This window comes from Rhododendron vialii, chromosome 3a (assembly GCF_030253575.1).
Source record: "Rhododendron vialii isolate Sample 1 chromosome 3a, ASM3025357v1".
NCBI lineage: Eukaryota > Viridiplantae > Streptophyta > Magnoliopsida > Ericales > Ericaceae > Rhododendron > Rhododendron vialii.
Window position 1 is genome coordinate 6,647,501 of NC_080559.1, and position 68,155 is coordinate 6,715,655.

At 38.6% G+C, this 68,155-nt stretch overlaps 6 protein-coding genes and 1 long non-coding RNA gene across 16 annotated transcripts in view; all 7 read left to right on the top strand.

Annotated features, from left to right (window-relative positions):
* LOC131318477 (FH protein interacting protein FIP2) overlaps positions 1 to 624 on the top strand; it is a 9,624-nt gene extending 9,000 nt beyond the window's left edge. For 2 of the 3 annotated variants that reach the window (XM_058348286.1, XM_058348288.1), the window contains one exon: positions 1 to 393. This exon is cut by the window's left edge and continues 34 nt beyond it. Coding sequence is in view for 1 of the 3 variants with exons in the window: in XM_058348287.1 (XP_058204270.1) it covers positions 322 to 375 (54 nt within the window). In the remaining 2 variants the exon portion in view is untranslated. The other variant, XM_058348287.1, reaches the window with a different exon arrangement.
* A 14,151-nt stretch (positions 625 to 14,775) lies between these two features.
* LOC131318478 (dehydrin Rab18-like) lies at positions 14,776 to 29,513 on the top strand. Of its 3 annotated transcripts, none has more exons than XM_058348289.1 (4): positions 14,776 to 15,083; positions 15,222 to 15,344; positions 15,597 to 16,069; positions 16,507 to 16,754. In XM_058348289.1, exons 1-3 carry the CDS (start codon positions 14,910 to 14,912, stop codon positions 16,017 to 16,019), a joined length of 720 nt encoding a protein of 239 aa, XP_058204272.1. In that variant the 5' UTR covers positions 14,776 to 14,909; the 3' UTR covers positions 16,020 to 16,069; positions 16,507 to 16,754. The 3 variants fall into 3 exon arrangements, with proteins under 3 accessions (XP_058204272.1, XP_058204273.1, XP_058204274.1); XM_058348290.1 differs by lacking the exon at positions 16,507 to 16,754 and adding an exon at positions 28,590 to 29,513 and having other exon boundaries at positions 14,815 to 15,083; positions 15,597 to 15,704; XM_058348291.1 differs by lacking the exon at positions 15,222 to 15,344 and having other exon boundaries at positions 15,075 to 15,209.
* LOC131318480 (protein SRC1-like) lies at positions 26,501 to 33,202 on the top strand. Of its 2 annotated transcripts, none has more exons than XM_058348296.1 (2): positions 26,501 to 28,383; positions 32,288 to 33,060. In XM_058348296.1, the coding sequence occupies exons 1-2, from the start codon at positions 28,191 to 28,193 to the stop codon at positions 32,560 to 32,562; spliced, it is 468 nt and encodes a 155-aa protein (XP_058204279.1). In that variant the 5' UTR covers positions 26,501 to 28,190; the 3' UTR covers positions 32,563 to 33,060. The 2 variants fall into 2 exon arrangements, with proteins under 2 accessions (XP_058204279.1, XP_058204280.1); XM_058348297.1 differs by lacking the exon at positions 26,501 to 28,383 and having other exon boundaries at positions 31,950 to 32,597; positions 33,004 to 33,202.
* Positions 33,203 to 35,444: 2,242 nt separating this feature from the next.
* LOC131318482 (uncharacterized) lies at positions 35,445 to 36,897 on the top strand. The gene is made up of 2 exons (XR_009197705.1): positions 35,445 to 36,340; positions 36,686 to 36,897. It is a non-coding gene; the product is annotated as an uncharacterized LOC131318482 (long non-coding RNA).
* Positions 36,898 to 40,739: 3,842 nt separating this feature from the next.
* On the top strand, positions 40,740 to 42,833 carry LOC131318483 (protein VAPYRIN-like). The gene has a single exon (XM_058348298.1). The coding sequence runs from the start codon at positions 40,936 to 40,938 to the stop codon at positions 42,562 to 42,564; it is 1,629 nt and encodes a 542-aa protein (XP_058204281.1). The 5' UTR covers positions 40,740 to 40,935; the 3' UTR covers positions 42,565 to 42,833.
* An 8,559-nt stretch (positions 42,834 to 51,392) lies between these two features.
* LOC131318484 (5-methyltetrahydropteroyltriglutamate--homocysteine methyltransferase) lies at positions 51,393 to 57,438 on the top strand. Of its 5 annotated transcripts, none has more exons than XM_058348299.1 (12): positions 51,393 to 51,497; positions 52,805 to 53,158; positions 53,260 to 53,347; positions 53,683 to 53,810; positions 53,916 to 54,307; positions 54,390 to 54,553; positions 55,086 to 55,166; positions 55,269 to 55,435; positions 55,525 to 55,630; positions 55,748 to 55,998; positions 56,464 to 56,665; positions 56,824 to 57,438. In XM_058348299.1, exons 2-12 carry the CDS (start codon positions 52,809 to 52,811, stop codon positions 57,190 to 57,192), a joined length of 2,298 nt encoding a protein of 765 aa, XP_058204282.1. In that variant the 5' UTR covers positions 51,393 to 51,497; positions 52,805 to 52,808; the 3' UTR covers positions 57,193 to 57,438. The 5 variants fall into 5 exon arrangements, with proteins under 5 accessions (XP_058204282.1, XP_058204285.1, XP_058204283.1 ...); XM_058348302.1 differs by having other exon boundaries at positions 51,426 to 51,621; XM_058348300.1 differs by having other exon boundaries at positions 51,428 to 51,497; positions 52,787 to 53,158.
* Positions 57,439 to 61,037: 3,599 nt separating this feature from the next.
* The window catches only part of LOC131318486 (double-stranded RNA-binding protein 1-like), an 8,258-nt gene continuing 1,140 nt past the window's right edge, over positions 61,038 to 68,155 (top strand). Inside the window, exons 1-5 of the mRNA XM_058348304.1 lie at positions 61,038 to 61,459; positions 63,261 to 63,377; positions 65,396 to 65,631; positions 65,734 to 65,974; positions 66,862 to 67,110. Of these exons, the coding sequence (XP_058204287.1) occupies positions 61,195 to 61,459; positions 63,261 to 63,377; positions 65,396 to 65,631; positions 65,734 to 65,974; positions 66,862 to 67,110 (1,108 nt within the window). The 5' untranslated portion in view covers positions 61,038 to 61,194. The remainder of the gene's footprint in view (positions 61,460 to 63,260; positions 63,378 to 65,395; positions 65,632 to 65,733; positions 65,975 to 66,861; positions 67,111 to 68,155) is intronic.

Sequence of the window (68,155 nt, forward strand, 5' to 3'; positions counted from 1 at the left end):
TGGGGCGCGATTTGAACTCTGAATAGCTCCTTTTCGCCTGCTCGATTTGGCTTAGTTGTGCTATTTTTGGGTTATTTTCTCCAAAGGTCAAGGATGCGTCTTGGTTTCATGCATCTTCCAGAGAAAACCATCACATAAATTTGATACCTCCATCCAAGATTGCAACTTTAAAGCTCCTTTTAAAATCCCTTTGGCTCCATCTGGCTTTAGAAAGTTATTGAAATCTTGAAGCTCTAATGTTTGAATGGCACACCTCCGCATGTGCATTGTATAGTCTTAGAGGGTTTCGTTTTATCTTGTGTTTTTTTATTTTGCTCACAGCAATTGGAAGGTGCGAGGCTTGATGGTGCCAATTTGCTCGGAGCGATCAGATAATTCTCAAGAGTGACAAAATAATGACCCAGTGAGGGTTTAAATTATCTCTGCGTTCACCGTATAGCTTGTTTCAATTTCCAGGCCTTTTTTCCCGTCTCAGTATCTACCTTTGTTGATATTTGACGTGTGAAATGGTGTCACAACCACGACTTGGAAATTATACTAACTAGGTGTGGATTGTGGATTGTGGTTTGTGGTGTGGACCGGAAGCTTTCCTGCGTGTTTATATACAGTTTGATATTATGTCGATTCGTTGGGCTCTGTTGATAAGTTCAGTTAAATTCTTGTAAATCTTTTGCATATGTTCCAGTGATTACCAGCTAAGAAGTCTAAGAGCACAACTCTCGATATAAGTTGTGTCGGGAGTTGTTTGACGTATATAGATCTACATGCATCCAACCGGTTGAGGCAAAGCAAAACAATTGTCGTGGTTACCACCACGAGAATTCTTGTAAAGCTTTCCTCTTCGTTGACGCAAAGCAAGAACATCTCGTGGTCGTGGTCTAGCCCTTGGACCACACATTCACGGAATTAGAAGTCAGAACAAGGCGCGCAGGTGTCAATCGTATTCCGGTCTTTGGCACATTTGCAATCTACTGCTCGCACCTACAAGTGTTTCGCCCACCTTCGCCACGGAAAGCGGGGACATTAATTGGCACGCCTGGTAGGACGTGGTTTAAAAAACCGACTGATCGTCAAACCGATGAAGCAGAAGGCAAACAGAGTCCCTCATCAATTTCTCAATTGGATGCTCTATCACTCAGTTTCGAAAATTAAGGGTAGTGCTGGTACCGAAATTTGAGTTGCCAAAGCCCAAGCTCAAGTTTGATTGCTCACGTACTATTAAGTCATAAAAATAAAAATAAAACATACTACACAACATAAAAATAAAGTTACATTGTGCTTTTAGCTTGAATTATATCAAAAAAAATTAAAATCATAATCATTTAATCTCTCTTGTGACACGGTAGTCCTAAGGTAAGTTTTATCAACTTCAAATTCGAAAAGCTCTCTCTCCGCCGAAGCAACTGTGACCGGTATAGTCAACAAAATTCATTAAAAAACACATCATTTGGAAACCACCATATTTCCAATAAGACCTTATAACATCAAGGTTGTCAATCGATTTTTTGTTACTTTTCTCGGCAATATTGGTTTCAAATGTCTAAATTCTTAGAATAACTCATCCCCATAAATATGACCATGCTGTTTCTATTCCAAGAAATTTTCTATTCCCTCCGTCCCTTTTTAAGTGTCCTGCTTCGTAACTCCAACTTATTAAAAAGACATCATCATTACACCTTTCACATCAACTTTTTTCTCCACTTTTCCTACTTACCCATCATCATTACACTTTTACTCACTAACTTTTCAAAATAAAATCTACTTTTAGGGACAAAATAAACAATGCACCAATTTTTACCCCCCTAACTTTACAAAATGGACACTTATTAAGGAACAGCCCAAAATGGAATACTGGACACACAAAAAAAGGACGGAGGGAGTAATTGTTTTTGGATGAAAGTTATACTTAATCCTAATTTTTTTTCTTTGTTGGATTCATATTTTTTTATCTATGATTTTTTTTCTTTTGGTTGCCCCGTGCCAGGGGTTGCCCAAGCCCGTTGGCTCTGATTGTGGCATAGTGCAGTCTCGTATTAGCTGCCAAACAACTAGAATGAGAAAAGAGTGTCGCTGATACAAAAACTATTTTTGTTTGTGCCAAAACTGTAGTGCATAAACTTTTTATATTATGTGATACACTATTTTTATGCACTACAATTTTGGCACAAATAAAAAAAAATAAAGGATTAGGCTCCCAGACATCTCCCAAGTGCTACTCCCTTTAAAGTAGGAAAGGATTTCCCGAACCGGGAATGTTGCTATGCGCAGTGTACTGTGCTGTGCACATCCGGATTGCTGATCTCGGCAACCAACCGTTCGGCAATTCCGATTGTTGATTGTTGAGGTCAATGGTTCGAATGTGCGCAACACGGTGCCGCACATCACCATCACCGGGCTTGGATTTTCCATTGTGGGAAAAAGAAAAATTCTAAAATTAGCCCAATGAGCTAACAATAACAAGTATGTAAATATGTATTAAAAAGTGTAAAAAAATACTCCCTTCATTCTCATTCTTTTGTCCCTCGTCCTATCCTAACAGGATAAAAAAAATTACTCCCTCCGTCCTTTTTTTTGTGTCCAGTATTTCATTTTGGACTGTCCCTTAATAAGTGTTCATTTTGTAAAGTTAGGTAGGTAAAAGTTGGTGTATTGTCTTTTTGTCCCTAAAAGTATATTTTATTTTGAAAAGTTAGTGAGTAAATGTGTAATGATGATGGGTAAGTAGGGAAAGTAGAGAAAAAAGTTGATGTGAAAGGTGTAATGATGATGTCTTTTTAATAAGTTGGAGTTACGAAGCAGGACACTTAAAAATGGACGGAGGGAGTAATTATAACTCTTAATTGGTTATACTATTTACTATGCAATATAGATCTTATTTGATACTGATCTAAATAAGCTCTTTTAAACGATAGTATTTTCCAAAATCACCTAAAAAATCGTAAGTTGCAATATATAATTAATTGAAAAGTGGCACGGACTCCCAAAAGAGACTGAAGAACGTAATGGAGGGAGTACACAATCATTATTGTCTTTTCGGTCTTTCTATTGTCAACTCTGTGGGTTGACAATAAGCACACAAGAAAATAAAAAAAACACATATTTCTATATATTTTTTTACATTTTTTAATACATATTCTCACTTTTTATTGTCAGCCCACTGAATTGATTTTAGATTTTTCCTTGTCTTTTTTGTGTGATTATTATTCTGTCGGCAAAGGTTGAAAAAATAAGGACAGAAGTTATTCGTGCATGTAAGAGTAGTCCGTGAATAGGACAGTACTTGTACGGCGTTATCTTTTACGACCAATACTTTGTTTACAAGTGTTGCTGTGACGTGGACTTTTCTGTCGGCAGCGTTCTCGGTGGGGAACCAAATAGATATTTTCCATAATATCTAAAGATAAAAAGTCGTAAAAGTCGGATATTTTCAAAAATACTACTGTATTTGGGTAAAAGTAAAATAGAGGAATTGATTTCTACGCTTTTTTTTTTGATAACTACATTTTTTTTAAAAATTTTAGTGTTGAAAGTGTATATTTTTTTTTTGCTAAAAGAAAAAAAAAGAGTGTGAATATCAAAAATGGGAGTATAGAAATCAATTCCCAGAAGAAAATTTTATTTACCGAATTCTTTCGTCTTGATGAATCAATAATCCAGGAAAATTTGACGCAAAACTAATGAAAATAGAGACGAAATAAGAAAAAGCCCCCAAAAAACTAAGAAGAACGAGGCCAATTCAAAATCTACACAAAAATTCGGTTTGCGGGTTTGCTCTATTACGAGGGTTCGGATTTTGAATTTTTTTTGTAAAGTGGGCATGAGAAAGCAATAAGTGTTTGACCATTAGGTCACATTTCGAATCCAATGGAAGCTAATCATCCCAAACTTTCAGACCATTAGGGGTTATGCCCAGTCATTACCTTCAAAACTTTGAAATTAGTCGACGTGCGCGTAAACTGACATGGATATCCGCTATGTCACGCCCTCGATTTTCAACATAATTAAGTAATACATTTCAATAAAAGAGAAACCTCGCATATCATGTACGTTACCCAAATGAGTTTCCCACCTGTTTAATTTACAAACAAGTCCTTAAGTTTAGATAATTACAACTTTAGTCAAAAGAAAATTTAGTAATAATAAGTTACAAAACCACCTTTAACAAAATGAGATCTTCACAAAGATGACGAAATAACCAGTGATGTCAGCTTCCAAAAGACTTTTACTGTCAAGCACACAATGCATGCAATCTATTGCCCGGCATTAGAACCTGAAAAGAAAGATTTGGTTGAGCTACACTAGCCCAGTAGAGAATTCTAAGCTCAAGCTATATGTAGTTTGAATGAATCATGCACCGAGAATGAATGAGTACTGACAGATACGCCTATACCGCACATGACTACCAACAAGCTGCGAATTATCGCCTAAGAGTCCTAGACTTCAGATCAATGTCACTATCCGTTTACTTCTTTAACTAGTTATGTTATTAAACTCACGTCATTCCACATTTGTCTATAATCAAATCAAAATATCTTATTATTCTTTGTATGGTAGTACAATCTTTCTCGTGTCCACATTGATCTACATTAAATCCCTTTATTGCAAAACCTTTCCTTTCTTTTAATCCGGTATTTCCCATCAATCATCACTAGGGTCACCTCGGGTCTAGTTCCCTCGAGCGCAGGGTCACCCCGAGTCTTTTCCCTTAATAATAATAATTAGTTGGGGTCACCTCGGGTCTAGTTCCCTCGAGCGTAGGGTCACCCCGAGTCTTTTCCTCCAATAATATGAATCAGTTGGGTCACCTCGGGTCTAGTTCCCTCGAGCGTAGGGTCACCCCGAGTCTTTTCCCTCAATAACGACCACTTGGGTCACCTTTCACGCCTTTCATAATCGACATCATTTCATAATCAATTTCATCATCCCTTTGACGGTTATACCACTGAATTTTAATTAATCATTACGTGACTCCACAAATATACGTGTTCATGCCTTTTCATTAATTTAGCCACTCACGTTTGACATAGCATACTAAGCCCGTACATATAATCCTACCATACTTTATCCGTTAGTTTCTACACTTGAGCCTCATAGAGAGAGTGTCAAAGGATTAAAAGGCTTGACGAGTCGAGAGGACACTAGTTATTTCATCATTTCAAACAATTCTTTCTCACATCAATTTTCACTTCAAGCATTCCAAACAATCTACCAATCTACCACGTTGATTACATCTCAAACCGTTCCTAACTGTCATCCATATCAAGACTCGGACTAATTTATTATTACACGCCTATTCCTTTAAGAACACCATAATCTCACGCGTCCTCACCGTACCTCTAAGTACATTTCCCGTACCTTCACACGCCACATATTAATCCACGACTAGACTCTACGATGCCCGATTATCTAGTTTATATACTCGGAGTCCGTAAAAGCATGTACTAAAGGAATCTAAGAATTTTACGAGTCGAGAGAGAGAACGGATTGCAATACCACTCATCGAATCCCTAGACATGTTCACTCTAGTCCATTGGATGCCACTCTAAGTGAGAAACGAGCAATACTCACCAAAACGCTTGGAAGAATACACGACAAACTCATTAGAGTCGATGAGAGGCTTCGACATGTAAGTTGAAAGATATAGGAAAGCAGCTGAAAGATACTGCAGCAGCTCAAATAAGCAGGTGAAACTCCTAATCTCCTACCGGTAGGCAAGCAAGTCCTACCGGTAGAACTTGAAAACAAAAGGGCCAACATCTGAACAAAACCGCTTGACCTACCGGTAGGTAAAAAGTTCCTACCGGTAGAAGCACTTGACCTACCGGTAGGTGAGAAGTTCCTACCGGTAGAAATTGGGAACAGAAAGGTCAACAGTTGGACGAAACAATTTTTGTACTTGACCTACCGGTAGGTAAGGAATTCCTACCGGTAGAAATTGAATTCGTTGAGCAGCTTTTGAGCTGCTGCTGTACGTTTGAGCTGGTTACGAAGGAATTCCTCAATCGTTCTACCGGTAGGTGAAGAGTTCCTACCGGTAGGGAATCGATTTTCTGGTAAAGTAACAACGTTCTACCGGTAGAAAGGACGGGCCTACCGGTAGGAATCCAGGAAAGACAGACAATTCTTACAGAAACAACGAATTTCCAATCCAAACTTAAACACGACATTACAAGCACGATTCATGCACCAAATCACTCATAAAACATATAAAGAGAGGTAGAATTCCCTACCTCAAGTCGAGAAGCGAAACCCACGCAATTTGAGCAAGCCCTAGCTCTCCAAACTTCGAAATAAACTGAATACTCCTCCTCCGAGCTAGACCCACGAGATTCAAGGTTGAAGTCGCGTATAGAAGCCAAAATGGAGGTGGGTTTGTATGGGTTTTGCACCAATTTGGTGGGCTTTGATGGAGAGGTCGGGAGAGAGAGATGAGAGCCGGAGAGAGACGAGAGAATTAGAGAGAGAGACAGCCGAGAGGAAAAGAATGAGAAGGGGAAAGTGTTCCCTAGAAATAATAGAGGTGGGGGGGAATAATCCCATGCCCTCACACCACACACTCACACATGCACCTCTCATCCATTTACCTTTATATCCTTCCACAAATACGTCATTCCATATATCCACACCGTTTATCTCGACAAGCCGTACAATTATATAAAAAAAAAATATAGGCCTAAAATACGGGTCTCTACACCCTACCCTCCTTAAAAAAAAATTTCGTCCTCGAAATTAGATAAGGCAAGCCTAATCATGCCAAGCATCACATCAACATACTCCAACTGTAACACTATCCATTATACAACAATTCAATAACCATCAAAGTCTATGTCTAGATTCATATCAAGCAGACCACAACAAACACGCGTATATCCTTTGAACTTCGTACCCCCATTTCCACGTAACCATGCACTAACAACATCGGCTTACCCTTCAACAATGGATTACACGAGTCTACGGTACGCATCGGTTTCTCATCATAGGACACTTGAGCTCCTAATTCAATTTCGGACCTCTCTAACACATGCAATGGATTTATTTCATACCTCCTCAATCTCCGTATACAGAATGCGTCACATATTTTGAAAAAGTTAGGCGGCAACGTCAAACGATTCACAGTTTCTAAACTTTTCTTTATTATACAAATCCTATACACAATTATCTATCTCACCATAGAGATCTTACCTCCTAAGTATAATCAGATAATCCATTTGACTTCCCGAGACTTCCATCTAGAATGGGCGGTGATCAAGCGCCTCTTCCAAGTGGATTTCACCGGTTGTCGCCTGGGTATCCCAAAACATGTACATAGTGTCCGACACTTAAACTATCCTTCTTACGGTGAACGCTTCCTTTCTGCCAGAACGAGACAAACCCCAACGCAACTATGCTTTACGAAATTCATGATTCTCCTTCTTCAAATAACATTAGGTGACGTCGACGGTCAACACAATCCTTTGGTCAACCCTCCGCAGTTAGCAATCTTTGACGATCTTTACCTTTCTCTTTTCGGTCATTCTCCCTCGAGCTTCCAACTATCGTTGGCGAATCGAATTAATTGTTTTAGCGGGTCCATAACACAAGCCAATCCTTCTAAAAGTCGCACCAAATTTTCACTCTAGGTTGGGTCATTCTATATTTCGAGAAGGATTCGATTTGTCATCTCAAACGAAACGAATAAGCTACAAAACTCAAGCAGTGTTAATCAAGAATTGGAAGAATGGTAACGAGGCATCCGAAATTTAGAGAACACGCGGAATCTTTAGGGCGGTTTGGCAACAATTCAAACTACCTTTTTATGATAACCCAAGAAATTTGAAGTGACAGATCATAACTCTCTTATTGCTCTACAAGTCAGGGGAGTCAACGGATAACGTTTCTCAAACAAAAGATTTCGATATTAAGAATAAGTACTAGGTAATGAGACTGATCTCTCGCAAACCAATTGATCCAAAATAGGAAATTTCCCATACTAGAAATGAGTAGAACTTTCAACAATTTGAGACTAAGCATTACAAGATGAATCATGTGCCTCCAGAATTGAGGAACCACGACAGAGTAAAATACCACTGAAAGAAATTTCCACAATTGAATTTGTATTGAACGGTGTCAATGAATAGACATCAATAGATATGTCACCACAAGATTGACTCCAACAATGGAAATTCGAACCAACCAAACAGGCAAGGGCAAACAAACAGATACAAAACGGATATGAGTTCAAATCATATGACTTCTTAGTCATGGGACCAAAATGGATGATGGCCCAAGCAGGCAATAATGGGAACAAGGTCTAAATTTTGATAGTGCTAACGAATTTGTATTTCATACGGTACATAGTCAAAGGTTGGGTTCAATAGATTGATGTTTGCAAATTAAATACTCATATGGGATAACGGTTACAAGCAAACGACGAAAATGATAATCGCATCAAGGAAATCTAAACTGACCAATGAAAATTTATCTCAAGCAGGATGATGTCAAATAAGACCTTGAATAGGGAACGAGAAACACTTTTCAAATTTGATAGCAACAGTGTCATAAGATACTTCGCTACAAGAATTTAAATATGTCCAAGAAAAGCTAGGAAGGGATCGTATGACAATTGACTTAAATACTGAGAATTATAACGGGTCATCCACCCACTGGACTTCACGGAAGAATAAATTACGATACAATTCTAACAATATTTAGCTTGGCCAACGAAAGATGGTAATAAAAGAAACAACTCTTCTAAAATCACATTTGAGATGTCACCAATCATCATGGATACAAACAATCCCTGTCCAAATCAAACCAAATCTCGATATAAACAATTTAAAGAGGTCAAGGACAACACTTCAATATGGAATGATTAACCTCTAATCTGGGCAAATATGATCTATCGATATTTCTCAACACGCGTGGACTAAGATTTCTTATTTTCTATTCCAAACATGGACAAGAATAGGATTCTCAATGAGTGAAATGCTTCCAAATCAAAAGTATTGTAAAGAATGAGTAAAACAACTAGAAAAAGACAATACCTCAACAAGCGACGTTTCTAAGAGCTAGAGAATATGAGGAAGTGGTAGTTTAGCTACGGAACTGCATCTGTTGTTGTTTCGACGTATATGTATCCTGCTGCATTGAGCTCGACTCACCAGGTACTCCCAATTCCCGAAGACAATTCCTTGCCATGTGGCCACGTTCACCGCAAGTATAACAAGATCCCCCACGCCATGGGCATTGAGAACGAATATGACCAAGCTGACGACATCGATAACACACAGTCTGACACTTGAGAAGAGCTCTTGGAGTCCCGATATAAAAAGGTGGCTTAAAGCCCTGCTGGTCCTGAATAAAGTGATCTGATACTCTAGGTTTCTTCCTTCCTGAACTCTCAACACTCTCTGAAGATGATCTTGTGGTAACGACTCGATGCCTAGTTTCTCCCACATTCACACCACCTTGCGCACCTTCCAGTGTCTCGACACCTTTCCCACACTCAACAATCTCAGGAAACATCACTTCATCCTTGGCACATTGACTCACTTCATTCTCTCCGTTTGCACTACAGCCCTGGTGCTCACTATCCCTGGTTTCACCACACCTATCTCCACGTCTTGAAGACATCCTACTATGGAAGCATAAGAAATGAAATCATCAACATTAGCCACCTAATTATGTGCTATAGGTCTCCAACCTTTCCAACCAAAGTCAACAATTTTGCGCCACTCTATCGTGATATATATATGCAATGTCACATCGACATACTGACTCTTCATGCAAGCACACATGTGATTTTGTAAAAAGATGCAGCAATTTTTTTTTTTGAACCCATGAGACCAAAAGTCTCCCCACGGTCTCAAGGTATTCTAAACTTACGCTCTGATACCAAGTTGTCACGCCCTCGATTTTCAACATAATTAAGTAATACATTTCAATAAAAGAGAAACCTCGCATATCATGTACGTTACCCAAATGAGTTTCCCACCTGTTTAATTTACAAACAAGTCCTTAAGTTTAGATAATTACAACTTTAGTCAAAAGAAAATTTAGTAATAATAAGTTACAAAACCACCTTTAACAAAATGAGATCTTCACAAAGATGACGAAATAACCAGTGATGTCAGCTTCCAAAAGACTTTTACTGTCAAGCACACAATGCATGCAATCTATTGCCCGGCATTAGAACCTGAAAAGAAAGATTTGGTTGAGCTACACTAGCCCAGTAGAGAATTCTAAGCTCAAGCTATATGTAGTTTGAATGAATCATGCACCGAGAATGAATGAGTACTGACAGATACGCCTATACCGCACATGACTACCAACAAGCTGCGAATTATCGCCTAAGAGTCCTAGACTTCAGATCAATGTCACTATCCGTTTACTTCTTTAACTAGTTATGTTATTAAACTCACGTCATTCCACATTTGTCTATAATCAAATCAAAATATCTTATTATTCTTTGTATGGTAGTACAATCTTTCTCGTGTCCACATTGATCTACATTAAATCCCTTTATTGCAAAACCTTTCCTTTCTTTTAATCCGGTATTTCCCATCAATCATCACTAGGGTCACCTCGGGTCTAGTTCCCTCGAGCGCAGGGTCACCCCGAGTCTTTTCCCTTAATAATAATAATTAGTTGGGGTCACCTCGGGTCTAGTTCCCTCGAGCGTAGGGTCACCCCGAGTCTTTTCCTCCAATAATATGAATCAGTTGGGTCACCTCGGGTCTAGTTCCCTCGAGCGTAGGGTCACCCCGAGTCTTTTCCCTCAATAACGACCACTTGGGTCACCTTTCACGCCTTTCATAATCGACATCATTTCATAATCAATTTCATCATCCCTTTGACGGTTATACCACTGAATTTTAATTAATCATTACGTGACTCCACAAATATACGTGTTCATGCCTTTTCATTAATTTAGCCACTCACGTTTGACATAGCATACTAAGCCCGTACATATAATCCTACCATACTTTATCCGTTAGTTTCTACACTTGAGCCTCATAGAGAGAGTGTCAAAGGATTAAAAGGCTTGACGAGTCGAGAGGACACTAGTTATTTCATCATTTCAAACAATTCTTTCTCACATCAATTTTCACTTCAAGCATTCCAAACAATCTACCAATCTACCACGTTGATTACATCTCAAACCGTTCCTAACTGTCATCCATATCAAGACTCGGACTAATTTATTATTACACGCCTATTCCTTTAAGAACACCATAATCTCACGCGTCCTCACCGTACCTCTAAGTACATTTCCCGTACCTTCACACGCCACATATTAATCCACGACTAGACTCTACGATGCCCGATTATCTAGTTTATATACTCGGAGTCCGTAAAAGCATGTACTAAAGGAATCTAAGAATTTTACGAGTCGAGAGAGAGAACGGATTGCAATACCACTCATCGAATCCCTAGACATGTTCACTCTAGTCCATTGGATGCCACTCTAAGTGAGAAACGAGCAATACTCACCAAAACGCTTGGAAGAATACACGACAAACTCATTAGAGTCGATGAGAGGCTTCGACATGTAAGTTGAAAGATATAGGAAAGCAGCTGAAAGATACTGCAGCAGCTCAAATAAGCAGGTGAAACTCCTAATCTCCTACCGGTAGGCAAGCAAGTCCTACCGGTAGAACTTGAAAACAAAAGGGCCAACATCTGAACAAAACCGCTTGACCTACCGGTAGGTAAAAAGTTCCTACCGGTAGAAGCACTTGACCTACCGGTAGGTGAGAAGTTCCTACCGGTAGAAATTGGGAACAGAAAGGTCAACAGTTGGACGAAACAATTTTTGTACTTGACCTACCGGTAGGTAAGGAATTCCTACCGGTAGAAATTGAATTCGTTGAGCAGCTTTTGAGCTGCTGCTGTACGTTTGAGCTGGTTACGAAGGAATTCCTCAATCGTTCTACCGGTAGGTGAAGAGTTCCTACCGGTAGGGAATCGATTTTCTGGTAAAGTAACAACGTTCTACCGGTAGAAAGGACGGGCCTACCGGTAGGAATCCAGGAAAGACAGACAATTCTTACAGAAACAACGAATTTCCAATCCAAACTTAAACACGACATTACAAGCACGATTCATGCACCAAATCACTCATAAAACATATAAAGAGAGGTAGAATTCCCTACCTCAAGTCGAGAAGCGAAACCCACGCAATTTGAGCAAGCCCTAGCTCTCCAAACTTCGAAATAAACTGAATACTCCTCCTCCGAGCTAGACCCACGAGATTCAAGGTTGAAGTCGCGTATAGAAGCCAAAATGGAGGTGGGTTTGTATGGGTTTTGCACCAATTTGGTGGGCTTTGATGGAGAGGTCGGGAGAGAGAGATGAGAGCCGGAGAGAGACGAGAGAATTAGAGAGAGAGACAGCCGAGAGGAAAAGAATGAGAAGGGGAAAGTGTTCCCTAGAAATAATAGAGGTGGGGGGGAATAATCCCATGCCCTCACACCACACACTCACACATGCACCTCTCATCCATTTACCTTTATATCCTTCCACAAATACGTCATTCCATATATCCACACCGTTTATCTCGACAAGCCGTACAATTATATAAAAAAAAAATATAGGCCTAAAATACGGGTCTCTACACGCTAATCCAAAAAGAAATATCACTTTACTCTCATGTAGAGCATCCGTAGTAGAATAACCAAAAATTAATAATCAAAAGTTGCCACATCATCTTTTGATTATGAATTTAAGGGGTTCTAAGGTTAACAATGAAAAGGTCCACAATAGTACAGCCAAAATTGAATAACCAAAACTTGCAACATCAGTTTTTTAACTTATAAAAATCTAAAATTGTGACATAGAAAATATTTTTTTTTAAAATAGTTTCAAACTAATAATAATCGGTTATTAGAAAAAAGAAAATAATTTTTTGAAAACTTTGATTTAAAAAAATGTTTTCGGGAATAAGTTTTTAAAAAAAAACACTTTTTTGAATAAAAAAAATAGTTTTGGGAAAAAAAGTTTTTGCAAAAAAAAAAAAAAGTTTTTCCAAAAATTAAAAACCGTTTTTAAAAGTATTTTTCTTAGAAACATATTGAAATGAAAGAGAAAGAAGGTTTTTATGTCCTGATGGTGTACTTGGTTGAGGAAATATAGGGACAATTAAATTTGGTTATTAGCAAAAAGTTGCTAGTTTTTATTATCTAAAAGTCAAAATTTGATGAGTTACTTGGAGGTTTCTAAGTTTGGTTATTTTAATGTGAGCTCTTTTTTGAGAAAATGTTGCTAATCTTAGAAAACTTTTGGTTTTGATTATACCACTATGAATGCTCTAAGCATTTGAAATAAGAGCCGTAGAAGTTAGTTCATCGTACGAATGCAATTTTGTTTACCCTCCTCAAAAAAGGGTGAACATTATCCTCTCTCTTATTAGTCAAAATAGTACAGGTTTTACCTTTGCAATTAATACATTTTTTGGTAAACATAACATCACTTTATGATGAAATCCTAAAATTAAGGTAATGTTCATACTCTTAAGTAAAATGCGAACAAAATTAGTAAATTCTTGCTATAGAGTGATAGCAACAAAAGGCAGAGAAAAGAAGTCTATATATATCTTGAAACCACATCTTTCTTGAAAATATCTACATTATCCAGTCAAATACTACGAACAATATTTGTTTGGATCCTCGCTGGATGATTGCCATTTGCCCATATCGTACCGAATTATGACAAGAATCAACAGATCATTACCAAATAATATCACGAATCAACCACTTGGTTCCATCATTTGACAATAACGACACACCAGAAAACAAGAATTTTTTAGGCGTCGGTAGGGCATAGTACACGTTGTATCCCATGCATAATTCGAACCGTCTAAACGTATTTTGGACGGTCTGAATTTTAGAGAGTAAAAACGCGGGAGGGGGGGAAGAGATAGAGAATAATTCTAGGCCGTTGGATCATTGATTGACGGCCCATATTGCCGATGAGTACCACCACGTGGTACCCGCTATAGGCAACCAATAACTATAAAACAAAAGTTAAAACCCTGAAAAGAATCACCGTATGAAACAAAAATTAAAATATACTCCTTTCGTCTCAATTTAATAGTCTCTCCTTATAATCTAACCGGATAAAAAATTAATCATATTTTTAAATTGGTAATGAATTTTACATTTAATAAGGATCTTGTTTGATTGATCTCGATTAATTCTATAATACAATATTTTTAAAATCACACACAACATTTTAAATTACGAAATATAATCAATTGAAAAATATCAAAAACTCCCAAAATAAATAATTAAACTGGAACGGAGGGAGTGCTTCAACGAAAATTAATTTAGTATAGTCTAAACTTACTTATCAGTTGACAAAAGTAAGGAGAAAGGAAACATAAGGGGTTGATCGTATGATTTTGGCTAGAGACTTGAGGATTTCCTCTTTTCCTTGCCATGTTGCCAATAATTCTTGGGGTTAATTCATTCTATGCACAAACATGTGAAACAGTTATAGAAAAAGATTGTACGGATTATTTTGAAGTGAGCGCAAAGCTAACACGAGGCACAATTATGACAAAAATATTTATAATACTACGTAAAAGGAAAGGAAGAGGTGGATAAAAATATTTATAATATATTAATAATACTAAAAGGCAAGGAGGAGGTGGAGGGGGATTGCGTTTGGCATTGTGATGTTGACGTTTCGAATCTTTCAACACGCCGCGTACACGTACCCAGGGTATTTTACAAACTTTCAGGTTTCCCCCGCTCCCTCCGCGGATAACGTCGTCTTTAATACTCTTTCTCTGCTAGCTACTCATAATCCTCCATTTTTAGCGCCTATAAAATCAAACCCTCGGACATTCTCCTCTTCACATCCAATACCCAGTTCACGATACACTTTTACAGACAGAGAGAGAAAAAAAAGAAGAGAGAGAAGAAAGAATGGCAGGAATCATGAACAAGATAGGCGAAACCCTCAACATGGGAGGTAAAAAGGAAGGCGACCAGAACAAGCCGGAGCAGCAGTACGGGGGGCAGCACAAGACGGAGCAGTACCAGGGCGGCGAGGGGCAGCGCAAAGAAGGAGGGGGGATAATGGACAAGGTGAAGGACAAAGTCCACGGCGGTGGCGAACAGCAGCAGTACGGGCAGCAACAGCAGTGTGGGGGCCAGCACCAGACGGGGCACTACCAGGGCGGCGGCGAGGGGCAGCGCAAGGAAGGAGTGGGGATAATAGACAAGGTTAAGAACCAGGTCTACGGCGGTGGTGAACAGCAGCAGTACGGGCAGCAGCAGCATGGGGGGCAGCACCAAACGGAGCTGTACCAGGGCGGCGGCGAGGGGCAGCGCAGGGAAGGAAGGGGGATAATGGACACGGTGAAGGAAAAGGTCCACGGCGGTGGCGAACAACAGCAATACGGGCAACAGCACCAGACAGGGCAGTACCAGGGCGTCGGCGAGGGGCAGCGCAAGGAAGGAGGGGGGATAATGGACACGGTGAAGGACAAGGTCTACGGCGGTGGCGAACAACAGCAGTACGGGCAGCAGCACCAGACGGGGCACTACCAGGGCGGTGGTGAGGGGCAGCACAAAGAAGGAGGGGGGATAATGGACAAGGTGAGGGACAAGGTCCACGGCGGTGGCGAACAACAGCAGTACGGGCAGCAGCACCAGACGGGGAACTACCAGGGCGGTGGTGAGGGGCAGCACAAAGAAGGAGGGGGGATAATGGACAAGGTGAAGGACAAGGTCCACGGTGGTGGCGAACAACAGCAGTATGGGCAGCAGCAGCAGTACGGGCAACAGCACCAGACGGGGCAGTACCAGGGCGTTGGCGAGGGGCAGCGCAAGGAAGGAGGGGGGATCATGGACAAGGTGAAGGACAAGATCCACGGCGGTGGCGAACAACAGCAGTGCGGGCAACAGCACCAGACGGGGCAGTACCAGGGCATCGGCGAGGGGCAGCGCAAAGAAGGAGGGGGGATCATGGACAAGGTGAAGGACAAGATCCACGGTGGTGGTACTCAGGATCACAAGAACAGGGGGGATTAGATCGCCCAGTCCTTATCTTCTTTTCCACCTCAATGTACGCTTTTGTTTAGGTAATTAACCATACTATAGACCTGTATATGTATGTATGTTTATGTACACACAATTGATCGATGGCGAACACAGGCAAGGGGATCCTAAAGGATGGGTCGGCCAACCCGGTCGTACAATTCAGCAATGGACGGCTCGACTCCAATAGGAAGTTTGATTAAATACAAGTAATTGGCATTAAAATGGACAGCCGGAACGGATGTCCTACAGCCCCTATAGTGCGGGCTACACTACAGAATTTCTAAATTCTGAAAAAACTAGTGCAACGAAAGAGAATATTTATAGTTGTGCAGGGAATATTTTAGAATGCATGAAAATAAATTAATCATGTGACACAAGCATTTGATCACAAAGTACAAATGTTGTTAAAAATCTATTCTCTCTCTCTCTCTCTCTCTCTCTCTCTCTCCTAATTTTTTTTGTTCCTCCTACTTTGCAGGTGTGGACGGAGTCTGGAGGGAGCAAGAAATAAAATCCTTATAAGTGTGGGAAAAGAAATAAAGAGTGTTTTTTCTTCTTCAGTATATCTATGATGTATTAGTAGTAGAGCTTTATGAGATGTTATTTGGGTGGGAGTTCAATATAATGTCTCTTCGTATGCTTGAGTTAAAAATAAATAAAAATAAATGTTGCTGAAATATTGCTTCTTCCATGTGCTTAAATAAAGGTTGCAATAGTTCCATGCAAGATCGATCTCCGAAATTGGACTCCATGAATATTTTCCGAATTTATCATGGGATTTGGTTGTTATTAATTAGTTTGGATCGATGTTTGAACATGAACGTCTCCATTTTGAATCCTGGAACAATATTACCTCCATTCCGAAAAGAGTCCGAGGACTTCAAAAAATGCATTTTTGTGTTTCTGCTTCTTTGGGAACTGATTTGTTCTTCTTCTTAATTAGTTTAGTTTTAGGGGTTAGGCTGATGTGGAAAGGAAAATTGCAGCAGCTAGCTTTGTTCGATATATTGGGGCTCTTTTGTCTCTGTTTCGGGCTCTCATTTCCAGCTGCATTGAAGAGTTATGTTCATCTATTTTGGTGGGGTCTTTCCTCTCTCTTTGAATCGGAGTTTGTTGGATACACCAAAGGTCATGTTTGATAAGTGAGTTAGGGGTTGGGATAAGATTTTTAATCCTGTGATCCCTTTAACTCTTTGTTTGATTGCACAATAATGGTTGAGATTAGTAATACCATGGGATTACCAATCCTCCCAATTCATGGGATTATCAATACCACCTCCCACTAAGTATTACTAGTATTATCCCAAGCTCTGTGATACAAAATGACCTCTTTGCCCATGTTATTTTCTATTAATACCAGTAGTATCCCTTTATTGCTTACCCACTTGTACACAAAAGGATTTATCGTACTTAAAAACACCCAAACCCAGTTATGTATGTATGTGATAAATAAAAAAAGGATGTTCCAAGCCTTCCATGACCTGAGGACCAGAGTCCATTGGCTTTTGCCTTTTGTAATGCAACATACAGTATTTGGCAAATACTTTTATCCAAATAAAAAAATTACTTTTACCTAAATATTTTTCAAAATATCTAAGAAAAAATCCAAAAGCCGATTTTTTAGACTTTATCTTTGATATTTCCAAAAATATTTTCACAAAAGTCATACTCCCTCCGTCCCTTTTTAAACGTCCTATTTCGTAACTTCAACTTATTAAAAAAAATATCATCATTATACATTTCACATCAATTTTTTCCTCCACTTTTCCTACTTACCCCTCATCATTACACTTTTTACTCACTAACTTTTCAAAATGGAATCTACTTTTAGGGACAAAATAGACAATGTACCAACTTTACCCACTAACTTTATCAAATGGACACTTATTAAGGGACAGCCCAAAATGAAATACTGGACTATAATAAAGGGACGGAGGGAGTAATTTTTTACTTTTTTCGTTTTGACGAGACGAATCAATAATCCCCACAAGTTAGACGCAAAATTAACAAACGCGAAAAAACTATGCATGAATAATTATGAGGGAGATGAGAAGATGGAACTCATGCATTCATTTGTAGCCTTAAAGCATCTCGCGGCCTCTATAAATTATGCAGGTGCCTTTTTTATTGTAAAATTAAAAAAAAATCAACTAAATGAAACGATCAATGATACAGGGATGGTTGTCCAAATAAGAATCTGGAAATTGATTAGATGAAAAAAAATGCAAATTGTCCGAAAATGATTGAAAAATGCAATCTGTTAATGGGACTTCCTTGCAATTTAGTAGACGAGGTTTTTCACCCATGGGTATGATTGGAAAATGCAATTTGTTATCCTATCCCTTGGTATTCTAATCAAACAAGGAATTGGGATTGGTAATCACAATCCCATGATTAATTCTTACACAACCAAACACCCTCCTGGGATTACACTTGGGATTACTAATCTCATCTTCTTACCAATCTCATCTCCTTACTAATCCTATTTAATCCAACACACTTATCAAACGTGGCTTTCATAAGATCCTTGAATCACTTGCAAGCCCATTTGTAAACTTTGTTGATAGTGGAATCGGATTTTGGTCTCTTGGATGTACCTCTAATTTGAGAGAAATCACAAAAAAAAATCGCCTGTTTCTCATTTTGCTTGAAAAATTTTAAAAAAAAAAGTGAATAAAATTCAGTGAAAATTTACAAACCTGAAAAATTAGCCATCTTTGCTTTGCATTTTGACTTTTGGATTCTTTTTTTACTAGTTTTTACAAAAATATAATGAATATTTTTTGTAAAATCCTTTACTTTTAAATATTGAGATGCACTAGATATAAACCAAACCGAGCCTTATGTCCCAATCACTTGGGGTCCGCTACATGAATCATTTTTCTCCGTTGAGCTCTATTAAGGGTTACACATTCACACAAACTCATTATACTCATATTTTTTGCACCATAACATCTAATGTCAATTTAGATCTACCCCTCCCCGTAAAATTTCTACTCAAAACTATCTTATCTACTCTCTTAACTACTGCATCTTCTGGTCTACGGTAGACATACCCAAACCACCGTAGCCTATTTTCCCTCAACTTCTCCTCTATAGGTGCTATACCTATCATCTCATGAACCGTTTCATTTCTAACATGTCTCGTCTAGTCTTACTACATATCCACCTCAACATTCTCATTTTCGTTACACTCGTCTTGCTCACCTGTTGTTTTTTAATAGGCTAACATTTTGTCTCTTAAAGTGTCGCTGATCTGATGACAGTTCAAATAAAAATATACTCAACAGTAAATGATAATAAATTTACAAAATTTCAAAATGATGTTGTAACGCCCCGAATTTTGGGTACGTTAAGAAGACAATTTATTGATAAAATCTGTAACGTCCTGAATTTTGGGTACGTTAAAAGGACATTTTATTCATAAAATCAAATGGAGTTTGGCTCGTTATTACAACAAAACTCTCTCAAGAGTTCAATATTTACATAAACGGAGGGGGATTCTAGGGTTCCTAACTACAGCTCATCAGCTTCTCCATTCTTGCCAGCTCCTCAGCTCCAAAGCCTCCACAGTGATTTGCTTACCCTGATCATCTACAAAATCTGACACATTATACCAGCGTCGCCACCGATATAATATGTCAGGGTCACCAAAAGGCAACACCGTGAGCTACAAAGCTCAGCAGGATAAACTCATACCCGCTAACCCATGACTTAAACAACAGGAAATAATAACACATCGATTTCCACATGATACATATATACGCAGTTAATCATTGACACATCCACATTCATTAATCATCTATCGTTGGTGTCCAAGATTTCAGAGTTTTCTCCTACGCAACTCCTCGTAGACCGTGTCAACATTTTTACTTACAAAACAATCTTTAAAAAATCATTTGTTTAACTCACACAATATTGCATTGGCTCCGTACCGCGGATAACCAAGCTACACACCCAATCTTTTTAAAATCGTTTGCATTGGCTCCGTACCGCGGATAACCAAGCTACACGCCCAACCTTGGTTCCGCCGCGCCGGGTTCCCAAGTATCCTCACAATGGTTCCGCCGCGCCGGGTTCCCATTGGCACACGAAAATATTTGCATTGGCTCCGTACCGCGGATAACCAAGCTACACACCCAACCTCACAATGGTTCCGTTTTTTCCCGGATCCCATTGGAACACACACAAAACACACTCCACACAATGGGCTACCACGTCCGGCCACATTGCGGTTTTCAAAATTTGTTTTTAACACACCCAACCTCGGTTCCGCCGCGCCGGTCTCCCGAGTATCCTCACAATGGTTCCGCCGCGCCGGGTTCCCATTGGCACACAATTGCATTGGCTCCTCTCCGCGGATAACCAAGCCATACCTCACCATGGTTCCGCCGGTCCGGGTTCCCATGGGAACGCACACAACCTCACAATGGTTCCGCTATTCCGGATCTCCATTGGAACACACACAACCTCACAATGGTTCCGCTTTTCCCGGATTCCCATTGGAACACACACAACCTCACAATGGTTCCGCTTTTCCCGGATTCCCATTGGAACACACACAAAACACACACCACACAATGGGCTACCACGTCCGGCCACATTGCGGTTTTCAAAATTTGTTTTTAACACACCCAACCTCGGTTCCGCCGCGCCGGTCTCCCGAGTATCCTCACAATGGTTCCGCCGCGCCGGGTTCCCATTGGCACACAATTGCATTGGCTCCTCTCCGCGGATAACCAAGCCATACCTCACCATGGTTCCGCCGGTCCGGGTTCCCATGGGAACGCACACAACCCACAATGGTTCCGCTATTGCGGATCTCCATTGGAACACACACAACCTCACAATGGTTCCGCTTTTCCCGGATTCCCATTGGAACACACACAACCTCACAATGGTTCCGCTTTTCCCGGATTCCCATTGGAACACACACAAAACACACACCACACAATGGGCTACCATGTCCGGCCACATTGTGGTTTTCACAATCCACGCAATGGGCTACCAAGTCCGGCCACATTACGAGTTTTCATACACACAACGGGCTACCAAGTCCGGCCACGTTGCGGTTTTCAAAATCCACACGATGGGCTACCATGTCCGGCCACATCGCGGTTTCCAAAACATTTCAACCTTTTCAAATGTTTCTTTTACGCACGCACACAACTCACATAATGCCACCCAAAACCGGTCATTATGTTGTTTCAAAATATTTCCTTCCTCGGAAAACATTTCCTTTCATTAATCACACCCTATGTGTCATGTTTCTACATTCTCGGTTCTCGTGTCTCGTTTACATTCAAAGACTCCGCGGTAGGACACATATCTTTCTAACAAGATCATCCAATTCTATATTACTTTAACACGCTCAATCACTACTTATAGTATAACGCCACATATACGGACGCCTTTGGAGTGTATCACTTATGCTTTATTCAAAGCACAACGCCACATGTACGGACGTCTTTGGAGTGAAATCACTTATGCTTTATCACATACCACAAGTAATACAAGCAACTCATATACGCATGTTCATAACTATCTTAAAGATCAAAATACGATTACTTCTAATCAAACGATAAGTACGTAAGGATGAACTACATATAATTAGGAGTAGTAGATAGGGATAATCTACCGTTCTTCTTGGCGGTAGTCGGCTACGGAAAGTACGTCGGTGGTCGGGCGGAGTAACTTCCTACGGTAGGCCTCCGGTAGCTTCGAAAGAGAAAAGTTTCTCTCGAAACTTCTACTTGACTAATACTACTACTACTTTTGGATCGAGAGGGTGGTCGAATGGCGGTCTAGTGGCGGCCTAGGATGAGTTTCTTGAAGAACTCAAGAACTACTCAAGAACAAAGGAAGAACTAAGCAAGAACAAAGAAAGAACAAGGAAATTCTAGAGAGAGAAGTTGTAGAATGGGAGGTGTGTGTTCAATGCTTGGAATGGGGTCCTATTTATAGGAAAAATCTTGGCTCCCTCTCCTCTCTCAAGGCCGGCCCCCCTCTCTCTCACCATACCTCACACTTTGACACATGTCATGCACTTATGGAAGATCAAAGGCTAAACCCTAGGTTTGCATGGCTAGGTTAGGCTAAAAGGTAGGCTTGTATGGCTAAGACTTGTCCTTGGATGGGTTTATGAGAGATTTGTTGGAAGATTTGGAGACAAAGGTACAAGGTTCTTGGTTTAAACAATTGAAAGTTGTACAATGGGGAGTTATGTTTGGTTAGGAAGAATATTACCCAAGGATTTGAAAGGATATGGAAGATCAAGGTAGTACAATCCCATCTCCTTCTTCCCTCCTTCCTCTCTCTCTCTCTCTCTCTCTCTCTCTCTCTCTCTCTCCCTCTCTCTCTCTCCTAGTACTACATACACACACACACATATATATATATACATACAACACAAATAAAATAATAGGTACTTTGTACTTTGAGCCAAGGAAACTTAAAGGCTAAGTTTCTCCTACTAACAAATAAATAGGCACATGTCACATTAAATAAATAAACTAGGGTACTTTTAAGAATATTAGGCCTTAAAGGCTACTAAGGCTAATAAGTACTTTCAAATTAAAATATGGGTACTTCATCACATGGGGTTTTAAGAAAAAAGATTAATTTAATAAACCCATGTACTTGGTGAAAGAATAAATCTATTACCCAATGGATAATAAATCCCCTAACGGTTATCGTCCAATGGATAATAAGGTACAGTACTTTAAATTATAATTTAAGTCTTTTAAAAGACTACATGTCCTTTTTGAAATTTACCCATATGTACTTAGCCAAATATAATAAAGGAAAAGCTTTTGTCCAATGGGTAAAGATTACCCTAACAATCATTGTCCAATGGACAATAGTTACTAGGGTACTTTTATTTAGAAAAAATAATCAAAAGTACTTTTTAAAATAATTATAAAAGTCTATTCATGTACTTTTGTTCAAAACCCTTTTAATATAAAGAATTGGGTTTCTATTATCTAATGGATAATAGTTTCCCTAACTTTTATTGTCCAAAGGACAAAGAATAAAACCAAATTAATAAAAAGAAATAAATAAGTAATTTCTAGGGTTTGAGAAGTTTGACTAGTCACATCAACTTTATTGGAAGGTTCCCTAGTCACATCGGTACTTTATTTGGTCAAAAGTCTCTATTATCCAATGGTCACTAACTTCCCTAACGGTTATTACCCAATGGATAATAGTTTCCCTTGCGGTTAATAACCATTGGACAAAAGAGTACAAGTACCTTTTATAAAAATAAAATTTTGAAAAGACTGCATGTACTTTTATAATAAAAAGTTTTATTATCCAATGGACAAAATTTACCCTTGCGGTTATTAACCAATGGATAATGGAGGGGTGGAAAAATCCCCAATAATCAAAGAATAAATGTACTTTGCACATGTTTTTATAAACCATTAAAATACTATATCTTGTACTTTACCAAAATATTTAAATGGGGGGGGGGGGGGGCTATTGTCCAATGGATAAAAATTACCTTAACCATTATGGACCAATGGGTAAAAGCAAAAGGTTCAAAAGTTTCAAAAGATCCAAAAGGTTCATCTAGTAACTAGGTAAATCGGTTGCTCGGTTCCTCCAAGTAGTCGGTTGGAAATTAACTAAATTGGTCACGTAGATTTTTTTTTTTTTTTTTTTTCTAGTCACGAGTTTAACCAAGGACCAAAATTTTAACTACGACGAAAATTAACAAGCAATCATATAGCAACTCAAGAGAAAATAAGTAATTCAAATAAAATTCAAATATTTAACGAAATTTTTACAGACCAAAATTCAGGGTCGTTACAGATGTAATTGGAGTCGAATCAAATATGTGGAGGTAAAGTATGTTAATACTTGGAACAAAAAATCGTGGGTTAGTTGTTAAGTCTAGAGAGTAAAAATTTTATGGAAAAAAAAAAAAAAACTTTCACTAAAGACGAGAAAAATACCAAACAAATTGATTTTTTTTTTAGTCTAAATTGTCATCTTATATAAATTTAAAAAAAATTGCAATAATGGAGATATACTTTGTAATATGGAGATAATTTATATCGTGTTAAGTGAATTTACATTTTTTTTGATAATCGGATGTTCGAATCAGTTTGGTTGCACCAGAGTAGTTCCAAGATCTTAGAAATTGGACTCTACGAATATTTTCCCAATTTGCCAATGAGCTCCTAGCTCAGTTGGCATCACCCATCGCCTTCCTTAATGGAAGCCTAAGTGGTTGGTTGGCATTCAGGGTTATAAACAGCATCTGGACCTCTTGTGTACAAGCTTACTAACTCCCTGTCGCTAATGTATACAATACTGGCACACACAAAAAATTACATTTTTCAAATTCATGATGGGATTTGATTGGTATTAATTAGGGGTTGTTCGGCCTAATAAGCTAAATGGCTTTTTTTTGTTCTTATTCAAAAACATTTCAAATTTGTTAATTTTTCGTTAACTTTTTGTGGATCATTGCTTTTTCATGATGAGAGAAATTTAAAAAGTAAAAAATTACTATCAAAACCTAAATTTTTTTGAATAAAGACAAAAATAAGCCAACAAGCCATTTTTTCATCTTTATTCAAAAAAATGGGTTTCGATCATAATTTTATACTTTTTAGATTCCTTTATTCATGAAGAAGCAATAATCCACAAAAAGTTGACAAAAAACTAACAAATGCAGAAAAAAAATTGTAATCTCCAAAAAGCCGAGTTCTTTGTGTTGGCAATTCCATTGACAAAACACATAATTTCATGTATCCCGTTATCGATTTGTAATTTATTTTATTTATTTTTTTAGAGAGTCTGTTTAGGTTGTGGAAAGGAATCAATTTGATTTGCATTGTATTGTGTTTGAGTGCGGTAGACATTAGTCAAGCGGTTTTTTGGATTAGGAAGGACATATGGAGAGATTGTGATTCAGAAAGAAACATGGACAGATTGTGATGTGGAAAGACTAGTATCATGGAGAAAAGGAAAGTGGGAGTAAGGAAATAAAATAATTGAAGATGTGCATTTCGCTCAAGCAAAATATTGAAGGCAGGGATTTTGCTCGAGCAAAATATTTTCAGCATCTCTATAAATACGCATCAGTTAGTTCTTAATTATTTGAGGCGCCGTTCTCCCTCTCCCTATGGTGAAAAAGACCTAGAAACATGTCTAGGGTCATTAGAGAGTGTTTTTTCAATTGTGCTTGGAGTACAGATACGATTTATGTATCATTGAGCGTTAATAGATCTCCAAGAGTTATTTCATCAACAACTACAAGTTCCAGAGAAGCCCTTAGGAGGATTCCTAGACAGTACAAAGTCTTTCAATGGATTCCGGGAGGCAAATGGAAGACTTGTGGATTCAAGGCAGCAGTGGTCGAAGTACTGGGTGTGGTGAATGAGGATTTGGCAAGTAGAACTTAGGGTGATTGGTGAGGATTCATAATCTTAGGTAAGTTTGCTTGTAACTACACATTGAGTATAGTGTTTTTGATTCCTTCACGTGGTTTTTTTCCGTTTTGGATTTTCCACATATATTTGGTGTTATTCTGTTTATTGCTTTCCGGTCATAAGATTGGTATGTCTTTATTGATTGGTTGAATATTTATTATTAGTTAGATTGTTTTTATAAGAGATTAAAAAAATAAGCAAATCTAAAAACCTAGGTGGGCTAGGATTTTTCAATTCAATAAGGATAAAAAAAAATAAGTCATTTGGCTTATTAAGCTGAACGACCCCTTAGTTTGGATGTTTGAACTTTGAACTTAAATATATCCATTTTGAATCCTGGAACAGTACTACTACCTTCAGTCCAAAAAGAGTCCGAAAACTTCAAAAAATACATTTTTGTTTAAAATTCCAAAATTTATTGACTAATTTGTGGGAAGAAAGTTTGAATTTTTTTTTTTGGTCAAAAAATGTATTTTTTTAAGTTCTCATTTTGCAAATAGGAAGAGACATTCCGGCGAAACCGCAGAGGATCAAGAATTTGGGATGGATGGTGTAGGATAGGAGTATGATATTTACGTATTTAATACAAATAGTAACACCTAAACTTTGACTTGATTTTAATAGTGTGTTTAGAGCATCTCCATTGTAATAAGCAAATAGGTGTGGATAAGCAAATTGAATAACAAATACTTAAAAAACACCCTACATTGTAATAAGCAAAATTACAATTCTTTTAGCAAATAACAAAATTCCACCAATTCCATTACCAAACTTAACAACTTTTACTAATAACCAAACTCAATAACTCAAAAACACTCCACATTGGAATCATCTCAGCAAGACGAATAATTTGGTGTGGTCAGGTGCATGATTAAAATTTGTTTGCGATTGGACAAATGTGCATTGTGTATTGTGAGGTTTTTTTTTGTTAGAGGTGCAAAAACAATCAATGTAGAGGTAAAAATTATTAAATTTAATTATGAACTAAATGGATAATCAACGTGAAACATTTTGATTATTATCGGTGCGAATGCTCTTAGCCACTAATAAATGGTGAAAAATATCGACAAAATATCTCTCGCTTAAAGTAGGATAGGATTTTTATCTCTCTCCTCTCTTTTTTCTGGAAAATTTCCGTCGGCAAGGTTTTTTTTTTTTTGTTACGGTACGTGTCGTGAAAATAATGGACAGGACACATGGAGTACTAGTACTAAAGTAGGAGAAGTTTTTCAGTGTCGGGCAGGTATATTCACCTTATGCCCGTTTATGCATCTAAGCCGTTTAAAAGTGTTTTGTTTATCCTCATTAAAAGAGGGTGAATACTATCATCTTTTTTACTGATTAAAATGGTGTAGGTCTCATCCTTACAATATACTTTTTGATAAGTATAACGAAATACACACTATTTCAATCAAAATAAATAAAGATAATGTTCACTATTTTAAATGAAAGGTGAACAAAATTAGCAAATTCTAGCTAAAGAGTGATAGCAACAAAAAACAAAGGAAAGAAGTCTATATATATATATATCTTGAAACCACATCTTCCAAATATCTACATTATCCAGTCAAATACTACAGTATATTTGAACAATATTTGTTTGGATCCTCGCTGGATGATTGCCATTTGCCCACATCGTACCTAATTATGGACAAAGAATCACCCGACCAAATTTAATATCACGAATCACCACTTGGTTCCACCATTTGACAACAACGACACACAAGAAATTTTTGGGTGTCGGTAGGGCATAGTGTACGCGCGTGCAATTCAAATTGTCTAAACGTGTTTTAGACCGTTTGGATTTCAGAGAGAAAAAAAGAGGAAGGGGATTTCAGAGAGAAAAGAGAGGGGCGCGGGGGGAGTAATTCTGGGCAATTGGATCACTGATTGGACGGTCCGGATCGCCGACGAGTGTCACGTGATATCCACTCAACACCCAAAAACTATAAAAACAAAAATTAAAACCCTGAAAAGAATCACAGTATGAAACAAAAATTAAATTATACGTCAGCGAAAATTAATTTAGTTTAGTCCAAACTTATTTTATCGGTAGACAAAGTAAGGAGAAGGAAACCATTAAAGGGTTGGTCAGGTGATTTTGGCCGGAGACTTCTCTCAAAGTTTCGATCAACTTCAATTTTCATTGCTGGCAATTTTTGCAATCACCTCATTTCACGTGTAAGCATGTGAAACACGATTATAGAAAGAGATTGTATAAATTAATATGAAGTGGGCGCAAATTAACCTAAGACTTACGCATTATAAAAATAATAATAATACGAGGGGTATTGCATTTGGGATTGTGATGTTGACGTTTTGAATCTTCCAACGCGCCGCGTACACGTAGCAAATTAGCTACTCCTAATCCTTTATTTTTAGAGCATGTACACCAATGAAAATGTAAAAATGCTGATCAACAGTGTATTTTTTTTATTTTACCTACTCACATCTCTCTCAATACTACACCAATATTATCTATTTTACCTAACTCCAATTAAAATATATATTTTTCACTCATTTTTTTATTATCTTTATTGTTTAAAGAGAGGAGAAAGGAGGGAGGAGAGAGAGAAATAAATAATAATAATAAAAAAAGAGTATGAACAGTACATAGGTAAAAATAGAGAACAACTATTCACAAATGCATTTTAACTCCTCTTTTAGCTCATTTGGTGTAGACTATTTTTTATATTTCTCTTAGGTAAAATAGCAAAAAATGTATTTTTGCTCGTCTAGTGTACTTGCTCTTAGCGCCTATAAAATCAAACCCGTGGACGCTCTCTTCTCTTCACATCCGATACCCATTTCACGTCCCACTTATACATACAGAGAGAGAAAAAAAAAAGAAGACAGAGAAGAAAAGATGGCAGGAATCATGAACAAGATAGGCGAAACCCTCCACATGGGAGGCAAAAAGGAAGGCGAGCAGAACAAGCCGGAGCAGCAGCACGGGGGGCAGCACAAGACGGACCAGCAGTACGGGGGGCAGCACCAGACTGGGCAGTACCAGGGCGGGGAGGGGCAGCAGCAGCAGTACGGGCAGCAGCACCAGACGGAGCACTACCAGGGCGGCGGCGAGGAGCAGTGCAAGGAAGGAGGGGGGATCATGGACAAGGTGAAGGACAAGATCCACGGCGGTGGCGAACAACAGCAGTACGGGCAACAGCACCAGACGGGGCAGTACCAGGGCGGCGGCGAGGGGCAGCGCAAGGAAGGAGGGGGGATCATGGACAAGGTGAAGGACAAGATCCACGGCGGTGGTACTGGTGGTACTCAGGATCACGAGAACAGGGGGGAGAAGAAGAAGAAGGAGAAGAAGAAGCACGAGGACGGACATGAGAGCAGCAGCAGCAGCGACAGCGATTAGATCGCCCCGTCCTTATTTTCTTTTCCGCCGCTACCTACGTACGCTTCCGTTTAGGTAATTAACCATACTATAGATCTCTATGTTTACGTACACACATGCAACCGATGATGGACACATAATTTGTATCTAAAAGGGGCCGGAACCACTTGTGGTCCTCTAGTGAGATAATATTTCTATGATCCCTGCACCATTTTGACCGATGAAAAAGACAGAGTAATGTTTACGTCTTTTGTATATGGAGAGTGAACAAAATCATTCTGGTTGTGGGTGTATACGTAGTTACCAATTTCTTTTTCTTTTTGATAAATTAGCATCATAAGGAGTATTTTTTGAACTTATATATTCGTTTTGAATTTTGTGATCCAAGGAACTTGCGAGGCCAATGTTATAGTGTACTAGAACTTTTCTTAATAAACGTTAAAACGTTATAAAAAGAAGAAGAAGGTTTATCTAAAGAAAAACATTTACAGTTGTGCACAGAATATTTAGAATCTGATCATGAAAAATAAAATAACCTTGTGACACAAGCTTTTGATCACAATCTACAAATGTTGTTAAAAATCTACTCTCTCTCTCTCTCTCTCTCCTAATTTTTTTGTTCCTCCTACTTTGCAGATGTCTCGAGGGAGCTAGAAATAAAATCCTGATAAGAGGGGTAAAAGAAATGAAGAGTGTTTTTCTTCTTCAGTATCTATGACGTAGTAGAATTTATGAGATGTTGTTTGGGTGGGAGTTCAATATAATGTCTCTTGATATGCTTAAGTTAAAAATAATAATAATGTTGCTGAAATGCTTTTTCCATGCTTAAACGTTGCAGTAGTTCCAAGATTTTAGAAATTGGACTCTTATGAATATTTTCCGAATTTGCCTACGAGCTCCTAGCTCAGTTGACATTACCCAGAGTCTTCTTTAGTGGAGACCTGCGGTCGAACCCCACGAGGGGCGGTTATAAACAGCCTCGATCATTTGTTCACAAATTCACTAACTCCTTGCCGCTGATGTATACAATACTGGCACACACAGGGATTCGATTGGTATTTTGGATGTTTGAACTTAAACATATCCATTTTGAATCCTGGAACAGGACTACTATCTTCATTCCAAAAAGAGTCAAAAAATACATTTTTGTTAAAAATTCCAAAATTTATTGACTAATTTGTGGAAAAAAAAATTTAATAATTTTTTTTGTCAAAAATTTATTTTTTTGAAGTTCTCATTTTGCGGACCGAAACAGACATTACGGCCAAACCGTAGAAGACCAAGAATTTGAGAGTTGGAACGAAAGGAGTAGGATATAAAGAGTGTGATTTTTACATATTTAATACTACTAGTAACGCCTAAACTTCGCCTCGATTTTAATCACCATTAATAAATGGTGAAAATAGTCAAGCTACTACGAGCTATCAACAAAATATCTCTCGCTTAAAGTAGGAGAATGATACCCCCACCGCAGTTCTCCCACCGAACAGCCCACCGCACGCACGCTGGGCCCACTTCGGCCATCAAACGGCCGATCCGATCCGTCCAAAAATTCTATTAAAAAAAAATTGAGTGGGTCTATGCGAAAATCAATGGCATCCAACATGCGTAAGTGCTCGAACCAATCTTCCATCTTTTAATGGCTCGGATCTCTGATTTTTGGAAGTTCGGATCGAGCACTTATTCATGTCGGATGCCATTGATTTTTGCGCAGACCCACTTCGGTTTTTTTTTTTAGAATTTTTGGACGGTTCGGATAGGCCGTCCGGTTGCCGGAGTGGGCCCGGCGTGTGTGCGGGGGGCTGTTCGGTGGGGGAACTGCGGTGGGGTATCATTCTCCCTTAAAGTAGGATAGGATTTTTATCTCTCTTATTCTGTCGGCAAGGTTTTTTTTTTTTTGGTTAGCGTACGTGTCCTGAAAATAATGGACAGGAGGCATGGAGTACTACTAAAGTGGATATAAGTGAAAAAATATTTTACTAATTTCTCTCGTCGGGAATAAAAAAGCAATAAATATTTGACCATTAGAATTTAGATCGCATGCCCACAGAAGCAAACCAACGCAAACTTTGGAGCTACTAAGAATTATGTCAAATTATTACCTTCAAAATCTCAGAATTAATCGAGATGCATGTAAGTTTATCCAAACATCTGCTACTACAAAATGAGACACCTGCCTCTTAGGAGTAATTTCTTAAATGGGCCCAAGGTGGGTAAAAAAGTCTTCTCCAGAGTGATAGCAACAGTAGACAAGGAAAATTAAAGTCAATATCTAGAAACCATATCTTGCAAAATAGGGAGTATCCAATGTCCAGTCACATATTTAAATGAAGAGAGATATTACAGTCACATTAATTTGTCGCATCTCAACTATATTATTCTTATATACATATGGGTTCTATCCGGGTCATTATCATTTATTATGAAATTTTCACACATGCATGTGAAAAATGTGTGGTTGGAATGCGACCCTTGCAATTTCCTTAAAGGATATCTGTTTGGATCCTCGCTGGATTTCCCCATATCGTACCTAATCATGACAAGAATCACCGGATCATTACCAAATACCAAAAAATTTAATACTATCACGAATCACCATTTTAAAGATCTCTAACAGCGATCGAGCAATCTACAAATTAACAAGGGCCTAAGTTGATATTAATTACCGGTCAAAGATAACAGACGTATTCAGATCATTGATCGTCGAGTTGAACGGTCTGAATGAAAATTCTCACACGATTCTTACAGAGAGAATCCTTGTAGAGAATCCCGATCCGCTTAGGATGGTTAGGTGTAGAATTTATTTAGTTCACGGGTAGTTTGAAAAAGTGTTGGTAATTCAAGTGTCAGCCCTTTTAATTTCATCAAAAGAATTGCATTATATTATTGAAAATATGATGAATAATATGTTCTCTTTACACACCAAAGGAAAATAATTAAAGGCAAGGAGAAGGTGGAGGGGGATTGCGTTGGGATTGCGATGTTGGCGTTTCGAATCGATCGTTAACACCTGTCATCTGCCAACACGCCGCGTACACGTACCAAGGGTATTTACGAGCTTTCAGGTCTCCTCCGCGGATAACGTTCTCTTTAATACTCTTTCTTTAACCCCACGGGATCCGTTGACAATTTCAATCGATCAAATCCACATTTTGAATGGTTCAGATTTTAAAAAGAATAAAAAAGAAGAGTGAGTGATGGAACGAGGAGAAAGAGAATAAATTTGAACTGTTCAAAATACGTTTGGACCGTTGAGATCGTGGACCTACCCTTGACCCGTTTACCTAATCCTTATCCTCCACTTTTATAGCGCCTATAAAATGAAACCCTTGGACATTCTCTTCTCTTCACATCCGATCCCTATTTCCCGATCCACTTTTACATACAGAGAGAGAGAGGAAAAAAGAAGAGAGAAGAAAAAATGGCAGGAATCATGAACAAGATAAGCGAAACACTCCACATGGGAGGCAAAAAGGAAGGCGAGCAGCACAAGGGCGAGGGGCAGCACATGGGCGAGGGGCAGCACAAGACGGAGCAGCACTGCGGGGAGCAGCACCACGGCGGCGAGGGGCAGCGCAAGGAAGGAGGGGGGTTGATGGACAAGGTGAAGGACAAGATCCACGGCGGCGGCGGTACCGGTGGTACTCAGGATCATGAGAACAAGGGGGAGAAGAAGAAGAAGAAAGAGAAGAAGAAGAAGCACGAGGGCGGCCATGATAGCAGCAGCAGCGACAGCGATTAGATCGCCCCGTCCTTATCTTCTTTTCCGCCCTCTGCGTACGCTTCTATATAGATCTCTGTGTGTGTGTGTGTGTGTGTATATATATATATATATAGTCCTATAGTCATAACATAAGCCATATTTCAAATTTGTGTATCGCTACGGGGCGTTGTAACGATGCAAAAGCAAAAGAGAGAACGAACTAATTCATGATCGATCAGCAAGTTTTCCGTGGATCAAAAAAAAAAAAAGATTAGCAAGTTTTTCGATCGAAAAATTATTGATAATTAAGCATTAATTATAGGAATTTTTTTTCCCTAACATACACTCATTTTGATTTTTTTTTTTTAATCCAAAGAATTTGTGGGTCCAATCTCATGAAAATGTTTTTAAAAAATCTATTCTCTCTCTGTTTTTTTTTTTTTTTTCCTTCTAATCTTTTTGTGCATTTCTACTTTGCAGGTGTGGACGGAGTCTCGAGGGAGCTAGAAATAAAATCCTGATAGAGTGGGGGAAAAGAAATGAAGAGTGGTTTTTTCTTCAGTGTATCTATTATGATGTATTAGTAGTAGAGCTTTATGAGATGTTATTTGGGTGGGAGTTCAATATAATGTCTCTTGATATGTTTTGAGTTATAAAAAAAAGTGTTGCCAAATTAAAATGCTTCTTCCATGTGTGCTTAAATAAATGTTGCAGTTGTTCCAAGATCAATCTCAGAAATTGGACTCCATGAATTTATCATGAGATTTGGATGGTATTAATTAGTTTGGATCGATGTTTGAACTTGAACGTCTCCATTTTGAATACTGGAACAATAATACTCCACCTCCATTCCGTAAAGAGTCCGAGGACTTCAAAAAAAAATTTAAAAAAAAAAAATTTCCAAGATTTATTCACTAATTTGTGGGAAATAGCTAGAAGTTTTTTTTTTTGGGACAAAAAATGCATTTTCTTAAAGTTAACTGTGTGTTGGGTAGAGGAAAAGAAGAAGAAAGAGACATTTGACATTTTAAGGTACTCTTTCTGTCCCATATTTATTGTTCGGTCCGTAAAACGGAGTGTTAAAAATAATTTTAAAAAAATTTAAAATTTTTTCAAAAATTAAAAATATTCATTGATATGCAGTAAGTTGTTGAAATTTTTTTGATTTTTTACAAAAATTGTATTATTTTTAACACTCTGTTTTGCGGATCGGATAAAGGATAAAGAATTTTGGGACGGAGCGAGTATTTTTTTTATAGTATTTGTTACGGTACAAAAAAGTAAATATAGGACAAAAGCTTTAAATTAGCAAAAATTAGAAGAAAAAGACAACGGAGGGAGGGGAGAAAATTAATCAGGGGTTGTATTTGGAAGTGTAACTTAATCTAGTGTTAAATGGAGGCCATTTTGTAATTCTTACTTTTAAATTTGAAAAGAGTATAGAGGAAAAATGTTCTTAAACCAGAGAGAGAGAGAGAGGACAGAGAGAGGAAAAATGGCATGGGCCCCCTCCTTCCATGTCAGACCCCCTGACATGGCCCCCTCCTTCCATCTTTTACCCCGGAAAGTCTAAGGATCCCGATTGAATTCCCGACGCCTCGCCCGATCCATTCCGGCCACCGGACGGCTGATCGGAGTCGGCTAAAAATTCTGACAAAAAAAGTCAAATGGGTGTATGCAGGAATTAATGTCATCCGATGTGTGTAGGTAGCTGATCCAAATATTCTATTTTTTGTATTTGGATCGGCTACCTACACACATTGTATGCCGTTGATTATAGCGCCTACCCACTTGGTTTTTTATTTTAGAATTTTTGGTCGGTTCCGATCAACTGTCCGATGGCCGGAGTGGGCCCAGCGAGGCGTCAGGAATTCGGTCTGGATCCCCCGGTTGGGAACTGTAGCACTGCTCCTTTTACCCTACCCCCCACGTTCTCTCTCTCTCTCTCTCTCTCTCTCTCTCACCACACACTCTTTCTCTTTCTTCCTTTTTTGATGTAAAATTTTAAATATTAATAACTTTTTTTAAAGTATTTTTTAAATAAATTTTATATATTTAAAATCTACTCAACGAAACTTATCAAACGAGCATAATATTAATGGTGAAATAATGTAAAACGAAAAAATTATATTTTCATGGTAGTTTAATAATTTTAGCACATTGTATCTATTATTTCCTCCACTTTTATTCATAACCACTCATTCTGATTTTTTTTTAATCATCTTATCTTCAATTATAACCACTCATTTAGATTTCTTTTTTATCCTCTTATCTTCAATTTTAACCACTCATTCAGATTTTCTTCTAATCTTCAATTTTCAATATATATAACTACTTCACACTTACTCTCATTCACCACATCCTCACAATTTTCTCATCTTTCATTTCATTTTCGTAATTCATAGAAGAACATTATGGACCAGTACTGTAACATCCTTTTATCTTTGAGGTGCTTTAAAGTTATACTTTAGTAACTTAAAGGGGCAAAGTGCATTTTTTTTAAAAGTATTGTGCATGTGTGCCGTGTGTGTGTGAGTCAAAAAAGAAAAACAAAAAAAAACAAAAGCAAAAGAAAGAACAAACCCATCAGGAGGTTTTCAACGTTAAAGAGAGAGAGAGAGAGAGAGAGAGCATCGGTGGAGGGAGAAGAAGGAGAAGAAAAGGGAATTAGGATTAGAACTTGAATTGAAGACCTTATTTGGTAATTCATGCTTTCCTATACTTAAATCAATGATTTTATTGTTCAATTTCATACTTGGCATATTGCTAACTCTGAATTGAAGCCATGAGAGAGGGTTTTTGGGGTTGGAATTGGGTTTAATTTCAGAAAATTCGTGGTATATTATGAATACGCATAACTATGTTGAACCAAGTTGAAATTGTTCTGTTTTTGACGAATTTATTTAAGGTACCTAGAAATCTTCTAAATTCTTGAAAAAAATCCTGAATGTTTATCTGTGAGTTTATTTCATCGTGTTAAATTTTCAGAAAATAATACAAAGTGGTTTGGCCTACAAAATTCGTGGACTGAACTGGTGTCAGATTCGCGTCTGGGCAGGCAGCACAGACACATGTGGGAAAAACGGGCATAACTTCTTGCTCGGGTATCGGTTTTACACACCGTTTCTTGATTCTGAAACTAGACTTACATACCTTTCTGAACATGTAAGGTTTGCGCCTTAGTTACTTCTAGGAAAACTCAGTTTCGGTTCTGAAGTTAATGGTTTGTTAACTCTGGAAATCTGGGCAGATTTTGGAGCTATGTTATTCATCAATGTTATCATAGTTAAATGTACTTACTAGCTATGGGTTCTCATGAGTCTTAAACACTGATCAATTGGTGATGTTTTGGTATTAGAATTAATGGAAAAGATTGAGTATGTGATTTTTAATGAGCATTCGATCACAGGCTGTTCTGCAGAAACTGCAGAGTTGTGTTTCTAAGTGTGCATCTTTGGACAGTCGTAACTTTGTCATTCGAAATCTATTTAGGACAAACTCTATATCGATATTGGTGTACTGAAAGTCTACTTTCTAATGGTGGTGGTTTCATGACCCAACTTTAATCCTATAAAATGCTACAGTCTTTTAAAGACAGGCTGGTTGTAGGATGTCTTGTTATTTTGGGAGTGTTGTTGTGTTTGAACTTCATGTGTGATATTCTTTGGCCATTGTTTAGTTCCTTATGAGCTTATTATTCTTGTGTTGATCGTTCGTTGAACTTATTACTAATACGGTTAAGCGTGTGGTTAGGTAACGAGCTAAGTAATCGGGAGGTGCCAAAACCGTAAGTTGGCATACTTCGGTCGACTCACAGGTGAGTGTGTTTGATATCTTATATCTTTAATAAGATGTTAACATGTTGGTTGTGCATCATGCTATGGTTGGTTTAATTACTGGCATGCATGATTGGTGTATGTTGATTGTATCCGTATAAGGTTTGTGGAGTGAGTCACATCTTAACGTGGGCCGTGCCGTTCTATTTATGGTGAATGGAAGCTTGGTGTGCGGGACACAATACCTTGGGTACATGGGATGTGGCAGACATGTCACTGCATGTGTTGTGAACATAAATTGTAGTTGTTCAGTTAGTTGTTTATGTTGAGTTTTATTGGATTTATTCTATATCTTACACACTCCTGGTTTTCCTTTGAATTGCCAGATAGCAGGGGTTCGTAGGATGGTCCACTACCGGTCGGCGTTTTGGGGTTGGCTTTAAGGTTGTTGTTTGTGTCGGTGGTGGTGAATCGTCTTGTACATATTATCAACTCATTTTGTAAAGAATGTTTTGCACTTTAGTTTGCCAAGTATGTAAAGTTATGGGTATAACGTCGACTCTTTTAATAATATTAATGTTAAGTCTTTCGCTGGTTTATTCTGAGTTAATATTTCTTGTTAAGTGATTGTTTGGTTGGTGTTTGAGAATGCCACGTGGCCGCGCTGACTCGGGCCCACAATGGGTGTCGTTTTGCGGGGCGGGGCGTGACAAGTACAATTGTTCATTACGGTCATTGTGATTTCAAGGCGATAGCCGCGCAACTCTTTGGTTCTGATGATGAATGGGCTCAAGCATTACGGGACCTTATCCAAGAGATTGAATAAAATTGGGTCTTGTACGATCAGTTTTTATCCAGAATGTGATTATGTATACCAAGGGTTACAAAGACTTTGTTGCTTTTAGCAATCGGCACCAGATGATCATTGGATAGATTCTATACCATTGAAACTTGTTATCTCATCAACGTACAACGTTGTACTGCATACATTCGATATGATTACTTCGAGTTGTCTTACTCACTTGCCATTGAGCTCCCATCCAGTTCCATTCGCAGAGCCCAAACATATAGCTATTAACCATGTTAATGGCAATCACTTCGTGCAAGTTTTCCTATACCCTTATTACCCTGTACCACCCATCATCATATGGTGGAGGCAAAATGCATCAATCGAAGCACGTGGATGGACTCATCCTTATGAAGCACGTCTCCAATTGTGGTACGAAGTAATGGAGATAGATCCACAGGGACGACGACTACAATTTGGCGAAAATATTGACTAAATTTGTGTATTTTATTTATGTTCATGTATTGTTTCTATATACTCAATTATAATTAAATGAAGTTTGATTTTCAGTTTGCATTATTGACTGTTCAGAGAAATATAAAGTAAATTTAAGTGGATTCAACATACATAATTTACTTAAAAACTCAAATATAGAAGTTTAAAAAAAATGAAGGACAAAAAAATAAAAACAAAGAGAAAATATATTGGGCCCAAAAAACCATTTAATTTAAACACATTATTTCATATTCAATATTAGACTTGTTTGATAAGTTTCGTTGAATAGATTTCAAAAATATAAAATTTATTAAAAAAATACGTGGAAAAAAGTTATTAGCATTTAAAATTTTTTAACAAAAAAAGGAAAAAAAGGAGGGGGGGTGGGGGGTTGTAAAAGGGGAAAGGGAAGGGCCCGGGTCGGGGGGTGATTAACAGCACTCGGACAAAACCAGGAGTGAGAGAGAGAGAGTTTTACTTTGTATTCATTCCATTTTTTCCGACGTATAAAAATAGCGTAAGCTTTCTCCGTGGAACAGACATTCCGGCCAACCACACATTTTTGGTGCCTGTGTTGTATGTGTGACCTACGATCCCGACATTTAAACCAACTTACGGAGGCCGATAAAGTACTCGTTTCAGAGTTTCTCTCGTCAATTTGATCAGTTTAAGATGTGAGGTTTAAAGAGGCTGATATGGATAGTCTTAACGTAGTCAAGTGATTCTTTCTCCATAATAATGTCTACGGGCCCCAGCCCAATGGGCTACTGGGTTCTAGCTTTTCTCCCTCTCTAGCCAGACCACATTACGGCCCAGTCCCAATGGACGGAGATTATAGAAAAAGCCTTATGATCATGTGTAGTGGGCCGAATAAAAGGGCCAATAGGCCCATACTGTTGGATGGAAAATGTGCATAGTGCATCCATTGTGTAATAAATTGGCAAAATCACGGCCCATGACGTGTTTTGATAATTAATATCCGCCAATGACATATTGAGAATATTTGTTAATGCTGAAAATGTTTTTGGCAAATATTAATTATCAAAACACGTCATTAGCCGTCATTTTCCCTAATCAATTAGGCCAATAGGCCCATACTGTTGGATGGAAAATGTGCATCCCATGTGTAATAAAGTAGAAAATAAAAACAGGCAGTGCATATTTTTAAAAAAATTAGTACATTTTTTTTGCATTCAGAAATACACTTACCCCTATTCAGTTTGGGTTTTGAAGATTTTTTTTTTAATTACCAAGAAAACAACTCTAAACCTTTCCACTAAATTTCTCTTGTGATTTAAGTATTTTACATTTCTAGGTACATATACTTAATATTGGACTCCTTACAGACATATCGTTATTAATATATTTTCAATTGGAGTATTAGTCTTGAGAATGAAAATTTGTACATGAAATATAAAAAGAAGGACAAATAAAATTGATGATATTAGAATTCAAAATCGAAAGATAAAAAGGATAAAGTGAGAAAATTTAGATTGCCAAAGGAAAATACAAAAAATAGAGATGTTTCTCTACTTCTTAGATGTCTCTCCATAATATTTGAAGAATCAAGAGGGTCTCTTTTTTTATTGGGCTCGATTTGAGATACTCTATTGGTACATATTTGCCTCTATGCAATTTTTTAGAGGAACTAGATCTACAATATATAGTATTGTAGAGTGATTTTGCGTGAGAAGAATTCAGAGCGTATAAAGTGACCTCTAATTATAATTAGTATTTAATATCTAGAAAATATTTTATACGCATTGGAATCGTGTTTGGTCTAATTCTTATTATTTGTCCTTGTCACAAGACTCACAACAAAATAAATCCTATTAAGTTGTGGTTACTATTCATCAAATTCGTCGTCTATGAAATCATATGATCAGTGTTAATTTAATTACACTGATGACCAAATCATAAGATTTCTCGTTTATAGTAATACTAAGGTCAATGATTCTGATGGCGAAAGACATTACGATTTATTGCGCATATCATTCTAACATTTGAAATTAATCCCGAACATAGATAATTTCGCAGACATATACATCATTGAACTCATTTTATTCTTTTATATGTTTGCATACGCCAGGAGAGCGAGAGCGATATCGAAGAATCTAGAGCCGATTCCGATTGTCTCTGAACACTACAAAAAATAGAATCAAAGAGCTTTCATGAGTTAAGATGCTTAGCTGTGTACCCTAGTTTGAAAAATTAAAATATGGTACCGTATTCTCGAAAAATCGGAATGGACCAATGAACTTTACTGCAAAAGGAAAAAGAGAAAGGCAGAACAAGAAGTGAAATTATATAATAGCCCGGGAGTACCAACACGTGATACTCCGGAACCTTTACAATCATGCATTCTTGTTGGGTTTATCACTAAGTGTGTGAATCCATAAGAACATATTATTGTAAAATGATCTGGAGTACCACATGGCGGTACTCCCGGACTATTGAAAAATTACTAGAACAACAATGAGAGGTTTTTTCAATACACCAAAGAATATGACTACAAAAAGAGAAGAGAAAAAAAAACAGGCAGGCTACCGTCCAGTGTAGGTTGCTCATGTCCCGTCCAGTTTCGGCCAATTGTGGGCCTTTTTCGGGCCTAAAACAATGATCAGAACCCTTCACTTTTTAAAACTTGCCAAGAACATTCGGTACGGCAAAAATCACATTAATCGGATATCATTGAATATCACCTCAAAAAGCATTAATCTTGTGAACAAAAAGATGTGCAATACTGGATTGCCACCCCTTGACACATTTGTCTTAAACTTCAATGCATTTTGAAACGATATCAAACGATATCCGATCAACGCGATTTTTGGCGTGACCAATATTCTCGACGAGATCTAAAAAGTGAATAGTTTCGATCATTATTTTGGACCTAGAAAAGTCCCACAATTGGCCAAAACTTGACGGGAATCTACACTGGACGGGACAATCTACACTGGACAGGAGGCTCCCCTAAAGAAAATGGAAGAGACAGAACGAAAATGAGAGTTTTCAGTTATTTAATTACCATCTATCTACAGCTGTACATTGGATGTATCAAGCTTGACATGATCGAATAGATCAACGGAATTAATTGTGGTACGCGTAAGCTAATTCAAACGCTGTGGAATCAAAAGGAAAAAGAAAAAGAAAAGAACTAGTCAGCAATGTTTCTTACACCACCATTTGGAACTCTTTGATCTATGTAGCCGGCCATGAATTTCCACCTCCCTTATATTCACACCCCATCACCTTTCCCCCTTTTATTAATTCCTCGTTTCCCCTACTTGGGTGTTGATTTTCCTCCAAAACCCAGAGGAAAAATCAGAGGGGAGAGAGAGAGAGAGAGAGAGAGAGATGGACAGGCTCATAAGCTTAGAGCCATCCAACCTAGTAGCCATAAGGGTAGAACATGGACAGAAGTGTTACGGGGAGGTCACCCTGCGCAACGTCATGTACACCATGCCGGTGGCCTTCCGGCTCCTACCGGTGAACAAGAACCGGTACTCGGTCCGGCCGCAGTTGGGGATCATAGCACCTCTCACCACATTTACCGTGGAAATAACTTACCACATCCCTCCGAACGGTTATCTCCCGGACTCGCTCCCTTACTGCAACGATGCGTTCCAGCTGCACAGCGTCGTGGTCCCCGGTGCGATAATGGTCAAAGACCATTCGTCTTTCGGGGATCTGGTCCCGAACGATTGGTTCACCACAAGGAACAAGCAAGTGTTCCTTTATAGTGGACTTAGAATAATGTTTGTAGGAGCTCCGGTGTTGGCCCAACTCGTGGCCAACGGCTCCATGGACCAAATTAGAGAAGTGCTCGAAAAGAGTGACCCGAGCTGGAAACTAGTCGACTCGGTTGACTCAGACGGTCAGACGTTGCTTCACTTGGCGATCACTCAGTGCCGGCCTGACCTTCTTCAATTGCTCTTGGAGTTTGAGCCTAATGTCGACGCTGAGAGCCGATCCGGCTTCAGCCCGCTCGAGTTAGCGGCTGCAGGCGGAGAAGCACTCATCGTCGAGCTGTTGTTGGCTAACAAAGCCAGCATGGAAAGGTCAAAGTCGTCCATGTGGGGGCCGATCCACCTTGCTACTAGAGGGGGCCACATCGACATAGTGAGGCTCCTTTTATTAAAAAGAGCCAAAGTCGACGCGCTCACCAAGGATGGGAACACGGCCTTACACATGGCAGTGGCGGAGGGACGGAGGGATTGTGCGAAACTACTACTGGCAGGTGGCGCCAGCGCAGACGTAAGAAACACAAATGACGGCAATACCCCTCTCCACGTCGCGGCCGCGCAAGGGGACGAGCACATGGTTAAGCTCTTGCTCCAGAAAGCTGGAGCGAACAAAGACGTGACAAACGCGCTCGGAAAGACGGCGTACGACGTCGCGGTCGAGAACGGGCACGACAGGCTCTTCGACGCGCTCGGCCTCGGGGACAGACTGTGCGCGGCCGCCCGGAAGGGGGAAGTGAGGGCGATCTTCAGGCTCTTCGACAACGGAGCCGCGATCAACGGACGGGACCAGCACGGCTGGACCGCGCTCCACCGGGCGTCCTTCAAGGGGAAAATCGACGTCGTTCGCGCCCTGATCGAGCGAGGGGCGGATCTCGACGCGACGGACGAGGACGGTTACGCCGCCTTGCACTGCGCGGTGGAGGCCGGGCATAGTGAGGTGATTGAGTTGTTGGTGAAGAAAGGGGCTGATGTCGGGGCCAGGACTAATAAGGGAATGAGTGCCATCCAAATTGCCGAGTCCTTGCATTACTCGGGAATCAAGAGGATTCTAAGCCATGGTGGTTCAACCAAAGAGGTTGTGCTCAAACAAGTTGTTGCTGCTGCATCTCCAACTGGGACTCCCTTTAGGAATGGGATCAAGGAAAGAGAGGATGAGCTGAGGCAGAATCGCAGTCGTCGTTCGCGATCGCGATCCCTTACGAGTAGCTTTGATCAATCCGTGACATTGGCTGTGGTTTAAGCCGGCATATATAAGAGGTCGACATGCATTAGAGAACATTGTTTCAGCCGCGCGATGTGGTGAGAATCTCAAGACGAATTATAAACCTAGAGATAGAATCGCGAGGATTCGAGTGCGCCGGGGCGGGAGGTTTGAAATTTTTCGATATCAGAGGATGCGTTGCCTGGGGGCTTTTATTGATTCTTTCTCTGCTGAAAGTAATCTGTGGAAGAAGTTGTAGACCCATATTTGTTTCTTTCCATTAATGATACGGCATAATTGTCCACTAACTTGTATTGTGAATCTGTGATTCAACAAAAATATTTCTTCACTGACTATAAGGATTTATTCAAAGAGCTCTGTGTAAAACAAGATCCCACCGGCGGTAATCGACCCAAAATAAAATGTTACAGAGGTGGAGAAAGAAAAGGGAACTGGGACATCATGTGTGTTGGGTTCATCTGAACTGTCATACTCGACAATAAATGACTCAGATTTTATCTCGGCCGATCCTGGGTTCAACTTTCAAGAAAAGAAAAACATTAAAGAGATTAGCTGCACGGGAAGCCAAAGCTGCCAACAGAATAAATGCTACTAACCGGAAAAAGAAAAAGAAAAAACTCAAAAAAACTAGCGTAGCCCAAAACAATCCAAAAACAAAGAAAAGAAAACTCCAACTCCAGATCTTGCACCAAATTACAAAGAAGTAATGGCAGCTTAATGGCAAAACCGCACTATAAAGCCTCCCAAAACCTCAAGAACCCCGCGAAAGACTCTTCATTTGGGTCAAACCATTCGGAATTGGATCTTCTCCTGTCGTTAATTTGATCTGGATGAGACAATTTGGATCATAAAATCTCCGAAAACGGAAAGAATCCAAACCCACCTTATCTGCACAACAACAAGACTAACATCTTTTTTTTTTTGGTACTTCGGAATATCAAGACTAGCATCTGATGCACCATCTCACCATCCTTAAAAAATTGGATATCGTCACTAATCTTTCAATTCAAACACTTGAACAATAATTACAATTTCAGTCATTTAACCATAGGTATGGACGATTCAGATTTGGACTGTCTCGTTCAGTATCCAAAAGTTGGATCAGAAAGAATCCAAACCCACCTTAACTTCACGACAAAAAGACTAAACATTGTATGCATCATCTCACCATCCTAAGAAAATTGGATAACGTCACTAATCTTTCAATTCAAACACTTAAACAATAGTAATTACAACTTCAATGATTTAACCATAAGTATGGATGATTCAGATTTGGAATATTTCGTCCGGTTCAAAAATTGGACCAGAAGGAATCCAAACCCACCTTAACTTCACGACAAGAAGACTAACATTTTATGTATAAAAAATTGGATATAGTCGCTGATCTTTTAATTCAAACACTTAATCTTTTTTCGTTCGAAAGAATTCTAGGTAATTAATAATTACCTACTTCCCCGCACTGTCCAAGCGGTTGCAAACATCGACCACCCTTTCTGCCTCCATGAGCATGTACATTAGCATTGGTAAAATACCTTTTTAGTTATTTTGGAGAGAAGAAATTCAAAAAATAGTCCTACACTAGATTGGGTAAAATACATTTATGAATAGGGCTTAGCCACTTTTACCTAAACACTATTCACACTCTTTTCTTTTTTTATTGTTTCTTTCTCTCTCTCCTCCCTCCTTGGGGGAAAAAAATAATAGGAAAAGAGTGAAAAAAAAATATTTTAATTGGTGTTAGGTAAAATAGATAGTATTGGTATAGTTGTGAAAGAAAAAATTGATAGCTAAAATAGAATTGTGAACTGTTCACAAGGTATTATACTAATCCATTGGTAAACTTGCTCTAATAAGAGCATCCACAATGTAATAATCAAAACCAAAATGTTGCTAAAGTTAGCAATGTTTGCTCAAAAAAGTGTTCACATTGTAATAACCAAACTTAGCAACTCTTAGCAACTCATCAAATTTTGACCTTTGAATAATCAAAACTAGCAACCTTTTTGCCAATAATCAAATTTAATGGTCTTCACATTTTCTCAATCAAGTATAACTATCATTACATAAAAACCTTCTCTCTCAACAATGTTTTCAGAAAATTATTTTTAAAAATTATTTTTTTTTCAGAAACTTTTAAAAAAAATTTAAAAAAAACTATAAGTGTTTTTACAAAAAAAAAAAAAAACAAACCGGATTCTAACAGTTTTTTTTAAAAAAAAAAACTATTTTTTTAAAACTGTTTTCTTTTTGAAAAAAACTATTTTCAATTTTTTTTTCACTAAACTATTTTCTTAAAAAAAACTATTATTTTTGGTTATCCAATATAGAGTTTAAAAAGGTGATGTGGCAAGTTTTGGTTATCCAATTTTGATTATTACATTGTGAACCTCTATATTGCTAACTTTAGCAATGTCTTAAATGAATAATTAAAAGATGATGTGGCAACTTTTGGTTATCCAATTTTGATTGTTACATTGCAGATGCTCTAAGTTAATAACTTGTTTTGACTTGACCCTTCAAAGATTCCTAGCATCGGGTATATAATGATCCGAGCACTCTGTCTTAAATAAATTAAAAAAATTATTGTGGTTTTGAATGGATACCAAAGAAGATGAGATATCATTAGTGAGAAGGACAAACGCAGGACTTCAAGATTGGATCGGTGGACGAATCCTGACAAAAGAAATTGAAAGATATGAAAGATGATCGATATTAATTTCGCCAATACATATCGTAAAAATATACCATATATGGATCATCTTATAGATTTCCAATCAACGTATTCATGACACTAGACAAGAATCTCATATCGACCCGTAGAGATCTTCTATCAGCAGCCGAATTGAATTGACTAATTAGATTTTGTCATCTATAATTATAAGTTTATAACTGAATACAAATTTTGCAAAACACTTGGTTGAGCATTGTTAAATTGTTCAAAACAATGTTGGGTGGACGAACTTGTATACTTATAAAGTTTTTGAGAAAAAAAATATACTATAATTCTAATAAAAATTTGAAATCAGGTAGGGCGGTCATGATCGACTTTTTCCACATGTATGTGAGAGGTTGTATTTGGTGTTATGTATGATGGGTCCCCCATGTATGTGAGAGATTGTATTTGGTGTTATGTATGTATTGTTGTGTGTGTAACAATGTTGATTAGAAATATTGTTAGGGTCCCATATTGTTATCATCTCTACCAACTTGATCTCCCTAGACCAAAGAGGCTATGGGTTAGTTCAGTGATGAAAACTCAGGATTTGGTTGGATAATGCTCGTGTTCAAATTTCCATAGCTCTTTATTGGCACTAAACATATTCAGAGTGTGTTTTACTAACAAAAATAATTAAGTACTTATTTTTGAAATAAGTATGTATTTTTTAAATTAAAGGTAATGTATTGTGAGAAAATGATCACTTGTCTCGTAAAGTAAAAAATAAGTACTTAAAAAATAAGAACCTTAACGGAACGGGGCCCCATAACACCAACACGTCCTGGGACTTTATCTTTGGTCTCAATATAAGTGCGGTAGGGTCCCCTATAGATAGTGTTATAGTGTGATGGGACAATGCTTTGCAATGGAGGTGACGGGTACCATATAGGTGTGGTGGGGTTATGATGCAGATTAGATTTTGGAAAAAAATAGAAGTTTATTAGTTTTTATTTTACTATTTTAGTTTTAGTATGTTGTTGGGAATCTTATAATTTGGGATTACTAACATATAGTTATTTAGTTTCTTAATTTAGGTTGAGTCAATTTCCTATTTTATGTTTTCTTGTTTTACAAGATTTAGGATTACTTCCGAATATTTTTATTTCCTTTTAAGCTCTATGATTTCTACTAATATATAATAAGCTTCTAGGCCTTAGGACTATTCAGTTTTTGATGATTAATGAAATTAAAAAGAGACACTCTTTTTATGCCAACTTTTGGATATTCTGTGTGAATCAACCGATTGTTGTTGCCTTTATTCCTGAGAGTATTCTCAGACTAAACAGGTTTAAGGAAGAGTTGTCACGATCTTGTCGCCCGATCTCCTTTTTCAACATGCTTCCCTGCATCAGTTGGTATCAAAGCGAGGCTATGTCCGAGCACTCATGGCACCAAGGAAGCAACGTACAGTGGAAGAAATTTACAAGACTGATGATGCAACAACAAATTGATGCTTTGACCGAACAAATCGCAGCATTGACGGTGGCATTTCAACAACCACCACTAAATGCCCACTTAACGGAGGAGGAAGAGAAAAGAAGCGCAGCGGAGGACGGGGAAAATCCCTTTGCGAGGGATCTTGCTTGAAGGAGGGACAGGCGACCCACAGATACAAGCTCTCATTGGTGGGAAGCCGGATTAAAAATTGACCTTCCAAAGTTTCATGGCACTTTGCAACCAGAAGAATTTCTCGATTGGCTTTTTTCCATCTAGGAGATCGATCTTGGAGTTTAACATTGTTTACATTGTTTATATATTTAAAAATATATGCATGTTTAGTTGAGCTCCTTTCATGCCATGCCTTTATCATGGATTTTTACATTGTTTATATATTTAAAAATATAGTTAAAAAATTAAGTATTCCAATTTTCAATCCATTTGAACCTGTGCGAAGATCTTATTTTTCTGATCATTTTATCTTAAATGGTCATAATGGATTTTTACACCGTTTATAAAAAATACAGTTAAAAAAATCAGTGTTCCAATTCTCAATCTGTTTGAATTGGTGCCTAAGATCTTATTTTTCTGATTATTTTATCTTAAATGGTCATAATGGATTTTTGGCTCTAATGCCTTTCAATAGGCACCTTAAGAGAATCATGAAACTAAAACCAATTTTTCCATTAGTTTTATTCACGGTGGTGAACGATTTTACCAATTTAGAACATAAAACAAATTACAGGAGTTTATTTGGTTGCAATTGAAACTGGAGGGATGAAACAACCATAAAACTAGAGGGACGATTACGAAAATTTGTTCTAAAATAAATGGAAGTAAGACTTAATTCTCAACTTTCCTAATAAAACATTGTGATATCCGAAAGCATAATCCTAACTGGTAATAGTTCTTATTGTAAACTATGGACAAGGAATACATTCTTACATTCTCTGTGGAGGAACAATGCAAGCCAATATTATACCGTTACCTTACCATAAACAATGAACAAGGACTACTCACCGGCATGCTAACACCGGCGGTCCAAATTAACACTTCTGCTAATGTCACCGCCACGGCGCCACCACTTTCTCAGTCCACCTTCCTCCCCTCTTGTAGTAAGAGATGGATCATGATACACAACTCAGTGAATGGAAAAATACCTTAATTTGTAGTCTCTCCCTACCAACCCTTTTTGTTAAGAGATACTAACTCAGTGGGTTCTGACTAATTTATATATGATGCTAATTAAGAGAGATTAACTACTCCCATTAAAGTTCAAAGTCGTGGTTGGTGGTAGTTCCTACGCCTACCATCACCCTCCCATATACGTTTCCCTCTCGTCAGGTGTACATGTTTTTGTAAGTGTTATGCTTGTATCAGGGTGGCTCCCACCTCACCTACTAACCCAACAAATGCATGTGTTGATTAATTCGAGTCATTTAGCACCAATCAAAGGGTGCTTTAGAAGCTCATGGTTAGTTCGGTTGGTTGGTGAGTTTGCTCTCCACATAATTAATCAGAGTTCGAATTTTGGGTAATATTTTATGAGTCTCCTAGTGGTGGCTCTATCTTTGACCGGATCATGGAAAAGTTTAGTTAAGGTGTACGTAAGCTGACTTGAAAATGACGGTTGAAAAAGAAAAAAAGGGTTAAATTAGGAAGTTGGTATATCTAGACCACAAACAAGAAAATGTAATCTAATCTCTACCCAAGTGAGAAGTTGTAGGGCCCCTCCACCAATCCTCCACCAACTTCGTCCCACCAACTCTCAAGATTACTTGTCCACATGCAATTACCTTTTATTGTTTTTTCCCTAATCTTCATGCGGAAAGTTCAGGGCCCAACTAGTGAAAACAAATACTAATAACACTGAGTTGTGAGTCATGACTTTATTCCAAAGCAATTGAAGCATCAAATAAAAAATCACTCACATATCTAATATGTCTAGGTCCGGCTTTAATTGAATCATCTGCTAGTGGACGATGAAATTGCGAATTTGCGAGCCACTTTATACGGAGTATCAAGTTCACTGTTATCTCTAATTTGCTAGGTCATACGTACTCAATGTTGTCTTTTATTACAATGGAGGACAATACCACACAAACAACATTAAGTATGTCCTGATCATGACTTACCCAAAAAAAAAACAGAACATTCAGTATCATGACCTAGCAAAAGAAGTCAAGCAGTGTTAATTTTTAATTAGGCTGAGCTCTATTTTGTATGCAATGGATATGTACAAGTCAAGCAATGTTACCTTCTAAGCTAAAACTTACTAAGCTTCACATTAAGTTTTAGCTTATCGAGCTGCAAAATCCAACCTCAGTAAAAATCTTACTCAGGAGTTCATATAAGTATTAAGGCAAATTCAAAATTTTATTTGACAGGTTTCCATTGATATACTATGTTCTTATTATCGTTATCATTCACCGAATTTAGAGGAGAAAATTGATGTTCTTATTATCATTAGTCACTAAATTCAATTGACTAAACCTCGAGCATTGATTTAAAACTTTGGATGACCATAATTTTGGAGAATTTAGAATATAATCATTACAAATTCCAAACAAGAATTTCATATGGGTCAAATGAGTATTGAATTTCGAGTTGGCACAAGTTTGTCGATCTTGTGTTGGTGCCGGTGAAGTTCTCCTTCCTGTCAAACAAGTGGATGAATTGGGCAAGACGATAAAAAACACTAACCATGCTCACGTAAGAGGAAGAATATCCACCCCATTGGGAAATCTCAGGTTTGTTAGTGAGGATCTTCATTTAATGGTTTCAATTACATCTACTAATATGGTTAGAACACTTTCTCCCCATGTTTTTTTTTTTGTCTTATATCCTACGGTCATTTTTTTTTACTAAGTCTCAACTTCTATGCATAACACGAGTTCGCTGCTAGTATCCCATATCCCTATGGTAGTACTTAATTCGGGCAGTGTCTACCTGTCATTGATAACAACCAAACCTTCTACAGCCAAGCCAACCTTTTTAAGCTCAAATCATTTGCTGACTCTAGTAGCCGTATAAAAACTTCTCCTCAAAAAGAGACGCCGAAGCTATTTAATTCGATCAAACGTATGACAATCAACAATTTACTAGAATTCATGAACACTTTCATGTTTTGTTTTCATCTCTTCTAACAATTTCGGTTGGCCTAATAGTTGTGTGGATAGTGAATTTATTTACACTGATCGACCTAGAATTGAGATAGTGAATTTATGACGATATCCTATCTTTAAATAAGGAACAAAATATCAGAAGAGAGATAAGGCAGAGATAATGGGCCACATTCCAAAAAACGCAACTCAGCAACCATAAAGTGGCCTAGTGGGACGACATGACTGTCACTAATTTGCATCAACTTTCATTTTCTGGCAAAAAATAAAATAAAATGAGAACAGTAAATATGATATTCCATCACCTCCGTCAAGAACTAATGTCTCATCACACAACACTATTATCTGTACGGAAGTGGCTCCTCTCCTATAATGATAAAGGAGCTTCTTGTCTGATTCTGCTTTTTTCGGGTCCATACCGGGTCCACATTAATTGATGATCGAAATCGTTCATTATGTAGATCTCGTCGAATAATTCAACCATGCATGCAAAAATTGGTATTGATCGGATGCCGTTTCAATAGCTTCCCTCTTCGGGAGCCTGCATCCCAGCGTTTTTGTGCAATAAACCCCTCTGGCCGAAGACTAGGGGTAGGTGGTCCCGTGGAGTTTTCGGAGAAGGGTCACACAGCAATGAATCGCGCGCGAACCCTCAAACACCTATCTAATTAGGGGCAGATCCTCAATAGTGGCGATCCTTGCACTCTTCCACGGACTGATACATGTACCGAATGCTCATACGGAAAAATTAACTCCTATAATTGCATATGCAAAAAAGTGTCGTGGTGCACTCAAAGAGTAAAGCACTCGATTGTAGCACAAACAAGATTGGAAAGCATCCATCTTGGAAAAAGTGGGAAGAATTAATTCGATCTAGTGTGTCTATTACATTTTTCCAAGATTAATCTAAATCGATGAATTGTCGAATGACATCCGATCAACACCAAATTTTGCATGGTTCACTTTTGAAGTGAGAGGTCGCGGGTTCGATTCCTATGGATAAAAGATCAATTCCTTGTAGTAATACTAATATCTAACACCCGTTGATGTATACAATGTTAACAAAAATAAGTATTCTACGAGATCAACATAATGTAAGATTTCAATCATCAATGTGGGGCCGGTATGGGCGTATGGGCCTGAAAAAGGCAGAAGTGGAGGGAAAGCTCCTCTCCTATTATTAGCGAGGAGCCGCTTCCTATCCGTAGGTACCACACTGCAACTATGTCGAGGACGAAGTTAATGTTCCACCACTTATATTGTTATGAGTGTTTTGCCCCAATAAAAAAAAGACTATAAAAACTCGAACATAATACAATAGTATTTGCGGAACCAAGTCTAAGTTTCAATCTCTCAACCTATGAGATACTTATCTAGTGCCGTTGGTAAACCACGTGGCGGTGCACTAAGTCTCTCCCACCACAAATTGAATAATTTTTCCTCAACCTACCCCAAATTACCTTTACCAAAAATCCGTCAAATGCCTTTTCACCGGGGTGTACATACAAAAAAAAAAAACGAAAAATAGGAAAAATGGGGAAATTCCCAGATCTCACCCACCCCCCGCTCTTTAAATAACCCCACGCACCTCCTCACTCATCGCGCTTCTCTCTCTCTCTCTCTCTCTCTGAACCAGTCCCCGACTTCTCTCTCTCCACCGGTTTCACCTCCTTAAGGTAAGCTCTCCCCGTCACGTACCTCACCCCTCCGCACTTGTCGCTCAATCCACGCTCTATTAGTGAACCCACACACACTCTCTGCTCCTTTATTACTTCACCCATTCTCCCTATTTCTTCCTTGGTAATCGATCTTCTTCCACACCCATAGGGTTTTAAGCCTGTACAAACTGGATTTACTGCTTTACATGCCCTCTTTTGCTTGAATCACTTCAACCCAGAATTGTTTTTCCACTCGTAGATCTACTACTTGTCAATTTCGATTGGTTCGGTACTGTTTTAATTAATTCAATACCCGCGCTTTGCTTTCTGATTCATGCTAGTCTCGCATCTGCATTGTTTTGTGGGCACGTGTGGTAGATCAAGTGTATTAGGATGTTGAAACATTTAGATCTGGTTTTGGATCTTGTATCTTTAATAGATCTAATGCGAAGTAGCTTTTTTTCCCCTGACAGTCAGGTGTGTCCAGGCCAGCTTACGTGCTGGCCTCAATTAATCACTCCCCTCCCCGGTTCGGTCAGAGGCAAGGCCATCCACATCCGGGGGACTTGGGAATTCACAAGAATACTATTTTCTTGCGGCCTGAACCTTTGGGGCTAGTTCTTTAATAGTAGTATCTTTTATAGACCTACTGTTTGACGTGAAAGGAAAGGAAAGGAAAATGGAGTAATTTAATACGGGTGCAAGATATCTGTCGGCGTTAGGTGCATTTTTTTTTTTAGTGTACTAATACCCTTGCTCTTTTTTGTACTTCAGATCTGTATTCGTGAATTATAGATCTGGGTCTGTACTTGATTCCCTTGGCTTATACTTGATCTGGGTCTCATTGTTATACATTTTTAAGGCCTGAGTAATATGTTCTAATCCCCTTATTAAAGTAATCATTCCTGACTATCGTATTGAAAACCATGGCTTGATATCTTGCATTCGGTATTAAGGCAAGTGAAATGACGGTGCGCATTTCGTAATTGGTATTGAATGAAGGGTTGATATAATGTCATCACGGCATGTTTTCAATCTCAGTTACCTCCTAAATCTCTTTCATGTTGCTTATGCATGTTTAGTTGAGCTCCTTTCATGCCATGCCTTTCTCATGTGATACATCAACATGTATTTGTGTATATATATGCACACACAAAGCACATGCATATTATAGTCGATTTATCACAAGTCGGGTTAGTATTCTTTTTTGCCATAACTTAATAGCTTGGATGATGGCTGTCGATTTTTGTTTGATTTGAGGTGTTTTCTTTTTTCGTTGAATATACTTGCTGTCGATTGATTTGTAGTTGAATTTGTTGAGCCAGGAAAATGGCCTCCCATATTGTTGGATACCCTCGCATGGGCCCGAAGAGAGAACTTAAGTTTGCATTGGAATCTTTCTGGGATGGGAAGAGCAGTGCTGAGGATTTGAAAAAGGTGGCCACCGATTTGAGGTCATCCATCTGGAAGCAGATGAAAGATGCTGGCATCAAGTATATTCCCAGCAATACATTCTCCTACTATGATCAAGTTCTTGACACAACCGCAATGATCGGTGCGGTCCCCCCTAGGTACGGATGGAATGGCGGTGAGATCGAGTTTGGCACTTACTTCTCAATGGCTAGAGGAAACGCCACCGTACCGGCTATGGAGATGACCAAGTGGTTTGACACCAACTAGTAAGTGATGAGTCAATCCAAAACACGGTATTTTGGACTTTTATTGAAATTTGCTGCTATACTGATGAATCTGATGAATCTTTTGTGATGTGTTGATCCAGCCATTTCATTGTTCCTGAGTTGGGACCTGATGTTAAGTTCTCTTATGCTTCTCACAAGGCGGTTGAAGAGTACAAGGAAGCCAAGGCGGTACGTTAATCAGAACAATTCCATTTCCACTAATTGTTCTTTTTATGATATTATTACTTCAGAATTTAGCTAAAGTGAATCTGATATGCTTTGAACACTCGTGAAGAAAAGTGGCATCAAGTTCTAGATAACATTGTGGCATTAGCCCAAGATCATAGGTCTATCGTGGCAATCTAGTTTTTTCTTATCACAAGGCAGTTGAATATAGCAGTGTAGCTCTCTATTAATTAGAGTGTGCTTGGGTGATTCCGATCTTGAATGTGTTGCTAATTATCTGTAATCCCGACCTTCAATTTTTACTAGTTGTCCCATAATTTCTATATTGTTTCTTGCAGCTTGGAGTAGACACCGTTCCCGTCCTTGTCGGTCCTGTTTCCTACCTATTGCTCTCAAAACCTGCCAAGGGTGTTGAGAAATCATTCTCTCTTCTCTCCCTACTGGACAAAATCCTTCCAATCTACAAGTAAGGCATTGAACTGTTTCATCAGTAGCTTTTGTCAGTTCTGCATATTCTTAATCAGTAAATTGACTCCTCCAATTTGCTATTATAACCAAAAATTCTCTGCAGGGAAGTCATTGCCGAGTTAAAGGCAGCTGGTGCATCGTGGATACAGTTTGATGAGCCCACTCTTGTAAAGGATCTTGAATCTCACCAGTTGCAAGCATTCACTAGTGCCTACTCTGCGCTAGAATCATCTCTATCAGGCCTGAATGTTATCATTGAGACTTACTTTGCTGACGTTCCGGCTGCGGCATTTAAAACCCTCACTGGCCTGAAGTGCGTGACTGGCTTTGGTTTTGATCTGGTTCGTGGAACAAAGACTCTTGATTTGATCAAGGGCGAATTCCCATCTGGCAAATACCTATTTGCTGGCGTGGTTGACGGAAGAAACATCTGGGCCAATGACCTTGCTTCATCTCTCAGCGTCCTACAGTCCCTTGAGGGCATCGTGGGTAAAGGTACAGTTGGTAAACCGTCTATTTGTTATGACAGTTACTCTTCAAAACCACAGAAGTTTATTCTTATTATTCGGTTGTGCAGACAAGCTTGTGGTTTCCACCTCCTGCTCGCTTCTCCACACTGCTGTTGACCTAGTTAATGAGCCTAAGCTGGACAAAGAACTGAAATCGTGGCTGGCATTTGCTGCTCAAAAAGTCGTTGAAGTGAATGCGTTGGCAAAGGCATTGGCCGGTCACAAGGAGGAGGTATATATTTTTTCTTTTATTTACTCGTATATGTTTTGCTTATATATACATGTTGTTTGATGTGTTAACATGGGAGTAGAGGTAGTTGGAATTGAAAATCTATATGGATTGGTAGTTTATTTGGTATATGTTTAGCGGATATACTATATACCTGGATGGGTTGGTGGATGTGTGCCTGTGTGGTAACTGGTACCAATAGGTGAGATAGGTTTAGAATGAAAAACTCTATGAATTGGTAGGGCTAGCACCCATTGACAAGTTAATAGGGTTAGAAGGTTTGGTAGTTGATGCAAGGGCAGTTCATGCAAGGTTTGGTAGTTGATAAGAAGTTATGTAGCCGACCTCAAATTGTCGGGATACAAAGCTGGGTTGGGTTCGATTTTGTTGGTTAGCGTAAATGAATCACTTCTCTGCCATTTGGCACTCATTTAACTTGGAAGCTGCAGCTTTGATCCTTGGTTGTCTTTGATTCTGGTTTGTGCTGTCTAAAGATGTGAATGCTGCATTACTAACCATCTCATTTCTTTTTCAGGCATTCTTCTCTGCTAATGCTGCAGCTCAGGCGTCAAGGAAGTCCTCCCCCAGGGTTACCAATGAGGCTGTTCAAAAAGCTGTAAGTGATTTGACTCTATAGTACATTCAATATGCCTTTTACTAAATACACTGTAGAATCCATTTAGTAATTGCCAAAGACTCATTCCATTTTGTTTACCAGGCTGCTGCTTTGAAAGGTTCTGACCACCGTCGTGCAACAAATGTCAGTGCCAGACTAGATGTTCAACAGAAGAAGCTTAACCTTCCAATTCTGCCAACCACCACCATTGGCTCTTTCCCCCAAACAATGGAACTCAGAAGAGTTCGCCGTGAATACAAGGCGAAAAAGTAGAGGATTGTTACTTTTCTTATGCTTTCCTAGCTTCCCCTATGGGGTTACTTCGTGCCTATGTTCTGATGATGATTTCTTTCTCTAGGGTCTCCGAGGAGGAATACGTTAAGGCTATTAAGGAGGAAATCAACAAAGTTGTCAAGCTCCAGGAAGAGCTTGATATTGATGTCTTGGTTCATGGAGAGCCCGAGGTAAGTTTTAATGCTTCTTGAGATGTGAGAAGCATTAGTATTGAGGTTCATGTCGTTGTGCACATGTGAAAGAAATATTCTGCTTTCTGAGTGGTCACGGGTTTGTGCTCTTTTCAGAGGAACGATATGGTTGAGTACTTTGGAGAGCAGTTGTCTGGATTTGCCTTCTCTGCCAATGGGTGGGTGCAATCCTACGGATCTCGTTGTGTGAAGCCACCAATCATTTACGGTGATGTGAGCCGCCCCAAGCCCATGACGGTTTTCTGGTCCTCTATGGCTCAGTCCATGACTGCTCGCCCAATGAAGGGAATGCTTACAGGCCCCGTGACCATCCTCAATTGGTCGTTTGTCAGAAATGACCAGCCCAGGTATTATTAATAAAACAATGAAATGGAGAGAAAGAAGGCTGAGACAACAAGATTACGTGAGAACAGAATAAATCTTTTAATTGCATGGTTTAGAGTATCTCCAATGGTTTTGGCCTTCTTTTAATGCCAAAGTTACATTTTGTTAAAATTGTACTAATTTGCTCCAGTTGTGTCAATTCCAATTTTTAAGCCCAACCATCATAGATATCATTGGATTTCTGATCTTTGTCCTCGAGATTTGTACGACACGTGTATATAAAGGAGTTTTTAGCATTTCTGGAGCCAAATTTAGCTTGACAATGGCAATGCCATTTTGTCGGTTGGAATTTGGCAAAGGTATTGGAGGGTAGTTTTCCAGTGTGGTTGCCAGAACATGGCTTTGGCAAGGGACCACCAAGGGTGTTGGCATTACATTAGAGTTGCTTGCAATGTAAACTTCTAATGTGTTATGTTGCTTCTTCCCAGATTTGAGACTTGCTATCAGATTGCGTTGGCTATCAAGGAGGAAGTAGAGGATCTTGAGAAGGCTGGAATCAATGTTATCCAGATTGATGAAGCTGCTCTAAGGGAGGGTTTGCCACTTAGGAAGTCTGAGGAAGCCTTTTACTTGGAATGGGCCGTCCACTCCTTCAGGATCACTAACTGTGGCGTCCAAGACACTTGCCAGGTTCTGCCACCCACCTTTGATTTGATGTTTACCGACCTTTTCGTTGAAAATTTTCTCTCTTCATGTAAATATGTAATCAACTTCCATGGATTTCAAGACATCATCTTTATACTGCTATTGGAAATGTCCTTACATTGTTTTTGCCCCATTAACTGCAGATCCACACCCACATGTGCTATTCCAATTTCAACGATATTATCCACTCCATCATTGACATGGATGCCGATGTCATCACCATTGAGAACTCCCGCTCTGATGAGAAACTCCTATCTGTGTTCCGTGAGGGAGTGAAGTATGGTGCTGGAATCGGCCCTGGCGTGTACGACATCCACTCTCCTAGAATACCATCAACCGATGAAATTGCTGACAGGATCAACAAGATGCTTCAAGTTCTCGAGACCAACATCTTGTGGGTGAATCCCGACTGTGGGCTAAAGACTCGCAAGTACACTGAAGTGAACCCGGCTCTCAAAAACATGGTGGCTGCGGCCAAGCTTATCCGCACCCAGCTTGCTAGCGCTAAGTGAGTGGTGCTCCCTCATAATTCAATCTTAAAATATCCTCATAATTGATTGATAATAATTGTGCTTCTGGTGATGAAATATTCAGTATTGTAGTTCGCCCAATGGGCATTTTCTTTTCTTGTTTTCCTGCCCTTTTTTGTTTTTGAATGTTGTGTAATTTTGGGTTTCACCTTCAGCATATTCGAAAGGCATTAAATTGAGTAGTGTTTGTTTCTAAATGAATCCAATTCAAGAAATTTCATTATTGAATTTCGGGTCTGGTTCATGGAGGGTGTGCTATATTTTTCTGATCTTTCTTCATCTGGAATCGAAGGGTGTATTTGGATCTATCTACGAGAGCAAGTTATCCAACGCTCCTGTTGACTCAATGTGGATGTTTCACCTTTCCAAATTTTCTGATTAGCTGTTTTTTGGTATTCATTTCCTGTTCGCTAATGGGAAACTGAGTCACTGAGTATGGATGGAAAGGAAATTATGGAAATCCTACTTTCTGGTTAAAACCCCTCTCTCGCCAGTATTGACAGTTCACAGATTACGCTTTAGCTCCTTTAGATCTGATATTAAGATTGCATTTATTTTTATTTTCTTTGAAGACATGGTATTCCAAAGTTCGTGATGCTGTCATTTGCAGTTCACACCCTGTTCGAACATTTTTCATCTCACGACTTTAACTTTTTGGATTTCTCTTGTTGAGACGAAACTCCTCATATGGCATTGCAATAGATATTTGGAAAAGGGGGCTTACTCCCAAGTTTGATGCATTGCATATTCGGATTTGTCCTGTGTTTGCGTGATTAGTACTGACGGATTTTGATATCAAGAACTATCCATTAAGAGCATCTTCAACCCAATACTTTATGTTGTGGCACGCCCCACGTAGGCGTGAGGTGAATGTAGACTTGATGTGAGAGTATTCCCCAGACAAAGCAGAAAAAGTCAACAATTTTAGGCTATAGCCAAACACAGGCCTTCAATAAAATCAAGAAAAGCAAAACCCAGAAAGCTTAGAGACTAGCCAAACACAGACCTTCAGCTAACCTAACCCAGTTGGAAAACAGAAAGTCTACCATTACGGACCCAAATTCCCGATCGGAATCCCGACGCCTCTTCGGACACATTCCGGCTACCGGAAGGTCGATCCGAGCCGTCCAAAAATTCTAAAAAAAAAACCGAGTGGGCCTACGCGGGGATAAACGGCATCCGACGTGTGTAGATGGCCGATCCAAACAATCCATTTTTGTGTTTGGATTGGCCAAAAATGGAGTGCTTGGATCGGCCAAAAATGGAGTGCTTGGATCGGCTACCTACACATGTCGGATGCCGTTTATTCTTGCATAAGTCCACTTGGTTTTTTTTTTTTTGAATTTTTGAACGGCACGGATCGGCCGTCCGGTGGCTGGAGTGTGCCCAGCGGAGCGTCGGGATTCCTATCGGGATTACTCCTGTCGGGACTGTAGCTTCACTGGTTGGAAAAACAGAAGAAAAATGAAAAACTGAGAGAAACCCAGTTGAATCCTGGCAGCTTCAACTACCCACCATATATGAGGTACCACCTCTTCAACTTTTTTTTTTTGTTTTCTGTCAAACCCCTTTTGCAGGACACAGAGTAAAGCAAACCAAAGTTGCTATTTTAGCAAACCAGTGATGGAATCATTAATGTGACAGGAAAAATATATGGGTTTCTTTCCCTATTCCAACTTATTTCTTGCTCACACATCTCAGCTCTGTTGAGTAGAAATGAGAAATTTATAACTCTGCGGCTTTGTTCGGTTAACAACTTAGTTTTAGTTTTAGTTTACTTTTCAATCATTACCTTATTTTTTTCTCCAATAATTATTCTATTTCTCCAATTATTATTTTCTCATCTCTCTCTATCTCTTTCCAATCACTACCCCTATCTTCAATCATTACTCTATTTCTCTCTTCACCTATTATCAAAAACTAAACTCCCAACCAAACACAACCAATCTCATCCGTCCCATTCGCGCAATTAATGATGGGGATGTGTTTTTAATTTTGATCGGTCAAAAATACTTTTGAACGCTCTCGATTTAGCGCCGTAAATCTTCTCTACGGAGCAAAATCTTCTTTACGAGACGCTCCGTAGAGAAGATTTTCTCGAGTAGAAATATGTTGTTGAAATTGGGTTTACATCATATTCAAAAAATAAATTGGGTTTACATCATTCTCTCGTCATCTTGCACGGAAAGTTAAAGCAAACCAAACACAGCCAAGTACAGAATCACCCTAACAGAGATGTAACATATTTTCCCACCAAAAAACAAGGGAAGGACTGGACAATAAATAGGGGGAAAAAAAAAAGGATGTCCAGCTGCAATTATTATTATTATTATTTTTCCATTTTTCGTTTCTTTTGCTTTTCACAGCTTTGAAACTTGAAAGGGACAGCACCGTCAGAATAGGCTCTCAGAGTCTGCGGTGTTTGTCTGTTTGAGGAGATGCACTTCATGCTCACATGCGCACTGGGTGGTACCCGTGGTGGTGTTTTTGACTAACCAGAAAATGCAAAGAATATATAAGGAAACGTTACAACAAAGGAATACAATCGGTCCTATATTACAGAGAAAACATAAAACAAAATACAACAAAAAAACAAACAAACCAAAAGCCGCGGGAGTCAAGACGTCGGAGTTGGACTTGTCAATCATACTCGTGAAAGGGGTTGGAGTGGCCAGGACTGAAGTGATCAGATATGGACACAAAACAGATTCTGTGGTGGTGTTTTTAACTCCCGCGTCTTCCGAAAAGATTGTTGATTTTCAATGTGGGTGTTCCAATGAACAGTAAAAAGAACTTTAAAAAAAAAAGGTTTTTTAAGCTCAAATATAATGAAAATAGAAAATAATTTTTTGATTTTTTTGGTACCGTTTAAAAGATCTAAATGAGATCTATCAAACAAGATCCATATTGGTAGAAAAATTATTTGCATAAGGACATGATTTTTGAGCTTAAAATTACCTTCTTTTTTTTTTTTTTTCTAAAAGTTACTTTTTCTCAAAACTGGAACACCCTCTCATACGGCTAAGGTGATCCCAAGAATTACTAATAAGAAAAATCGAATTTAAACTTAGAGCAACTTCAACCCATCTCAACTCCAAAATGGATAATGGATATGACCTATTGATGAGAGATTTTATAATTTAATATAACGACCAAACTTTCATTTTGGAGACCAAATATTTAAAGAGGATGATGGTTCTCTCCAAAATTGTTTCAAAAAACACAAAAAAGTAGCAAATATGAGATAAATTACAAAATCCGACCACACTTTAATTTTGGAAACCAAATATTTTAAAAAAGACGATGGATCCCTCCTAAATTCTTTCAAAAAAAAATTATAAAATCTTTTTTTAGCATGTTACATATATTCTTCATTTTGAAATTTTGGAGATGGGTTGGAGTCTTGGAGATGCTTTTGGGAGGGAGAAATTACCTCAGTTCTAAGCTAAGACCACCTCGGCGTTATATGTCATACTTAGACTAAGTTTCGCTAAGGTTTTTTTTAAAAGTTTTATCTTAAATATTTTAAAGAATATTTGGATAAAAATCATAAGTTTTACTTTTTTGATTCGTTTAGACGAGATGAATCAATAATCAATAAAAATTAAGCGTAAAACTAACAAACTCAAAAAAAATTTAAATAATAACAAAATAAGAAAAAATCTAAAAATCGAGTTAGCCTTATTTTTATTTTTATGAAGAACTCATAATATATCTCGTAAAACGAAAAATAATTACTTTATAAATAAGAAATTTAATTGAACGGAGTCGGATTAGGCTGTCGTTAGAATTTGGTTTAAAGATTTCTTCTTACGTAACGCTCACCTATCTTCGGTCCTTCACTAATACTCCGTAAGTACTCATTCCTTTCTTGAACCCCAGCAAGAAGTCTCTCTCTCTCTCTCCTTCTCTCTCTCTCCTAACACCAACATACTCCCTCACTCACACCCCTCTCCTTCCCCAACGCCACCGATCGAACGAGTCATGCACAAAGCGAAGCTGCAAATCCTGTGCCAGCGCAACTCGTGGGGCTTACCGGAGTTCTCCACCACCAAATGCGGCCTCGACCACAACCCTAGCTTCACCGCCACCGTCACTGTCAACGGCGTCCCTTTCACCACCGCCGATGACAGCAGGACTTCCAAAGAAGCTCATAACAAAGCCGCCAAGGTCGCTCTCGACCACTTCTCTCCCCCTGTTAACCCGTGCCCTAGCTTTCCACAACCCTCTCATCTTCCTACTACTTCTGGTAATAAACCTGATAATTTTCTATAGATTTTGTGGCTCTTTTGTTTGCCGTCTACCTATTTCTATGTACGGCGTCTAACTAAATTCTTGTACATATTTTCAATCAGTTTGTACAGTTAACGACGATATTGTTATCCATTAACTTGGATGGGCGGGTGTTAAATTGTTTTAAAACGTTGGGTGGGCGAACGTACATGATTTTTATGTTTTTGATGAAAAAGGTACTACTATAATTCGAAAAAAGGCTTGGAACTTGGGTTGGGCGGCTGCCCAGGCTTATCGGCCCGTCGGTCTGTCCTTGTTAGTATGCATTATAATCTGTTAGACCATCTCCACTCTCTACTCAAATGTTGCCCTAATTTTAAATTTTACTTGAAGTACCTGGAACATTTGTACACGCCTTGGCCGAAACTTAGATCAAAATGATTTCTACACAAATTTTTTACTCAAAAGAACGTGGCCTTTTGTTATTGTTCGCATTTTCGAGTCCCTTTTTTTGAACTCTGGATTTATGACTGTGCTATTGGTAAGCTTTTACTTATATCTTTGTTTTACTCTTAGGCCCTTTGGAATGCTCATATCAAATGATATTTGTAGTCAAACTTTCATGCAAATAAGTAAGACTTAGTGTGGAGGGCTGGAGATGGTTTCATGTTTAAAGGTATGATTGTCCGGACAAGTTGTGAGGGGATATGTATTTTTGTATAGGATGGGGCTGACTGATAGTGAGGGGGTCAGTGATACCCTTCCCAAAGTACCCTATATCCTTTGATTTCTAGTTCTAAACATATGTTTATCCATTCCCTAATGACTAAGTCCAAATGCTGGAAATGGCTTCCCATGGATATTGTGAGGCAATGGCATGTCATATCTTGTTAATCAAACAGGTTTTGCGTTTTGATCGATTTGGGGAAGAGAAGAGCAGAGTAAAATGAAAAACACTAGTAGTTATGTTGCATATGCATATTGCCGACAATTTTTGCTTTCTAAGCTCTGTGTTGCCAGTGTGAATGTGTTATGTTTCCGTCCCTGGAAAGGGCAAGAATAAAATAGAAGAAAGCGTACAGAAAATGACGTGTTTGTCTTGTTTTCAAAATTTTAAATTCTTTTTTTATCCTATTAATCCAGACTGTCATGTATCTGGAATTTGATATTAGAACTAATGTACATTCTTTTGGTTATATATAGTGGTATCCCTGCAATATATCTTAACATTAATAGTTTGTCATTTCGTATGATGTTATTGATGGGTCTTTGTTGGTTTTTAGCATATTTAAAGCCTTATATTTGCATTTTATCATGTGCTTTTTTCTTATTCTTCTGTACATGGATTGGCATTGGCATAATAATTTCAGAAGCTTGCGTGTTGCTTATGATATCTTCAAGTCTAATTGTCTAATTGTGGAAGCCTGGAAGGAGTGTAATTGATAATCTCTCATTCTCTTGTGGCTACTAATGCATCTTCAAAGCAACTTTACCTTAGTCTGCATTGTTACATTTGTCTTCAGGCTTGAATACATCTTACATAGTTGATTCTCTCTTGATTAATGGTGTTGTTGGTGCTAATACAGATGGAATGACATGGTACTCTCTCATGATATTTGCTTTTGTATTTAACCAACTTGCTATGTTTTACATCACACAATGTGTGCTTTGTTACGGTACTTTGGTGTGTTAGACTTGTATGCTATTCTAGTCGATTATGCAGACAAGGGAATGACATTAATGGATCTATCATAGTAAACTATAATTACTAATTACCTTTACCTTTTTGTCCATCTTACTTCCTCTGAATGTTCCAGGTTTGGATGTTGGACAGCTCAGCACAGGGATATCACAGCCTACCATGACAGGGACAATACAGACTCCTCTGATGAGTGAAACTCTAGTTGGAGCCAAAGATGATAAGAAACTTATCGGTCAGTTGCTTATCATGTAATTAGCGTAACAATTTTTCTCATGGCCCTGCGTCTCCGCTCATTAGTTGGTCAGGAACTGTTAGAATGCTTGCGGTGACACACATCTTGATACTTTTCAGATGAGTCGTTACTTCCAGCCGCATTTGGGTAGTTGAGTACAAGTCGCTTTGTTTAGCTTTATTTCCTCCTTTTGTAATGTTTGTCTGTTGTTGGTTCACGTGGGTTCAGTTGAATGGATCATGGTCTGTCAGAATTAGGGTTATCCTTTTATAGATCTGTCCTATGAATTTTGTGATAATCTTGCCTCTATATTATTTTCAATTTAGGCAATTCAATAATGTGAACGAAGATCAACCTGTTATTTTCTTCTTAAATGCACTTGTGCCAATTCGGATTTCCTCAAAGCAACCTACTTTCTCTCTATCTTCTCGTGTATTTGAAGTATTCAAGATAGGTAAACCAACGAGTGGTGTAGTTGTACCAAAGCTTAATAATCCTTTTAGACCCCTGCCAACAGATGGAATTCTTAGCACATTAATCCCTGAAGTTTTACTCTCTATATAACCAACACGCGTGCACGCGCACACACAAACACAGCATATTGGTATTGCGTGGTTGGTGAAAAATTTCCTTTATAAGTCCCCCAAAATTTTTTTTTTTCACAACTTGTTGCATTCCCTGGGCTGATGCACAGGCCAGATCCTGCAACGCTTGGAGTTGCTTCGTGCTGAACCCCAAGGTTCCCTTCTTGGGGTGGAATTGGGGGCCTGTTCTGGTTGCTTCCTTGATTGCCAGCAGTCTGTCCTCTATTGTTTGGGGCTTACGATGCCTTGGATCAAGCTTGAGCCATTAATTGTTCACCATTTATGGGTGTTTAGGGATGAGTTTTCCCCAAAGACGGCACCAACTCGTGAAGCGAAAATAAATTCATAGGACCGTCTGTCCTGCAAGCAAGAACTAAGGACACCGGTATGGTGTCAAACTGTCAACCAACATCCCTCCGATTTCTAAGTCAATTTGTAGATTTATGGTGTTTAGGATTGGGAGTTTGTTTATATAGGGCATGGAAGGTTGAATTCTTTTAGGATTATGCCCCTTGGATTTAGGGTTTGGATGAGGTTGGCACTTAGTGTGGCCAATAGCGTTAGCCGTCCCAACCTTTATGAGTGTTAGACTGTTAGGCCATATAGAACAAGGATTGTTAGATATCTTCTTCATGTAGGGAACTGGGTGGTTTAAAGGGGTCCTTACCACCTGGCAACCCTTTTGGGGTGGCGGAAAAGTTGCCCGCTCTTAGTGCTGGTCGGTCGTTGGTTCTTGACCTATTTGCCCTTCTGTTGTTGGCCTGCTATTTTGTGTATGAATGACATTCCCTTAGTGGATTATCATATCATTGCACACATGGTGAGTTGGTGAGTTTTTTAATGAATATGTTTACTTTTATGGACAAAGCAAAAAAGGACTAACCTGACTAACTCAGGTTGGATTGGCTTTGTTTTGTTTTGTTCCCAAATCTTGGTGATCAGGTTTCAACTCCGAAAACAAGTAAATAGACCAAGGTATATTGTTTTAGGTTTGACTGTATTTCAAACAGAATAATCCCAAACCATCTTTAGTTTGTAGTTTTTGGCAAATTTTGAACTGGGTTCTCATGGAATTGCCATCTCAATAGCAGTTGCTGCGAGAGGCATTACCTTCCCTCTTATAGGATGTGTAAGATGTGTTGATGTGCTGGAATTTCAAACTCTGAGAAGTTTAATGTTGTCTATTTAGTTGGATGCTTAAAAGTTTGATTAGTTCACCTTTCGAATGGAAAGGTAATGTAGAAAATGAAATGAATTATGAAGTAGAGTTTTTGGAAACATTGTTCCACTTTGACAATTCGGATAAAAACGGATAGGGTTTGGCAAATATTTTTACAAATCCAGGGTTGAGGTGGCCAAATGTCTTATATTTAATATGACCATATTTTTGCTTGTCGTGGCATGATATCATGTTTGATGCTATTTTTCTTGCAGATATGCATCATCTGTACAAAAATCGGCTGCAAAATTATGCTCAAAAGAGAAATCTCCCACTGCCTGATTATTCTACTGAACGTGAAGGCCCTCCACATGCGAGTCGATTCAAGTCTAAGGTCACAATTGATGGGAAAACCTATGGGAGTCCTGAATTTTCCCCGACATTAAAAGAAGCTGAACATGCAGCTGCAAAAGTTGCCTTGGAATCGTTGTCAGTCAATGAAGTTCAGGAAGTTAGTCTTTGAACAATCTCGTGAATTTTCCTTGTTCTTTATGCTTGCTTCACATAATTTTTTTCCTGCTGTTCATTTTTAGTGTGTTTGTCAAAATGTCAGGATGATTCTGGTCTCTTCAAGAATCTCTTGCAAGAACTGGCTCAAAAAGAAGGTTTAGATGTTCCAAAATATGAGACAAATGTTTCTGGTCCACCTCACATTCCAACTTTTGTCTCCACTGTTGAAATCAAAGGGCAATCTTTTGAAGGTCAAGCAGCAAAGAGCAAAAAGCAAGCAGAGACCAATGCAGCTAAGGTTGCATACACTGACCTTCAAGAGCGTAAGAAGCTTGTTACCTCAGGTACATGTTTCAAGTTTTCTATAGCTCAAATATCAAAACTCAGAGGAAGACAATGACATGGGTTTTGGTAGAGTAATTTTCTTATCAATGTGATGCCTTGAGCTTTTTAGCTCTGTGTGTTTTATCATATAGTCGTCAATTAATTCATGCTTACTTGTTAATAAATAGTAAGAACTTTCTTGCTGCCGTTGGGTTTTATGGTCAAAGCTCATATGTATAGCAACCTCATAAGATAGGAGTACCATTCCTTGGGATTTATTGGTGCTAGGAACACATGCTTCGTTTGAAATTCAATGCTTGTTTTTCCATCTCATTTCTTGTTCCTGATATCACCCGTTGTTCTTATTGTCGTGCTAATTTTTATCATTGCTGTTGCTGCTTATCAATCCGTTAGTGAAAACTATCTGTAGATGGCTAATATGTTATCTCTACTTGTGCCCTTTTCCTTAATGTTTTCAATTTCGGTGAAAGCATGTTATAGTCTATCATCTTTGTGTAGAATGAGTGGCATTATGTTTTGCATGAATAATGCGTGGATAATGGTGGTATAATATCATTTTTTGTTTACGGTTTTACACTCTCTGTTGCATCTTAGTGCTGTCTGTTTCTTTTGATAGAAGACAAAATCTCTTTTCCTTTGCGAAGTACTTTTCAGATATGGAAATTTGGTGAAAATGCATGCTTGCTGTTTCGATGATTGCTTCCGGAACTTGAATGTTTAGTGCAAGTGTTAGACAAGAAAGAAGATAGCCAATTTTTAACATTGTTCATGTTGTTAAATCAAAGCTTTGGAGTGATGCATTAGGACATGTTATAGATTTGCATATTGGGGATCATATTTCATTGAAGCATATGCCCGTTGTTGATGCTGTGCCATTTTTGTTCAGGTGGAGCAAGTATGGTCCCTATGATTCTTCAATCTGGAGGCAAAATAAAGAAAGCTTTGGAGGCCTCATCTTCCATTTTGCAGTCGGTCATTGCTGGTGATTGGCAACAGAGTGCTGGACAGCCTGGACCAAAAGAAGAGCAGAGCGAAAAGGATAAGGGTGTTGTTTTCTCTGGTGATTTGCAACAGACTGCTGCTGGACCAACTGCAAACCGTGTAATTCGGGAAGAGGAGGACAAGGACTACATAGGTGACTATTCTCAATGTATTCTTTACTATTTGGTGGCACTAACTTTCAACAAATAACTTTTAGTTTCTGCTTTCATGTTCTTAGAATTGTTCTGGAATTGCACACCAAATGCTTTTGACACTCCAAACTCATGTAGGAAGTCAAGATATACATGATTGTTTGTTTGAAAAATTGAAACTATCTAGTCATATTCCAATTGAAGGGAATTCTGGACTGATCTGACCAAATGGTTTGAATACTTAAGCCAACTTTACAACTTCCAGAACCAGCTGGCTCTCAAGTCTCAACGGAATTGGGAAACTGCTCATTAATCCTTGAATTTCTGGTTCCTTGTATTGAATGAGCTATATTGAGAGCTGATGAAAATAATAGCATTGATAAAGGTTTAACTAAAGTAATCCAATTACGATTCTTTCCTTGGCTCAAGTATCATGGTTTATACTAGAGAAAAGCAAGGGTTAGAATAGGCTAATGGGGTGGGTATTGCTTTATCCAAGCCAAATGGCTCCCTTTAAAGTGTAAGCACTGTGCTGCACTCTGTTGCTTGGCCTTTCTGTACTGCTTTCTCCTTTCCTCAGTCATTCCGTGGTACTTCAAATGGTCGGGTTTTAAGCATCATCCTGATCTATTCATATATCAGCTCAGAGGTTGGGAAATGTTATCTTTCAAATAGGTTGATCTAAATGGACACTTCAAAGAATGGGACACTTATTGGACACTCTCACACACTTGTTCAATACTCTTTTTTCTCGTGTACATAGTTTGACGCAAAAATCTTGATGTGTCCGGCAATTGTTTGGTGTCTGTGACTAAAAAACTAGTTAACTAATACGTGATCAACAAAATTTTAAAGAACTCGCATACACGTAACTATCAAAATTTTGGAATTTGACATTTCTCTTATAAAAGTTGGAAAAATCAAATGCCGCAAAGTTACATGTTATCTAAACCCATTTAAGAGATAAGACATAATTTGATAAATTAATCACTCGCAGCATCATGGCCTTATATTTTAAGGATATTTGGAGTCCCGTGACCGTGAAGA

Coding starts and splice junctions, on each gene's coding strand:
- LOC131318478 (XM_058348289.1), top strand. CDS start 14,910: ATGGCAGGAATCATGAACAAGATAGGCGAAACCCTCAACATGGGAGGT. Junction 15,084..15,221: donor TGGACAAGGTGAAGGACAAA/GTCCACGGCGGT, acceptor GTTAAGAACCAG/GTCTACGGCGGTGGTGAACA. Junction 15,345..15,596: donor GAAGGGGGATAATGGACACG/GTGAAGGAAAAG, acceptor GTGAGGGACAAG/GTCCACGGCGGTGGCGAACA.
- LOC131318484 (XM_058348299.1), top strand. CDS start 52,809: ATGGCCTCCCATATTGTTGGATACCCTCGCATGGGCCCGAAGAGAGAA. Junction 53,348..53,682: donor AGTACAAGGAAGCCAAGGCG/GTACGTTAATCA, acceptor TGTTTCTTGCAG/CTTGGAGTAGACACCGTTCC. Junction 54,554..55,085: donor TGGCCGGTCACAAGGAGGAG/GTATATATTTTT, acceptor TTTCTTTTTCAG/GCATTCTTCTCTGCTAATGC.
- LOC131318483 (XM_058348298.1), top strand. CDS start 40,936: ATGGACAGGCTCATAAGCTTAGAGCCATCCAACCTAGTAGCCATAAGG.
- LOC131318480 (XM_058348296.1), top strand. CDS start 28,191: ATGTATTTTTGCTCGTCTAGTGTACTTGCTCTTAGCGCCTATAAAATC. Junction 28,384..32,287: donor CGAAACCCTCCACATGGGAG/GCAAAAAGGAAG, acceptor TCCACATGGGAG/GCAAAAAGGAAGGCGAGCAG.